Here is a 60948-nt window from a genome sequence, read left to right on the forward strand (position 1 = left end):
CCATTTGTGACCTATAAAAGTGGCCATGTCATATGGCCCATGGATTTTTATAGCTCCTACTATGTGGCAGGAGCAAACAAGAAGTATATTTCCAAATAGCAAATGTGCAAATAGGTTTCCAAATGATTTACACATATTTACTCATTTAATCCTTACAAAAGACCCCCAAAAAAATTCAATTCTTATTTTCAGATAAAGAAAATGAAGTAACAAGTCCTCTCCACTAGTCTTTGTATATTCTCCTGGAATCAGTGGGGTGCTCAGTTTACTGTTGTCCCCCAAGAGCTCTGAATTGGGTACAAATAGGATAAAAATTAGCTCCAACACTGAAACTCCTAAACTATTTCTCCTCTCCAGTCAGCTCAGTTCAGCTCACCTGCAAGTTACAAAATAAGTACTACCTGGCAGCATATACTATTAAATAATTCAACACTAGCTGCCCAAAAATGCCCTAAATTTAAACATAACCCCCTCTTAATGTCAAAAGTAATAAAGAGCCCTAGCCAGTTTTGCTCAGTGGATAGAGCATCGGCCTTTCGACTGAAAGATCCCGGGTTTGGTTCTGGTCAAGGGCACGTGCCTCTGTTGCAAGCTCCTCGCCAGCCCCAGCCCTGGTGGGGGCTTGTACAGGAGGCAATCAATTGATGTGTTTCTCTCACATTGATATTTCTCGCTGTCTTTTCCTCTCTCTTCCACTCTCTCTAAAAATCAGTGGGCTGCCCTAACCGGTTTGGCTCAGTGGATAGAGCGTCGGCCTGCAGACTGAAGGGTCCCAGGTTTGATTCCGGTCAAGGGCATGTACCTGGTTTGCGGGCACATCCCCAGTAGGGGGCGTGCAGGAGGCAGCTGATCAATGTCTCTCTCTCATCGATGTTTCTAGCTCTCTATCCCTCTCTTCCTCTCTGTAAAAAATCAATAAAATATATTTTATAAATAAATAAATAAATAAATAAATAAAAATCAGTGGGAAAATATCCTCAGGTGAGGATTAAAAAAAGTAACAAAATTTAAAAACACTTTCTTTTAAATTTGAATGCAATAAAATGAAAGTCCAAAATTATTCCCTTCCCTAAACTACAGCATAGGGAATATAGTCAATAATCCTATATAATAACAGGGTAATATGCAAATTAACTGTCACTCCGTCACAAAGCTGGCAGCACCCATAGCCACAAGATAGCAGCACCCAGTCCTCTCAGCCACGCCGGAGTGCCCCAGTCCCAGGGTGGGGGCGGCTGCTGAGATCAGGCAGTGTGAGCGGCCTGGCGGAATGCTTGCTTTGTCGCCATGGCGACAAGGCAAGCGTTCCACCCCAGCTGTGGAGGGCCTCTGGGCAGCAGGCACAGAGCAGCCAGGGGTGGGGGGGAACGTTTGCATCGTCGCCCCAGAGAAAAGGCAAGCATTCCGCACCTGGCCACAGATGGGCCTCTGGGCCACGGAGAGCCTCTGGGCAGTGGGCACGGAGTGGCCAGGCCCCGCAGAGAGCTACTGGCACACGGATTTGTGCGCAGGGCTACTAGTCTATATATAAAGCCTAAGCAACCAGCCGACTGGTAGCTATGATGTGCACTGACCACCAGGGGGTAGACGCTCAATGCAGGAGTGGAAACCACAGGCATGGAAATGTGGAACAAACTGATGAATCTCAGAGGGAAGGGAGGAGGGGGAGGACCAGAAGAGATTAACCAAAGATTTTATATGCATACTAGAGACCCTGTGCACAGATCGTGCACTGGTGGGGTCCCTTGGCCTGGCCTACGGGGATTGGGCCAAAACCAGCAGTCCGACATTCCCCAAGAGGTCCTGGATTGCAAGAGGGCGAAGGCCAGGCCGAGGGACCCCACCGGTGCACGAATCTGTGCACCGGGCCTCTAGTATAGTCATAATTATGTATTGTATTAAATGGGTACTAGACTTATTGGGATGATCACTTTGTAAATTACATGAATGTCTAATCACTATGTTATACACCTGAAACTAATACAATATTCTATGTCAACTATAATTGAAAAAAATAATTGTAATTCTTCCCCAATTTGTTATTCTGCTCATTCTTAACCAGGAGGTTTCACTCCCAAAAACCCTAGTTATGTCCATTTGCCTGGACATCATTCTTCCTAAAGAATATCCATTCCCACAAGGTCAATTCTCTACTTCCCCCAACTGGCTGCCAGGACTCTGCTGGCCTCCCCACCTGAAAAAACACTGGCCTCTCAGGAGGGGCTGACAGAGTGTTCTTTCTGTTGACCCAGCTGGTTGGTAGAACAAGGTCTGGATGGGAAGGGAAAGGGAAGGTACACACTCTCTCCCTATAACTTCAGCTTCCCAAGTGTGGGTAGGGGTTAGGTCCCTGGGTCACCATCCTCTCTCTGGCTTGGGGGAGCCACATCTCCAGATCTCTGGGCTGGGACAGTAGAGGGAGGGACTGTGGGGAGACCTCCAAACTCCTGAGGATGAGGAGGGTGGAGAGCCAGGAGCATGGGGAGTGTTCGCTGGGGTCAGGAGAAAGGCTATTGTGCCTGCAGACAGGGGACTGGCACAGATAACCTCAGAGCCAGGAAGAAAGGGCCCAAGAGTGTGGAATGTGGGGGTTAAGGGGTTAGGGGTGAGGTTTCAAGCAGATATGCCTTCCATTGGCACAAACAGGTATCACTACCTGACACCTGCCTCAGTGTGGTATTAGAGGAGGCAGGTGCAGTGTGGTGGGGAGTGGGGAGTGGGGTAGCGAGGTGAAGCCAGCTGGTTCAGGGGTAAAGGGGCAGGGGAGAGGGATAAGGCAGTGAGCCTTGAGCCTGCTTTTCTCTAATCTTCAGAAATCTGTCTGCCAAGGCTGAAATATTACCTGCAGTTTGTCCTCACCCTCAAAGGCTATATCCTGGTCTTTCCACTCTGAAAGGTGAGCTGTTCCTCCAGCCCCTCCAAAGTGGACTTAATCCACACTTAAGTAGCCTGTGGGCCCCTCTTTATCAAAGTCAGGGTAACTAGGACACAGAATACCACACCAGCAAAACTTAGAAACACAAACAGATTCTCAAGTATGTGCCCAGAACCTGGTGCATGGTTTTTTTTGTGGGGATTTGGGGAAGAAATGGGGGCAAAGAAATCTTTGATGAGGATTTAAGGGGCAGGAAAAAGATGCTGTGGAGACTGGCACTGAGCCACAGCCACCTCGTGTGCACCTTCTCCCCGGAGGTTCTCAGAGCTGTGGTGCTGCTGCTGCGGGGTGAGCCCATCTCATCTGTGCTCCTCAGTGGGCAGCTGGGAGAGTCCCTTCAGTGGGCAACTGGGAGAGTCCCCCCAGTGGGGAGCTGGGGCAGCACAGGGGCTGGAATTTGGCTTGCTTAGCCAGGGCCCAGTGCAGTTGAAACAAAAGACATAATGACAAGGCATCTCAATGACAGTCTCCTCCTGACACATGGGGCCTTTGAGCTCAGCCAAAATCAAATTACTAAATTTGATTATGTAAGCCAGCAATGAAACATGGCAAAACTTGATGGTATCTGAAAGAATAGAGAAAACCTTGACTGTCTTCTCAGGAGCATTTTCTCAATCCGTTGAGATCTTGCTTCCAGGCATATCCTCAAAATTTAGGCCCAAATAAACTCATAAAATTCTTCTCTAAGTGTGGGTGTTCTTTCATCGACATTCCCCATGGAGAGGTTAACTTGGGCATTAAGTTTCCCATTAGAGGTGGGGGCATGCCTACTGTCTTCTCTCAAAGGGGGGCACTGAAGACATTCTGTCATCTTGTGATATTTAGAAATTTAAAATAATACTCCCAAGTCATCCCAATTTAACTCAGATGTGACTAGATCTATTTCTCTCCTGCATGACTTCCCATTCGTGTGTTTCACCTTCTCAGTAACTACATGGAGGGTCCTGCCCACAGATTCTCAGCTTGTCCCCTCAGGGCAGACGATACCTCCCCACCCCTGCACCCCCCCGTCCCCCCACCGCCCCCCCGCCAACACACACACACACACACACACTCAAAGATTGTCCCTTTCAGACTTACCTATCCATACTTGCAGTGTTCACTAAACCTCCTGGTCTTCCCTCAAGCCAAGCAAGCCACTGTCAACACTAGTTTCCTGGCTCCACGCTCCCTCTAGCGGCTTCACTCCACTTTGCAGCGTTATTAAATCTCTAGACCCCACTCATCCTCCCTGATCCAGAAATGAGTAAATATTCTGCTCTTTTTTTAGTTCCATCCTTAAAAGCATTTAGGTGTAGAAACATTTCCTTTCTCTCTTACTACAGCTCAAGCGTGGCCTCTAAGAACTCAACGTTTCTCCCAAGAAAATTGTCTTTTCCCCCAGCTCAGTCAACAGAACTTCCTTTCTTTTTCTTTCTCTTTTGCTGGCTTTTCTCACTACAAAGCTAAGACTTGATTCCCTGAATACATCTGATTTCTAGAGACAGAGTGTTCCAGGCACTCGATGTATTCATGTCTCTTTTATCCTCCAAGTGTGTAATAATTCTACTGAGTGTTTCTCCGCCAAGGCATTTCCTCCATATAAGGGGTCGTGGTCCTTTGGATCTGTGGGAAGTGCACCACCTCTCTGTGATTTATCCCCACAGTGGGCATCTGAGATGAGGGCTTAATAAATGTACAACCCAGAGCCAACTTGAGACTGTGTGGTAGGAAATCATTCTCAAAGCCTGTGGACAGGCCATAAATAACCTCCCTGCATCGCTCCTTCTGCAGCCCTAAATGCAGTTCAAAACAAAGTAGACTATCAGGATCCAGGACAGCCAATCTAGCATCGATTACTAAAGATTAGCACAAGTAATCTGAATCCAAAATTGAATATTCCTTTGTTCTGCACCCACATGGAACTGAGGTAATCCATTCCAGCTTCAACTACACCTAGAAAGCTTCAGGTTAGAATTATTTTGCGAGCCTTTGCCTGATTAAATCCACGGTACTGGAGTCCCCACCAGGCCAGTCCTTGATTTTACCATCCTGGCTCCAGGGAAGCCCACCAGCATGCTATCCTTTCACCCCGCTGAATCCGGCCAATGGAGAAGGCACCCCGAACAGAGGGCAAAAGGAGACCCAAGTATTCGTTTTATTAATGACCAGACAAGTGCCAGACACCCCACAGCACTCTGACCTCTCTGGCAAGCCGAGCTGGAGAATGCAATCGGGACACGAGTCCAAAGGGAGCCTCTCTGCTTCCTCCCGGCCTGAGCCACTAAGCAGAGGGAAACAGCAGACATCCCCAGGGGAGCAGGGGCAGGAAGCCCTGTCCAAGTGTGTGCATTCGTATCAGGAGAGCACAGCATTAAAAGAGACAATGCTAGTCTGTTAAATTCCTGTTAATGCATTAACTCCACTCCTGCTGAAACATGTCAGATAAATCCTGTCTCTCCAGCTGCCATAGCTGCTCACCCTGCAGGAGGAAGCAGTCACCAGGAAGAGCGGGTTCTTTCATCTTGTATTTGTTTTCTAATAACAACTTCTAATTACAAATTACCTCAAATGTACTGGCTTAAAGGAGCACAAATGTATTTTGTAATAATCCTAGAGGTGAGAAGTCCAAGATGGGTCTCCCTAGGCTAAAATCAAGGTGTCAGGAGGGTCACAGTACTCTTGGAGCCTCTAGGGAGGATCCATTCCTGTGCTCTTTCCAGCATCTAGAGGCCGCCCATATTCCTTGGCTCGCGACCCCATTCTCCCATTTTTAAAGCTAGCAGCATCAAGCCAAGTTCTTCTCCCTTTGCCATCAATCCTGTTCTCTCTTCTGAATCCCTCCTTCATATTTAAGGACCCTTGGGATTATATTGGATCCACTTGGAAAATCTAAGATAATCCCCCTCTTTGAAAGCCAGTCGATTAGCAGCTATAATTCCATCTGCAGCCTTATTCCCCCTTTGCCAGGTAATCTAACATATTCACAGGTTCTAGATATTAGAACATGGACATCTTTAGGGCCCATCATTCTGCTACCACCACCTCCTGCTCCCATGGAATCAGCCCCCACCCACGCCCCCTCAGTCCTTGGTACCACAGGAATCAGTTGCCAAAGGCCCCAAACTAGGTACTGAGGTCTAGGTATAGCCTGTCTCGGTTGCTCTTAGAGGAAGGTGGGCAACCAAATCCCTCTTGTCACTCCTGTTCTGTTTCCCCCAATCATCACCAGGACCAAGTCAAAGCCTCCAGGACTCTGTTAACCAGACTCGCATCTTCATGTAGCTCTGTCCACCCCTCCCGCAACCCAGTCCTCTGCCCAGCCTCGTTCTCCCAAGCCCTTTCCTTGTGCCCTTTGAGAATTCCTGGTCTGTGTCTTGTTTTGAATGTTCTCTCTATTGCCTATTCTTAAAAGACATTTTAAGATATCCTAAAAATTCCACAGCCTCTATAAGGCTCTCAAATGGAAGCTGCTTTCTTTGCATAGCTGACTCCCTCTCCTTCAGGTCTCAGCTCAAATGTCTCTTCCCAGAGAGAGCTTCCTGGCCACCCCACCTGCCCTCCCACCAGTTACTTCGGTCACCTCACCTGTTTTTACCCTCATTGCGCTACCATGCTTGGAGATTATCTTATTTATACTCTTGTTTAGTGGTGTATATACTTTCTGCCCCACAAAATGTAAGCTCCATGAAACCTGGGAACTTGCTGATCATTATTATTCACCATTTCTCTCTGATACCTTGAACAGTAATTATTACGCAAACAGTTGGAGGTCAGTGAATAAATCTGAATTGAATTCATGAGTAAATTGAATGAATGAATGAATGAATGAATGAATGAATGAATAAAGAGTTGGTGAAATTAGCTACTCCTTTCCTAGGAAGGAGCAAGTAAGGGACAGAGAGAAACTAGAGGGTTTCACACTGACACTCTATTGAAGAAGGAGCAGAGTCCTCTCCTTTAATGGAAAGGGCACAGGGAAGGGGTAGCAGATGAGGGTCTCCCTCTCCCAAAGTGGTTGGGAAGAAAAGATTCTGGAAAGGACTGGAAAGTCTTTGTTCAAAGTCCCAAGTGCTCCCTTCCCTGGCCTCTTCAGATTTATTGCGGAGGTGAGGAGAAGACCACACTCTCCAAGAACGAGGTGAAATATCAGGGGCCCAGACCCTGCAGTGAGGAAGCCTAAGGTGATGTCTCGAGAAGGGCTTCTCTACCCGTGTATGGATAGGAGTACCCTAGAATGGGGACTTTCTTTTATTGGGTGTGAGGAATATCCCTCATCAATCCCAAAATTCCTACCCAGAATATGCAGTTATATCACCTGAAGGCAGGAGGAGGGACAGGACAACCCCCACAGAGCCTCCTGCATGGCCTTTTCTCACCCGAGGAGACCAGATAGCTAAAGCCTCGGGTGATTAGCCCTATACCAGAAGAGACACTGATTCTTTCCACTGCCAGTTCCATCTCCCCTGTCCCAGGGGTCCTTCTTCTCCGAGGGAATCAGAATCGTCCATTCATAGACTCTACTGCACAGTTTCAGAGCAATGCAAAGGATCCCAGTAAATTGAGTTAGAAAGGGCCTTGGAAGGTCCAGCTTTGGGTCCAATGTAAGGATCCCCCAGACAGATTCTTGAGTACTTCCAATGACAGGATCTCCTTACACACAGTGCAGCCTCTTCCAGGTGTGGGTGGCTCTCACTGTAAGAGCATTCTTCCTCCCAGCAGCCTGACTCTGTCCCCCTTGCATTTGCACCACTCATTCAGCCTGATGGAGCAGAACAGATAAGTTGGTGGTTTCCATGTGACAACCTTTGAAACATCTGAAGGCAATTATCATTGTAACTAGGGGCCCAGCACACGAATTTGTGCACCTTGAAATGAACTGTGGGCCACAAGGCTGCGGTGGGCACAGGGGCGGGTCTTGGCCATCCTCCGTGCCCCCACCCAGCCCCTCCTGCCGTGGCCCTGAGTCCCCTGTCTGTTGGCAACCCAGCACCCGCCGGCCCCGCTCACACTCGCTGATGGAGCAGAGTGATTGGGGCCGGTGCCGGCAGCAGGTGCAAGCAGAGGCTCTGGCACTGGCTGTGGGTACGAGTGGCAGATCCAGTGCTGGCAGCGGGTGCAAGAGGCAGCTACCATATACAACTTAATAAAAGGAAGATAAATGATCCAATAAAAAAATGGGCAACGAACCTAAATAGAATCTTTTCAAAAGAAGACAGAAGGAAGGCCAAGAGACACATGAAAATATGCTCAAAGTCACTAATTATCCGAGAGATGCAAATCAAAATGACAATGCGATACCATCTCACTCCTGTCAGAATGGCTATCATCAACAAATCAACAAATGACAAGTGTTGGCAAGGATGCGGAGAAAAAGGAACCCTCGTGCACTGCTGGTGGGAATGCAGAGTGGTGCAGCCACTGTGGAGAACAGTATGGAGTTTCCTCAAAAAACTGAAAATGGAACTCCCATTTGACCCAGTAATCCCACTCCTAGGAATATATCCTAAGAAACTACAAACACGAATCAGAAAGGATATATGCACCCCTATGTTTATAGCAGCACAATTTACAATAGCTAAGATTTGGAAACAGCCTAGGTTCCTGTCAGCAGATGACTGGATCAGAAAACTATGGTACATCTACACAAAGGAATACTATGCTGCCATAAAAAAGAAGGAATTATTACCATTTGTAGGCACCTGGATGGAATTGGAGAACATTATGCTAAGTGAAATAAGCCAGTCAATGAAAGAAAAATACCACATGATCTCACTCATTTGTGGATAATAAAAAACATTATAAACTGATGAACCAAAAGATAGATACAGAGGCAGTAAAGCATCAAACAGACTGTCAAATTACAGCGGGAAGGTTAGGGAGAGGTGGGGGAAATAAGAGATCAACTGAAGGACTTGTATGCATGCATATAAGAGTAACCAATGGATGCAAAACATTGGGGGGTGAGGGCATTTATGGGAGTGGGGTGGGGGGGGCAATGGTAAGATATGTACACATATAATACCTTAATAAAAATATATATAAAGGAAAAAAAAAAAAGAGGCAGCTGCCAGCCCTGATCACCCCTCAGGAGCAGGGGAAGGTGGAGAAGCCCTGAGGGGCAATCGGAGCCAGCAGCCACCGCTCACACGCACTGACGGCACTGAGCAATCGGGGCCTGCGCCGGGCACCAGCAGCAGATGCGAGCAGCAGCTCCAGCGCCAGCAGCAGGTGTGAGTGGGGCTGGCACTGGCAGCAGGTGTGAGCGCCGGGCAGGATGGTGGCACGTGGGAGCAAAGAATTTTTCAGTAACCACCAGAGGCTCGCCCCAATGACAGCCTTGGTCTGGCACCCCCACTCACCTGCTCCACCATCCTGCCGCAGCAGAAGCCTGCCATGTTCCATGCTCTGCCACCTGCTGCCAACACAAGCCATGTTCCATGCACACCCCCTGGTGGTCAGCGCATATCATAGTAGATGGTTGTTCAGTTGTTTGGTTGTTCGGTTGTTCCACCGTTCAGTCTATTTGCATATTAGGGTTTTATATAGAGAGATAATAAATGGTACCATTTCATGAATGCTTACCAGGCACTGCACTAAGCATTTAGGGATGCAACATACCCTAGCATGTCGGAATTATTATTCCCATTCTGTAGATTAGGAAATAAGCAGGAGAAGTAAGGCAATCAGCCCAGGCTCACCCAGGTATTGGAAGATCAGGATTCATTCCAAGGCTATTCTGACTCCATGCCCTCACCTCCCCTGTTATGCCAAGATCTCCCCACCCCTGACTGAGCCTTGTTTAATCCTGGCTAAACATCAAAGCCTTCAAGCATTTCTTCCCTGAGAAGCACAAGGAGCCTTTCCCCACTTTTTCAGAGAACCTCTAAATTCAATAAAATCTTTGCAGTCATCTAGCCTGAGACCAACTTCCTGGAAACTGGGAAATTGAGAAGGAAGCTTTGCTTCTGCTAATAGCAGACAATAGTCTTCCCAAAGTTCCCCCACTAGGCCCCAGTCTCCCCTAACAACCCAACACTTTCCACTACCCTCCACCTTCCTTGTCATCTGGCAACTCTCTTACCCCCCAGTATTTGTCAATCTACCCTCCCTTAGTCTCGTGCCTCTTCTTCCCCAAAATCCTACTCATCCTTAAGAAAACTAACTTCAATTCTCCAACCTCCATGAAGCCTTCTCCAGCTCCTTCTCCTTCCTCAGTGCTTCCAAAGCCCTTATTTCTTTTTTTTTCAGCTTTATTAAGATATAATTGGCATATAACATTATATACGTTTAAGGTGTGCAACATAATGATTGGATATATGTATAGATTATGAAATAATTACCACAATTAGTTTAGTTAGCACATGCATCACCTCACATAGTTACAAATGTGTGTGTGATGAGAACACTTAAGATCAACTCTCGGGGAGAAACCAAGATGGCGGCATAGGTAAACACCTAAACTGCTGCCTCGCACAACAATTTCAAAACTACAACTAAAAGACAGAACGGACACCATCCAGAACCACAGGAAAGCTGGCTGAGTGAAAATTCTACAACTAGAAGGAAATAGAAAAGCTCACATAGAATTGGAGGTACGGCAAAGGGTCTTTGTGCGCGCAGAGAGGAAGGGCGGCTGAGAGCCTGGCTGACTTTCTCTGGCGGAAGGGGGGAAGAAGCCCCCGACCGCACTGAACCCCAGTTCCGGGCGAGCCCCTGGGGACCCACGCTCTTACGGGGGGAGTCTGGACTCTCGGGCGGAGACTCGGGAGCCGGGGAAGGCGGAGGACTGAAAGCACGCACGCGCCAGTGCACACAAAGGCTGCAGAGGTTGCCACAGGCTTTCCCTAGTGGAAGGGAGTCAGAGGCTCCTGAATGCACTGAGCCCCAGTTCTGACTGCAGTGAACCCCAGTTCCAGGCAAGCCCCTGGGGACCCACGCTCTTGTGGGGGGCGTCTGGACTCTCGGGCGGAGACTCGGGAGCCGGGAAGGCAGAGGTCTGAAGGCACGCACGTGCGCGCAAGGGCAAGGCTGACGGGAAGCCAAGACTGAGACTCCACCCCATCCAAGCTGAGCACAGAGGCTATTGCAATTTGGCAAGTCTAATCCTATAAGGCTGTCTCCAGCACCGAACTTCTCCCAGCATAGACACAGCTGATCCTTACAGCCAACTGGCCTGGAGGTCAATTCTTCCCAGTGATACCAACAACAATAAAGACTTAATTACAACAAGGCTGTACACACAGTCCACAAAGGGGTGCACCAAGAGTGTCCACCTCAGGTTAACTGGGGAGGCAGACCCACTGGGCCATATTGGAAACCTAGCACACAAATCTACCTTACCAACTCAGGGAAGCAGTGAAAATGCGGCGTCAAAGAATCAGATCACAAACGAAAGAAATGGAGGAAAACAAACGACTGGATATAGAATTCAAAACCACGGTTATAAGGCTTTTTAAGAATATCCTAGAAAAGGCCGATAAATATAACGAGACCCTCGAAGATATGAAAAAGGACCAACTAGAAATTAAACATACACTGACTGAAATAAAAAATATTATACAGAGACCCAAAAACAGACAAGAGGAACACAAAAATCAAGTCAAAGAATTGAATTACAAAGAAGCAAAAAACACTCAACCAAAAAAGCAAAAAGCAAAAAAAAAAATCCAAAAAGTTGAAGATAATGTAAGAAGACTCTGGGACAACTTCAAGCGTACCAACATCAGAATTATGGGGGTGCCAGAAGAAGAGAGAGAGCAAGATACTGAAAACCTATTTGAAGAAATAATGACCGAAAACTTCCCCCACCTGGTGAAAGAAATAGACTTACAAGTCCAGGAAGCCCACAGAACCCCAAACAAAAGGAATCCAAAGAGGACCACACCAAGACACATCATAATTAAAATGCCAAGAGCAAAAGACAAAGAGAGAATATTAAAAGCAGCAAGAGAAAAACAGTTAGTTACCTACAAGGGAGCACCCATACGACTGTCAGCTGACTTTTCAACAGAAACTATGCAGGCCAGACAGGAGTGGCAAGAAATTTTCAATGTGATGAATAGCAAGAACCTACAACCAAGATTACTCTACCCAGCAAAGCTATCATTCAGAAGTGAAGGGCAGATAAAGAGTTTCACAGACAAGAAAAAGCTAAAGGAGTTCATCACCACCAAACCAGTATTATATGAAATGCTGAAAGGTATTCTTAAAGAAGAGGAAGAAGAAAAAAAGTAAAGATAAAAATTATGAACAACAAATACATATCTATCAACAAGTGAACCTAAAAATCAAGTGAATTAAAAACCTGAGGGACAGAATAATCTGGTGAATATAATAGAATCAGGGGCATAGAAAGGGAGTGGACTGATAATTCTCAGGGGGAAAGGGGTATGGGGGGTTCATGAAGAGACTGGACAAAAATCATACACCTATGGATGAGGACAGTGGGGGGGAGGTAAGGGCAGAAGGTGGGGTGGGAAATGGGTGGAGGGGAGCTATGGGGGGAAAAAGGAGAAATAATTGTAATAATCTGAATAAAGACTTATTTTTTTAAAAAAAAAAAAGATCAACTCTCTTAGAAACTTTCAAATGCACAAATAATATTGTTGACTATAGTCACCATGCTGCACATTATTATAACTGCAAGTCTGCACCTTTTGAACACTGTCACCCATTTCCCCACTGTCACCCTCCGCCCCTGGCAACCACCAGCCTCCTCTCTGTTTCTAGTACAAAGGGTTCGTACACAGCCCTTAGTTCTGCCTCTACAACAGCTGTTGCTATTTTGCTTTCATTGTGTCTGTTCACAGGCCTCCCTCCCTGGCTGGGCTTGTCCAGGACAGAAAGTATAGATTTCCAGGCCCATTACAATGTAGGTGTTTAGTAAATGGCTGTTACTGTCGATGCAGACTGACATTTTTGAGACTGCAACTGGAAGAACAGTGGCTTGACTGCAGAAAGTCAGAAAGCACGGCCAACATTAGGGAGCCAGGGGCCCTCCTCATGGCCCAGCACCTGGACAACACCTGGTGTCTGGGAGTTGAATGAAATAATCTAGTTCCAATGAGTTCAAGGAAGGAAAGAGTTTGAAGCAGGATCTGCTGCCCTCTGGTGGCCATTAGAGAAGTCGACCATATGGACTTAGAACCTGATGCCCCTCTCCTGGCACAACCTTAACTGTCCCAGATACTTATATAGCAGAATCCTAAAATTAGAATTTAAACTAAGCACCAAGGCAAAATCGATGAAATTTCAAAGTAAGGTGCCAAATCATCCTATGAAGAATTTCAAAGAAAAATTTTAAGAACTAGTTCCTGACCCCCACAGCCAGGTTGAAGATATAAAATGGCACCATAATATAGAGAGAAGGGAAGATTTTGTGAGGAGGAAATGTATGGACAAAGCTGTGTAGTGAGCCCCACCCCCTCTCTCCCAAGGATGGGAGAGGGGACTACCCCCTTATAGCAAACATTCTGGATGCTTGACCCCAAGAGCTGAATATGTAATCCTTAGAGCTAGTGGCAGAGTGTCCCGGAGCCTGGCAGAGCTAGTGGAGCCTGGGTGCCACCCATATATTTAGACAGAGAGAGAAGGACCATGGAAGGGCTGTGTGGGCAGGGCAGGCCAGCAGAGCCGGTGGTCTGGAATGCCCTGGGCTGCCAAAGCTTGCCTGGCAACTGAAGAACTGGCTATGTGTCGGGGAGAGAAACAGGTGTATCCCCGTGCATCTATCTTGGGTGCTGTCCAATAGGGCTACCTCAAGGGACTAAGGGATCCCAGCAGCTGAGGGAGGAGGCTCGAGTCTCTGGGATAAATAAATGCAGGTGAATGGGACTCTGAGGGGCCAGGAAAATGCCCAGGAGAAAATAGTCACCAGAGGACATCAGAGAGGAAGGGACGAGGACACTACCAGCTGATGGAGGAGGAAGCTGAGTCACAACTGATGTAAAAAAAACTCGCCTACCCCTTCCTATCTGCTCTGCACCACCCAACCTCCTCACCAACACACCTCACTCAGAAACAGCATCTAAAGAGCATGAGAGTGGGTGAAGGGCAGGGCTGGGGGGAGGGAGGAGGGAGAACGTGACAGACAGACCAGAAGTCAGCCACTCACCCCTTTCCATGGCTCCAACTGCAGCAGGAGCCCACGGGCTGCAAAGGGTGACATTAAATAGTTAAGGTTTTGATTCATATATTGGCCTGGTTGTTCTAATTTCTGAATTGAGCCGGCCTCACCTGAGAGTGAGCAGAATAGTTAAAGGTTTTCCTGAGTTTTCCCCCAGAAGCAAGGGAAATAATGACTTCTGCCCACTGACCCAATAAAGGATAAAGGATCATCTCATGACACCATACTCGTTGTGTAATCCAAATGCAACTTTATTTTTTTATTATATGGCAAGTCATGGTTGTCATATAGCATGTAATATATACTATACAATAAATAACATATATGATAATATGTATGATAGATAATATAATGCAGGTTATACTTTCCCCTCCAACTGGTCTAAATTACAGGGACCAGGATTTTCCCTTCCAAGTTCTCTCGGCCTTCTTTTCCCCAATCAAGAACACCCCAAATCCTGTTACTTCATCTCTTTATCATCAGTAGCCTCCTTTTATAGGCCTCTTGAGACGAGGTCCAACCCCGCCCAGGGGTCCTGAGCACTTCCTCCACCTTTGGGGGAGGGGGAGACACAGGCCTCTGGCCTCCAGGGCTAGCCCCAGCTTCCAACAATCCTCACGGCCCCAGGGCACTCTCACCATCTCTGGTGGGTTCAGTAGTCTCTCCAAGAAATTCATGTCCACCCAGGACCTCAAAACGTGGCCTTATTTGGAAAGAGGGTCTTTGACAATGTAATTAATTAAGGATCTTGAGCTGAAATTATCCTGGATTTAGGGTGGGCCCTAAATCCCATGACTGATGTCTTCACAAGAAGAGGAGAGGACACACAGAGGGACACACAGAGGAAAGAAGGCCTCGTGGCGACAGAGGCAGAGATTGAAGTTATCCTGCCACAAACCAAAGAACACCTGGGGCCACCAGGGGCTGAGAGAGGCAAGGAAGATTTCTTCCCTGGAGCCTTCAGAGGGAGCACGGCCCTGCTGACCCTTTAATTGCAGGCTCCTAGCCTCCAGAACTGCGAGAGAATAAATCCTGTTGTTTTAAGCCACCCAGTTCGAGATACTTTGCTATAGCAGCCCTAGGAAACTAATACAGCATCTCACCCCGGTCCTTCCAGCCCCAGCAGCAATCAATGGCCGATCCCTGGCAGGAGGAATGCCAAGGCTTGGGCTGGGGCCCAGTGGCCTCTGCCAAGCCTAGGAGGGGTGGGGGAGGAGGTGGGCTGTAACTTTCAAATGACCCCCTCTCCACCCACACTCCCCTGCTGAGCAGCCTGGGGAGAAAACCTGGCATCAGCTCCCCCAGCCACCTACCTCCTGCACCCTGGGGGCCCTGCCCTCAAACTCCCCATAGCCTACCCTCGTCCTGTCCTGTGGCTGGGGAATTTTCCATCCCATCCCCAAGTCAAAGTCATTAGATTTAATCATTAACAGGGCGGGTGTTAATTAGCAGGGCAGGGTGATCATCCATGCTGCTGAGGACACAGCTGGACATCAAGAACAGCTGCTCAAACAAGGGTGGGAGGAGCTGAGTCTGGCTGGAAAGAGGCAGGCGTGTCTGCCCCCAACTCTGGAAGCTTTGAAATCCCCATTTCTCCATCCCTGATTTTTCCAGAGTCAAAAGGAACATTTGCTAAGATGAATTCCTCCCTATTCATGTCTATTTCTCAAGTGTTTAATGGGTGCTAGGCACTGAGCTAGGTTCTTTATGGACATTACCTCATTCCACCCCTCACTCCGATAATAGCCGGGCCTGTTATTTACAAGTGAGGAAACTGAGGTGCAGAGGTGTTAAGTGACTTGCCCAAGATCACAGAGCTACTGAGTGGCAGAGCTGGGATTTGAACCCAAGCAGACTGTTCCAGAGCCTAGGTTGCCATGCTGGAAGGAGCTGGCGGGGAGAAAGTATGCATCCAAGCAGTCAGAGGTCATACTGACCTTCTTCCTCAATGTGCCTCATCCTTATAGTTCCACTTTTTAATAATTTATAATTGCTTAGTCATCAATTATAATTACTTAGCCTACTAGTCTGTAAGATGCTAGTGGACAGAGACTGTACCTGTTTTGTGCTCCACTGAATCCCCAGTGTTTAACATAAAGCCTGGCGCATGTGACTACCCAACAAGCACTGGTTAGAAGAATAAATTCAACCTCTTAGGAAGCTTGGGGTGGGAGGGGCTAGCTAGGGGATTGGGTCTTCTAGACTGGTGATGATCACAGGGTTAAAGTGCATCTCAAGAGGTCCTCTGGTCCATGCCCCTGCTTCAGTTCAGCCACTGTCCTGCCATAGCCACCAAATCTGGTGGGAAAGTGTTAACATGGGTTCAAGTCCTGGGAGAGCTGCTTTCTCTCTCTTGGCCTCAGTTACCCCTCTCAAACTGGTTGGATTGGCTGATTTTTAAGTCTCTTCCCCCTCTGCCAGTTTGTGGTTCAAGAAGAGGCAAAGCACTTTGGAAATGAGCATCTCCTCTGTTTGAATCACCAGCTCTGGACCCATTCCCAAGAGTGCCAGCTGCAGGAGGGTGCATACCCAAGCCTGGCAGGATCCCACGATGGGCTTTTTATCAGGCAAACCAGGACTTACACAGTCAGAGGAGGCTGGGCCTCCCAAGTCAGCCTCTGAGAGGCCACACATCTATGCTAATGGTGCTGCTGGGGCCCACAAGAAGCTCTGGGCACTCTGGCACAGAGGCCTTCTAGTTGGGCCTTGGAGGCCCCGGGGACACAGAGCATCCCCACACCCCTGCTTCAGATCAGGTTCCGCTCCCCACCTGGCCTCCTTCCTTCACATGACATGGCCCCAAAAGACTCACTCGTTTCCAGAAGAGCCAAGCCACCCGAAGGACAGACATGCGCTTCCCATGAGGACTCACAGCATATGCCACAGGCTCTGAGATGATTCCAAAAGTTTCCAGAAATGCTGGAAAAACAGCAGCAAATTGGTATGAACACATGGTCCTCAGGGGGACCATTTGGACAGGCCACTGCTCCTATGGGTGGATGAAACCCGTCTGTAGCCTCCCCTCCTCAGAGCTGTGCAGGCGGAAAGTGTGTGCATCTTGTATTCAACACGCAGGAGTGCACCCCTGCCACGTGAGCCAGGCAGGCAGAAATGCAAAGGTGGAGGTAAGGGCCCAGACTCCTGGGGTCTCACCCTGGTTCTGAGACTTCCTGCCTATGAGACTGGAGCTCCCCACTCAGAATGCAAAATATTAGAACAGGAAGAAACCCGTGCAGTCATCTGGCTCCCACTTTTTAAGGGAGAGGAAACTGAGACGAGTGTGTGTGTGCGCGCGTTGGGGGTGGGAGGGAGTGATCACCCCAGAGTGACCCAGACAATTGGTAGCAGAGGGAGAAATTGAACTCTGACCTCCCAAATCCCAATCCAGGCAGCCCATCCAGTATCACCTTTCTCCAGGACTCTGCCCTTGAAAAGCAAAATAAAGATCATACTACCTGCCCTCCTTCCTGGTGGGTTGTGAGGATTAGTGATAATGCATGAGAAGGCTGCGGGGGAGGGGAGGATAGATAAATAAAAGCAGAAAGTGCTGAGAGCAACAGGAGCAGCCTATTAACCCAGGGTCCAGCTCCAAGGGTAGCGGCAGGTGGGAGCTATTAAGTGACTGCACCACTGAGTCACATCCCTGTAACCTTGAATATTTCATGGATCCAGAAGTGTCCCATACAGAACAGCTACTGCTCCCCTGGCAGGGGCTGTGGCTGCAGCGGGGACGTCAACGCTTGCACACGCGAGCACCCCTTGCACAGGCCCAGGCAAACTGGGGGAAGGGGCTGGGACAGGTGGGCTCCAACTCTTACTCATTCCAGGAAGGGCTCCAGTAGCAGGCATGGTGTGCTCTGCAACTCCCCGACCCTGTGGATGAGCAACCCACACCATTTCCACCCACAAGCCCAACAGACACTCAGTCACTCACTCAGCTCTTGGCATAAAAAAGTCAAAACGACATACTCACACCTTCACAGACAGACCCATGACAGCTCACGTGGAGACCCCAGCACCAAAGGCTGCAAACCAGTCACATGCCACCTCCCCCTTACCCATAAACACTTTGCCGCCCACCCCCAGCCTCCTCCAGAAGCCAGTACCAAGAGCTGTCTCTCCTCCCTCTCCCTGCTCTCTCCTCCTCCGCTTCCACCCCAGCACCAGCTGCTCCAGGGACCCCTCTTTCCACGCAGTCCTCCATCAGCCATCTCTCCCAAAGCCTGAGTTCTCTGGGCCCCTCTCCTGACCTACAGCTTCTGGAGCAGAGAGTTTGAGACTCTGGAGCTTGAGAAAGCAACATGAAGAATGGTGTGAGACTTTGGGAGGAATTTCCATGGCCAGGCCGAATTTGAGAGGAAGAAGGGACTTTGAAAGAGGCCTAGGCAAACTGGATGACTGTGGCAGGCGTGGAAGGTCTTATGAGAGCCTGGCAAGGTCTCTCTCCTAACTCCCCTGCCCTTCTAGGAGATAACGAGACAAGAAAAACAGCAGCTATCCGTTTATTGAGGGCTCCATGTGCCAGACACCTTACCTCATAGCATACTCAACCCTAACAGGTAGGGACTCTTCTGTCCATTGCACCAGTGAGGACATCGAGGCCCCAGAGATAAGGCTGTGGGAATTCAAGTTCCAGGGTCCTGATGGAAGAGGAAGGGAATAGACAAGTTGTTTATTTAAGGGATTCTTTGGACCCTGCTCTGTGCATGTGTGCTTAGGAGGTAGGTGAGTGGAAAGGAAGTCAGAGCGAGCCCCTGTATCTCCCACTCCATCTTTCTCTTGGCTTCTTGCCTCACAGCCCCTCCCTCTACTGTCACTTCTAGGGAATGGGTAGCAGTTGACCAGAAGAGGGGCTAAGGACTCCAATCAGCCATTTCCCAGGCGGGCCCTGCTACATCAAACAGAGCAAGGGAACCCTGCAAATGCGGGCTGGGTGTAGGGGTCCTGGCGTCCAAATGACAGCAAAACAGAGCTAGTTAACAGCAAATGGAGGTCTGGCTGGCCCACTGGGCCCCTATAACCCCAGCATTGCCCTCAGAAAACTGAGCTGGGCCTGGCATGTGTAAAGTGATATGGCTGGGGGGGTGGCGGGGGCGGGGGCAGAGGAGGTTATTTTGGGAGGTAACAGGGGAAGGGACCATGTGAAATCCAGGCCAAAGAAGAGCTGCCTGGGAGAAGAGGCAACTGAGGGTTACGGCTGACCCTTTACAGGAGAGGATGACCATGGGGTCCCCAGAGAAGCAGGCATGGATTGCATGGTATTTTCCAGTTGCTCGGTTTAAAGCGAAAGAAACAGATCTCTGGCCCTGGTCCCTGCTGGGACCTTCCCTCAGAACTCCCTGTCCCTCTCCTCCCCACCTCAGTCCTTCTCCTCCCAGAGAATGTCCAGCCCTCCCCTCCCCAGTGTCCCAGCACCGCTCCTCTAACTATGTAGTGGGCCCCAGTCCTGGCATAGTGCCCACAACTCCTATGAATATTCTATCTCCTTTACCCTCTAGTATTGATTGATGCCCTGGTCCTACATCAAACTGGTAAGTTCTTCACATAGTTTAACCCCCATCCCTTCAGTTACAGCAGATTTCTTCATATTCTGCCACTAGTGACAGTGGAAACCCAGGCCATCTGTAAGCGAGCCACCCCACCACAGGAGTTTCCCTCTCCATCCCCCAGCATCCTCTTCTTGCAGGCCTTTCACCTGCTTTCCCACCCCCATAATTTAGCAAGCAGAAACAGAAATCTGTTTCACAAGCACTCTTGGCTCACCACCCCCGTTACTCCTTCTGCTGAGTCCCAGATGGTCCTCTCTCCCTGGGCCCTGCACCCACTACCATCAGCACTTGGAGAAGGGGCTCTGGTCTCTGGAGACCCTCTAAGGTGTTCAGGCCCCTTCCCTGCCGCCCAGGGAGCACAGGACCTGTGCCCAGACCCACACCTCCGCTCCAAGTTTCCACCTCCGCCCTAGTGTCTTCTCTCAAGGGAAAGTCCCTCTCCATGTCTAGCCTTAATCCTTCCTGCTTCATACCTAAATCCCCTTTCCTTCTTTTCTTAGGAGACAACCCCCTTCCTCTATGAAAGGAAATGAAATCTTTCGCGTTTGCTGCCTCCTCTCTTTCGCAGGGCCCCTCCACCTTCCCAGCCCTAAAACCTGCCCGGCTGATGAAGTTCTCGGTAGCTGCTCGCCACCACCGCCCCCCTCCCTGCCCAGAACTCCGGGGACACCTGCACACGCGCCTGGGCTGTCCACCGGGACTGGCGCCGGCCACACCTCGCACGCCCGCCCTCGGGGTGGGGACCCCCCCGCAGGCAGCGGCGCAGCCACGACGGGGTTAAGGCTAGGGGCCGGGGGGAGGGAGGGGGCTGTGAGGGGCGGTGCGGAGCCAATAGGCGGCTGCAGAGTCCCGGAGGCCGCGAGCTGGGAGCGCGGAGCCGGGAGCCGGGAGCTGAGCGCGCCGGGCTGGGGCCGGGCCGGAGCGGAGCGGAGCAGAGCAGAGAGGGAGCGCGCCCGCCCCAGCCCCGAGTCCCGCCGCCTTCCCCGCCGCAGCGCGGGCCAGCGGCCACCGCCCAGCCATGGAACCGGACAACAGCCCCCGGAAGATCCAGTTCACGGTCCCGCTGCTGGAGCCGCACCTTGACCCCGAGGCGGCGGAGCAGGTGCGGAGCAGGGCGGGGCGGCAGGGGACTCGCCCAGGCAACGACGAGGGACCCCAGGAGTGTCTGATCCGAGATCCCTGCTTGGTCCTCCCCGAGGAGGGCGCCTCTAAGGGCGGATGCGCTGTTTGGGGGTCTTCTATCCCCTCCCCCATCGTGGGAGCCACACGTCCCTATCCTTGCTTCTTCGAGACGGACAGAAGGACAAGCGCCTCCCCCGGAAGCTTGTCCCCACAAGAGTCGCTCACTGCCTCCCCAGCCCCGGGGGAGGGGGCTGCCTGAGGACACGACCCCTCCGGCCTTCGCCAGTCTTGGGTCCTCCACCCAGCCAACCCCGCCGGTTTCTGAGCTCGGCGGGGGCGCCGCGCCGAAGGGTCCCCGCTGCCGCTGGGGAGGGGTTAGGGGAGAGGGGAGGTAATGGAGCGAGCCCGGTGCTGCAGGTGTAGGAGTGGAAAGAAGAGCAATAGCCCGCCCAGTCCTCTCCTAACTAGGAGCGAGCCTACTGGATCCCAGAGAGTGAGAACGCGCAGGGGCTGGGGCTTTGGGGAGAGGGGTGGTCCCGTCTGCAGGCTGAGGCTCTCCTTGCTGCAAGTCTGGACACGTGGGTCCTTTTTTCCCAACTACTGCCCTTTGGAGCGGGCAGTGGGGGTGGCGTGGAGAGAACGGCACTGGGAAGCCACAGGAGGGGCTTTCGAGGGACCGGGGTTCAAGTTGAGCGACAGGCAGGGGAGAAGCACTGTGCTGGCCTTGGCTCGAGGGGTGGGAGTCCAGAGCCCGGCCCAGCCTCCTGGCCTGGCCTATTTTTAGCTCAGAGCAGCCTGGCAGAGGCAGCAGCAGCCTATGAGAGTGTGTGAGCAAGTGTGTGTCTCGGGGACAGAGCGTGAGTGGAGAGGGTGACCACCCGTGGTCACTACTACAGCCTGTTTGCCAGATATTTGTTCATTTCTCCATCTCTTCTGTGTCCTCTGTCCATTTGCCTGGGCATCGCTCTTCCTAAAGAATATCCATTCCCACAAGGTCAGTTCTCTACTTCCCCCAACTTGGCTGCCAGGACTCTGCTGGCCTCCCCACCTGAAAAAACACTGACCTCTCAGGAGGGGCTGACACAGTGTTCTTTCTGTTGACCCAGCTGGTTGGTAGAACAAGGTCTGGATGGGAAGAGAAAGGGAAGATACACACTCTCTCCCTATAACTTCAGCTTCCCAAGTGTGGGTAGGGGTTAGGTCCCTGGGTCACCATCCTCTCTCTGGCTTGGGGGAGCCACATCTCCAGATCTCTGGGCTGGGACAGTAGAGGGAGGGACTGTGGGGAGACCTCCAAACTCCTGAGGATGAGGAGGGTGGAGAGCCAGGAGCATGGGGAGTGTTCGCTGGGGTCAGGAGAAAGGCTATTGTGCCTGCAGACAGGGGACTGGCACAGATAACCTCAGAGCCAGGAAGAAAGGGCCCAAGAGTGTGGAATGTGGGGGTTAAGGGGTTAGGGGTGAGGTTTCAAGCAGATATGCCTTCCATTGGCACAAACAGGTATCACTACCTGACACCTGCCTCAGTGTGGTGTTAGAGGAGGCAGGTGTAGGTGTGTGTTGGGAGTTGAGGGGGAGGCCAGCTTGTTCAGGGGTATAGGGGCAGGGGAGAAGGATAAGTCAGTGCTAAGGAGCCAGAGGGAAAAAGAGAGCTGGGCCTTGAGCCTGCTTTTCTCTAATCTTCAGAAAGCTGTCTGCCAAGCCTGAAATTTTACCTGCAGTCTAACCTCAACCCCTCCTGCTGTGTTATCCAAGTGTGCAGGCAAAAAGCTCCAGGTTTGGCAGGAGCTCCTATCCCAGACTGACAAGAGAGGGAAAAAAAAAAAAAAAAAAAAAAACAACACTCCGAAGATCTGCATTAGGGAGCACAGGGTGGCAGGGGATGGGGGCTGCCCACAACTACCAAGTCATTGTCATGACAGGTTTGAAGATAAATCAGAGGCAAAGGCACCAGTGTCCTTGAGAGCTAAGATCTGGGATGTGTGGAAGAGAGAAAAGAGCATACATAGTTCAGGTGCCTGGGAGGTGCTTCGGAAAGTCTGACTTTGTTCCCTCACAATTCTCAAGGACACTGAGTGCTTAGAAATCTTGTCCAAGGCAAGAAAATTGGCTAAGGAAGGGATCACAGAACCCTGCTGCCCTTTCAAAGTCTCCCTCTCAGGTTCCCAACTCCCACTAATCCGCACCCTCCCCCTCCCTGTCTCTTTCCCAGCCAGCCCCCTCCCTCAGAGCAAGAGAGAACTGGAGAGGAGTCCCCTCCTAGGAGAAGGGTGGGCCCCACCGCATACACGAAGCACACATGCCTGCCTGCTGGCACCCTGCACATTTGCACCAGGAATAGCTAGAGATGGACTCAGCTAATGTTTGTGCGGTGCACGCATATATGCGGCGTGGCGTGCACACACATGGGACTGGTAGTGCCAGGGACCTTGAAATGTCACCAGAACAGATGCCACGAGATTATCCTGAGAAACACTGCCCTACCTCAACATACCCCCATTCTGTGCATCCCATTTCTTCTTTGGGGAGAGTCCGCCTCTCAGACTGACGCTGCCCCTCTTGCTGTGGCTGACACCCAATTTGGGGGCATAGAGAAGGGCAGGCATCTTACCACCTTCACCCCCAATGGTAATAATACTAAATAATGGACACACAAAGATGGGGATTTGATCATTCAGTGTCCTCACCCTCCTCCTCTTAGCTCTGAATAATTTTAGCCCCTTTCTCAGACCCATTAGCCTTCCCTCCTTTCTGCTGCCCTGGAGGGAACTCCAGGGACTCCAATCCCACCTTTACCCTGGCTTCCAAGCCCCTAAACCCTCCAAAGAAACGGAAAAAAACTACATGTCCCAAGAGTCCTTGAACCAACTTCAACAACAACCAACTTTATTGGCAGCATGACAAAAGAACAGCAACGGGGAAAGGGGCTCAGAGGCCCAGCAATCAGCTCTTACATGTTAATTTCTTAGAATGAGACCTGGAGCTCAGGATGAGCTTTTCCAGCTGACCAAGGTCCTGCCTAGGATTCCCCATTTATATTTACCGTGACAAGGATTTTCACAGACACGTTTCCTGACAAACCAGAAAGGCAATCTGCCCAAGAACAGGGAAAACATTAGGGAATGAGGAGCACAGGCCAGGGAAATGCACATTCAGACCTACCTGTTCTGTGCTGTCCCCCAGGCTGGGTGGGAATTGAGGGGTGCTCTCTGTGGGTGCTGATCCACAAAGGGTTAATGTCCGTTTGAGGGGTGGGCTGGGAGACAGAGGGAAGAGCCTTGCACCTCCTGGGTTATTTCTGACCATTGATCCAGGATGGACGGAAAGACAGTGGGCCAGAGATCGATGCACAGAGCAGATATAACTGCTGAGATGGATAGCTAGGGCCAGGACTGGGGCTGGGGGGAGGGGTGGGTTCAGAGACAGAAAAGGGGTAGAGGATGCAGAAAGGGGGGTGGTCTTTTGGGTCCCCAACAGAGAGGGATGAGCACAGGAAAGTCCACCCTGAGGCAACGGGTCCTATGTAACAATATTTTTTGAGGTGTGCTAACTGGCTGACCTGATTACATTGCTGAGTGGTATTGGGTGGGGCTTTGATGCCTCCACATGTACTTGACCTCTTCCTTCAGATTCGGAGGCGTCGGCCCACCCCTGCTACACTTGTGCTGACCAGTGACCAGTCATCCCCAGGTAACCCCAGGAATGAGTCGCTGAAGGGAGTGGGGGCTGCTGAAGACAGCTGGGTCCAGTGAGGGAAGGTGGGTGCTAGATAGAAGGGCAGGTCTGAGAAGTCAGAGATCTCTTCAATCCTGGAGGCAGAAAAGTGGTGGCTGGATTAGCAGGAGGTTCCTTTGCTCTGGGAAGATGGAGCAATGCTAGGAAGGGGAGGGGAAACCACCTGGTTCCTAAGCCCTCAGGAATTGGGGTGGTCAACTGAGTGCTGGTTGCTTCGCAACAGCCTTCCAGGTTTCTCCAGCAACTGAGATACTGCTGCCCCCACCCCCAGAGGCTGTGACAGCTGTGAGGGAGAGGGACCGCCTCCATCAGCTATCTCCACAGCCCCCAGAGGGGAAAGGGGAAGTTAGAAAAAGCTCAGGGAGCAGCTGGCATTCTGGTCACCAGTGTACCCATCAAGGTCTGGGGAGAGAACAAGGTCCAGGGAATGTCATGGGGAGCTTGACAGGAGAATGGAAGAGAGGTGGTCATGCTTATAAGCTAGCCCGGAATTCAGGGTGCCTGAGTCTCTCCTGGCCTCCAGCTAGTGAGAATGATTGCACCTTCCTGGCCCCTGCATGGGATCAATTTGCTATTCTTTTTCAAATGTTCCCTTGTATGCAGCAAAGGGACCACAAATCCTGGAACCTCCAGGTCTGATGCAAGGATGTAGACACAGATAAACCCATAGGGTCAAGGACAGGATTAGATGCAGGGGTAAAGCCAGCCAGCAGAGCAGGAGAAGGCTGGAAGGAGAAGGTCTGGGGCAGCCGCCGGCTAACTGCCTAGGGGCAGATGTGAGGGACACATCAAGAAGGAGGTGATTGCAGAGGCTCTTCCCCTTGGAAGTCAGCTCCACGGGGTCCCTCTGAGTCTCCCATCCTCATCACTTTCTCCTTTCCCTGTTCCCCGCAGAGATAGATGAAGACCGGATCCCCAACCCCCTTCTCAAGGTGAGCTGGCCCCTCCCACTCAGCCCAGCCCAGGGAACCCACAGATTCACTAAGGGATTATTCCTCAGAACACTCCATCTACAGAACCTTTGAGTTCCTCTTCCCTGCACCCCCCAATTGTGCATGTACACACACATCCCCAACATGCTCCCCACACGGCCTCCTTGCTCACCATTGTGGGGGCTGGAGAAGCAGGAATTTTCTTTCTCCACTTTCTGAAGTCCACCCCCACCCCCAATTGCAATCCAAAAGCATGACAAGGCAGAGGAGGCAGGTGAGAGGGCCGGCACCCACTGTGTTCTATCATTCACAGTCCACTTTGGCCATGTCTCCACGGCAACGGAAGAAGGTGACAAGGACCACACCTACAATGAAAGGTTTGGAAAATCCTTCCCATCTCTTTTTTTTCCCCAGCACCGTTTATCCCCCATATATCCTCTTTCATCTCTGCCCACCGCAGTTCCTCCCATCTCTTTCTTCCTCTCTGTGCCTGAGATTGTGCAGTTGACCTAATGCCCCTTTGGAAAGAATCCTTGAGAAGTCATTAAGTCTGTCTTTATTATAGTGGGGTTGTTGCTAAAGAAACTGGAGTTGGCTTCCAGCTCTATTTCCCGACTAGCTAAGTGGCCTTCTTAACCTACTGAGCCCCAAATATGACCTCACTATAGCAGTGAAGCTAAAGAAAATATATGAACTCATCCTGCATAGGGTGTAACACATAGAAGTTACTCAAATTTTTTTCAATTACAGTTGACATTCAGTATTATTTTATACTAGAGGCCCGGTGCACAAAATTCGTGCATAGTGGGGGGGGGGGCGTCCCTCAGCTCGGCCCGCAATGACGCCAGAATCCCGCGCCCCAGCCAGCCTCTGGCCAGAGGCCCGCCTGCCTGCCCTCCCTCCCTCCATGGGCCAGGGCACGTGGGACACTGGGGCTTGTGGCCAGGGCAACGCCACCAGCATCCAGTGCCCCAGCCACTGTAGGTGCCACCATCTTTTTGTGATGGAGTGATGGTTAATTTGCATATTACCCTTTTATTAGATAGGATTGGTTTCAGGTATATAGCATAGTGGTTAAACATTTATATAATTTACGAAGTGATCCCCCTGATAATTTCAATACCCACCTGGCACCACACATAGTTATTACAATATTATTGACTATTTCCTATGCTGTATTTTACATCTCTGTGACTATTTTGTAACTACCAATTTGTACTTCTTTATCACTTCACCTTTTTCACCTGGCCCCCCCAATCCTTTCCCATTTGGCAACCATAACTTTATTCTCTGTATCTAAGAGTCTGTTTCTGTTTTGTTTGTTCATTTATTTCTTTCAATTCCACATGTAAGTGAAATCATATGATATTTGTCTTTATCTGACTTATTTCATTTAGTATAATATCCTTTAGGTCCATCCATGTTGTCACAAATGATAAAATTTCATTCTTTTTTATGGCCAACTAATGTTCCATTGTGTATTTGTACCACATCTTTATCTAATCATCTATTGCTGGGCACTTAAATTGCTTCCATATCTTGGCTATCATATATATATATATATATATATATATATATATATATATATATATATATAAGAGGTAATATGCAAAATAGCCAGGACGCTGTAACGTCATGACCGCTCAGGAGGAGGCTGCGTGCACAGGTGGGAGGGGACTGCGTGCATGGTGAGGCAAGCCATGGAAGGCGCAGGCCTGCAGAGAATGGGGCCTGCCAGCCACAGCGCACCGGCTGTTCCACCTCTGCATGTGAGCTGCAGAGGAAACACCTTTTCTGACCGCTCATTGGCTAAGCTCCCATACGCCACTCGCAGTGTTCTTGGTAACTTGGGTAATGAGAATCCAAGAAGGTGATCTAGGGTTTTTCCACATCATTCCTGGAAGAAAAAACAAGGGCCCGCTGCTGGAGGGGCTAAGAAATGTCATATCCTGCCCTAGCCAGTTTGGCTCAGTGGATAAAGCCTCGGCCTGCTGACTGCAGGGTCCGGGTTCGATTCTGATCAAGGGCATGTACTTAGGTTGCAGGCTTCTCCCTGGCCAGGGCCTAGGTCAGGGCTCATGCAGGAGACAACCAATCGAAGTGTCCCTCTCACATTGATGTTTCTCTCTGTCTTTCCCTTTCTCTTCTATGCTCTCTAAAAATCAATGGAAAAATATCCTCAGATGAGGATAAAAAAAAAAAAAAGAAAGAAAGAAATGTCATATCCTATGAAACAGACATCTTGAAAATGCCTAAAGAAAGTTGTCATTTTTTTGTGGTGAAGGGACTGGAGTCCATGTTGATGAAAACACCTTGGCAGCTGTGGCAGCCAGCAGTAGCAGCAGCAGTGGGGTGATGGGGTGGCACCTTCCCCTGATCAGCCTGGTCGCCTTCTGCAGGGGGAGGCCAGACTGCAGCTTAGGCCCGCTCCCTGGGGAGCGGGCCTAAGCCATCAGTAAGACATCCCCTGAGGGCTCCCGGATTGGAGAGGGTGCAGGTCAGGCTGAGAGACCCTCCCCATGGTGCACAAATTTCGTGCACCAGGCCTCTAGTATATAATAAAAGAGTAATATGCAAATTGACCCTAGCGGTGGAACTACCAGGAATGACCAGTCACTATAACACACACTAACCACCAGGGGGCAGACGCGCAACACAGGAGCTGCCCCCTGGTGGTCAGTGCACTTCCACAGGGGAAGCACTGCTCAGCCAGAAGCCGGCTCACAGGAGCCTCTCCTGCCTCTGCAGCAGCACTAAGGATGTCCGACTGATGGCTTAGGCCCAATCCCCCAGCGAGCAGGCCTAAGCCGGCAGGTGGACATCCCCCAAGGGGTCCCAGCTGCCAGAGGGATGTCTGACTGACAGCTTAGGCCCAGTCCCCTGGGGAGCAGGCCTAAGCAGGCAGGTGGACATCCCCTGAGGGGACCCGGCTGCTAGAGGGATGTCTGACTGCCAGTTTAGGCCCAATCCCCCAGGCCTAAGCCAGCAGGTGGACATCCCCTGAGGGGTCCCAGACTGCAAGAGGGCACAGGCTGGAGGGACCCCCCCCACCCCCGAGTGCACAAATTTTTGTGCACCAGGCCTCTAGTTGTAAATAATGCTGCAATGAACAAAGGGGTGCATATATCTTTCAAATTAGTGTTTTGGATTTCTTCAGATAAGTACCCAGAAATAAAATCTCTGGGTCGTAAGGCAGTTTCACATTTAATTTTTTGAGGACCCTCCATACTGTTTTCCACAGTAGCTGCACTAATCTGCATTCCCACCAATAGTGCAAGAAGGTTCTCTTTTCTCCACATCCTCAACAATATTCATTGTTGGTTGATTTATTGATGATAGCCATTCTGACAAGTGTGAGGTGATATTTCATTGTGGTTTTAATTTGCATTTTTCTGATTATTAGTGACATTGAGCATCTTCTCATGTATCTATTGGCCCTCTGTATGTCCTCTTTGAAGAAATGTCTATTCAGGTCCTCTGCCCATTTTTTAATTGGATTGTTTGGGGGTTGTTTTTGGTGTTTAGTTGTATGAGTTCTTTGTAAATTTTGGATAGTAACCCCTTATCGGATATATCATTGGCGAATATCTTCTCCTCGTCAGTAGGTTGTCTTTTCATTTTGTTGATGGTTTCCTTTGCTGTGCCAAAACTTTTTAGTTTGTAGTCCCATTTGTTTGTTTTTGCTTTTGTTTCTCTTGCCTAAGTAGATATATCAGAAAAAATATATTACTAAGAGCAATGTTAGAGAGTTTATGCCTGTTTTCTTCTAGTTTTATGGTTTTGGGTCTTACAGTTAAGTCTTTGATCTATTTTGAGTTTATTATTTTATATTGTGTAAGAAAGTGATCTAGTTTTGTATGGGGGGGGGGGTTGCCTGTATCTGTCCAGTTTTCCCAGCACCATTTATTGAATAGACTAATTTTACCCCACTATATGTTCTTGCCCCCTTTGTCATATATTTATGACCATATAGGTGTGAGTTTATTTCTGGTCTCTATTCTGTTCCATTGGTCTGTGTGTCTTTTTTTATGCCAGCACCATGTTGTTTTGATTCCAAATACTTTTTACTCTAACTTGAGTCTTTTCTCCTGCCCCCAAGGGAGACCAAGTATCCCAACAAGTTAGAGCCTTTTGTTCTTAAAGGCTCTTCCTCACACCTTTCTTGCTGTTTTTTTTAAAAAAATGTTTTTATTCTTTTTAGAGAGAGAGGAAGGGATAGGGAGAAAGAGAGAGAGAGAAACATCAATGTAAGAAAGAAACATTGATCAGTTTCCTCCCATACGCACCCCTCCTGGAGATCAAACTTACAACCAGGGTATGTGCACTGACCGACCTGGAATTGAACCAGCAGCCTTTCAGGACAACGCTCAACCAACTGAGCCACGCCGGCCAGGGCACCTTTCTTACCTTTGAAGGAAATATGTCTTATTGTCTAGCTTCAGTCCCTCCTAATTGCCTAGCGAATGTCCCTCCATGTTCAGATCTCAGGGGATGGCAGTGTGTGATAGCTGTTTAGTGCGATTGTTGAAGTTGAATGTTCACAGAGGAGGCTCTGAGCAGTCATGTCCAATGTTCCCTCCCTTTCTCTGCACCCCCAGAGCTTCAGATGATGGTTGAACATCACCTGGGGCAACAGCAGCAGGGAGAGGAGCCTGAGGGAGCTGCTGAGAGCACAGGGACCCAGGAGACCTGCCCACCTGAGACCACAGACACACAAGTGGAGTCAAGGCTGGGCGCCTCTGGGAAAGCACAAAGTACGTTCCAGCTCAGGAGGAGGCAAGCCTATTGTGGGGAGGAGTCTAGTAGTAGCCAGAACTATCTTCAGAATATGGATATATCTGCACATATTGCATGTATTTGCATCTCTTTACCTTTCCTTACCAAATGACCCCAACCCCTCCCAACTGGCCTTCAGAGCTCCCTGTTGTGGCTGAATGTGGGGAGCCCATCATAATGAGAATAGCACTCACAGGCTAGAATCCCAGCTCTGCCTCTTTCCCAGCCCAGAGGCCTCGAGCAACTTAACCTCAGTCTATAAAATGATAATGATGGTGCCTGTTTCACTGGTAGTTTGTGAAAATTAAATGAACCTGCCCAGAAGCTGGCACATACAAAGCATGCAATAAATGGAAACTGCTGGGGGTACTGTTAATACATGTCCATAGTCCCTTAACCCAATTATTCCAGAAGTCAGAATTTTTCTAATTTTATGAAGGTGCTACAGTATGTATACTGTATATTATATAGTATCCCCAGCAGAGCACCCTGTAATCAAACACATTAATACTTCTACAGTGAAATGAACTGTCCCACTAAGTGGGATAAGTAGACTATAAATAGCTTCATATCAGTTCAGTTCAGATTTAGCCACACATGGAGATTGTACCCAAATTTGAAAACCTTTTTTGGAGGGTTTTTTCTTGTCTTTCTTTTTTATTTCTGAAAAATATTTTTAAACAATGATTCTATGGGAGCAATTGTAATCAGAGAAACCCCTGTTGTTCTTGCCTGATTGCCCCAGCTTGGTCTTGACTCCTCTAGGGTCATTGGAGTATGGGGTGGGGGAGCACTGCCCTCTCTACCAGCCCTCATGAATACCACCTCTCCTCCCACCCTCATTTTCCCTCCTTAGAGCTTGCGGAATCCACCCCAAAAACTCAGGAGAGGGGCAGTGAGAAACCCAGCACAGACGAACTCTCAACCCATATACCACCACTGGGTTCCCAGGGAGCCAACTCGGTAAGCTGCCAAGGCTGGGCTGTGGGTCGACGGGAGAGCAACTGTGTGGATAAAGACAAGGGCTAAGATCTGGACTCAGAGAAGGGGGAACAGAGCACCAGCTTTAGTCCCTGAAGAGCTATTCTCTATGGCAAGAGGATGGACAAATGAGAAGCAGCAGCAGAAGGGACTGAGGTTAGACTCTGAATTAGGACTTCCAGCTCCTGGAATAGGTGACGGAAATAGACCATGGGTTTTCTGATAAAGGGCATTTGGAACCCTCGGCTGTCCAGGCTGATGAGCAGTGGTCCTGCCTGGAGCGGAGGCATTGATGGAATAACCTCGTGAGCTTCGATGTTACAGTCCTCCCTCCCCTGCATAGACTGGACAAGGGGCAGGAACTGGTGTCAGACATCAGAAATTAGATACTTGACTAATGGGATGGTTGGCAGACCAGCTCGGGAGGGGGCACAGGCCTTGTGGCCTCTCACTGACCCTCTCTTTCTGCCCCCTTTCCCCACAGCAGGTCTGAGAGTGAAGAAGAAATCCTGGGTACCAGCCTGCAGCTGGGAGTGCGTGGACACTGGATTTGTTTCTTATTTCTTCACTTTAGGGAAAAATCTCTTGTTTTTAAAAAGTGATAAATTTGGTGTTAGATCCTTGGTATTTTCTTTCTTCCCCAACTTGGAGAATCTTTTCTCTCTCCCCTCTTGTCCTGCCCTCTCTACAGTCCCCTACCCTGTGCCCAGTTGCCAATGGGCAGGAGACTTGAGAAGGGGGTTCTTCTCCATCCCTGCCTTACTTTCTGCAGGAAGAGAAGTGGGGGGTCAGATAGATGGGAGGACTAAATTCCAGGGTACCAAGAGGAAAGAATGGCCCCAGGTTCGCTTTTCCTATTGAAGAAAAGATACCGCAGCCTGGCGGGGCTGCCCTGCAGCTGCGAACCTTGGAGCTCGAAAGCCAGTCTAACTGTGACTTTGTGTGAGCATCATCTGCTGGACAAAATGGAGAACTGCAGCCTGGCGGGGCCCATGGGAAAGAGTGGGTGGTGTGTTGTGTGGTGCCTCCTCGCCTGCCCTCCAAGCTTTGGTGATTCTGAAACTTCCACCTGTGAGGAAACCACCACCCCTATTCCAACCTATTAGCAAAGGTGTATTGAGAATACAGTGGCTATTAACTAAGAGGCCCTTGCTGGGAACTGGGAAGGTCACCCTGCCCCTTGTCCTAGACACCAAGGGGCCAGCGTAAAAGACAAAAGCTGAGCATAAGTGAGGAAACTTTCCGACCCCAAAGCCAGGCCTCTCCTGCCCACTGCTTTTGATTTTTCCAGGTAGTGGAGAGGGGAAGGAAGGAAGGAAGAAAGGGAGGAAGGGAGGGAAGATTTGTCCCTCCTTAAGGAGCAGTTTAATGGAGAGAAAAAGAACCTCAGACGTGTAAGGTCCCACTTCTGCCCTCCCTACTGTGTGCCCTCAGGCAACATCTCACCTTTCTGGGCCTCAGCTTGCCCACTATATATATATATCAGGGAGAACACCGACCGCACCGGGATTTTATCAAGCTTAAAGGGACAGTGTACCTGAAGATGCGTGGTAGACTTCCACCCAGTGAACACCAAACACAGCCAAGCCTGGTCTCCCTTCTTTATTGATCTCTGACTATATAGCAAGGTTCTGGGAGACCGAGGGCAGGGGTGAGTCACATGCATCTCTGCCCTACTTGGGGTGGGTAAGGGGGACAGGTGGCAGGGTGGCAGGTCTAGGAGACCATGGATATGGACTTCACATGAACAGGGTCCACTGTACAAATGCATGGTTGATATTTACGAGAAAGAAGGAGGGCAGTCACCTGGACTTGGGCCTTTCCTGGGACAAGGTGGGGCGAGAAGAGCCTGAGGAGAGGAAGGGACAGGGGGCCTGGTGGGCTCTCTTCAGAGGGCATTATAGCAGTACCCTGAGCCCCTCCCCATCTGCCTTCCTCCCACCCCTCCCCACTGTCACAGAGGAGGGGCCTCTTGGTGCCGAAGCTGGGCCAGTGCTGGAATGGAGAAGGGGAGGGATCCTCTGTTGGTAACACAGTATTGCTGGATTATACCTCACCCCCATCATGCACCCTTGACCCTGACCCAGCTGGTCTCTCCTGCCTGTGCTCATAAGATGCATCCTGAAGGTGCTTTGCTGAGGAGACTCAAAGCACGTTACAGACATTGGTCGGATGGGAACCTCCAGCCCAGGGGAGAGGAAGGAGGCAAAGGGCTCAGGTATCAGCCAGGACAGGTTCCATGTCCCAGGGCCTAGACCAGTCCCAAGCTCTTAAGGACCCCAGGAAAGACCTGCTCTCAGCCCCTGGTCCTCTTCTCCAGTTGCCATTACAGAATGGGAGAGAGGGAAGACTGCAAGGGGTCGAGCTGGGGATGGGGCTGAAGCAGTGCAGGTCCCCCCCTTCCCAGGCCCTAAAAAGATACCATGCCCTGAAGGAGCCCACTCCTCTCCCCATGCATAGGGCTCTGAAACCCCCAGTTTTCTGTCCTATTCCAGCCCCTCCCAGGGGAGGAAAAGGGGACCCAGACCTTCCAGCTAAGATCTGGGGTGGGGGGCTGAGGGAACCCCCAACATGTATTGCTTAGAAACTTGGAGGCAAAAAGGACGGAGGAGGGTCAAGGGGGCTGGCATCTCTGACCCTCCCCTCAAGCCCTGGGAAGCCTGCAGGAAGCTCCCCTTTCCCAGACATCCATCTGGCCACAGGGGAGTCCAGAGGCAGGGGCATGGGCACAGGGACCGTTGGGAGCCTGAAGTTCCCCAGTCTTGCTGCTGGGAGATTAAAGTATGGCCCAATGGGTGTCGGTTGGGGAGGGGCCCTTGCCCAACCCCACCATCTCTGGCATTTGGCCTTTGGGTGGGTTGTCTCTTCCTCGACCTCCATGCTCCCTTGGAGCAGATGGGGGAGCTAGTCCCGATGGATGGTGCTGATGACATCTACTCAATGAAGACCTGGGGAAAGAGGGGGAAGTTTCAGTGCTTGGACCTTTGCCTTTATTTCCAGCCTGACTTACCTTCTCCAAGTCCCACCCAGATCCCCACTCGGTCCCACAAATAATGTGCCAAAAAAATGCCTTGCAGAAGGGTACTCAGCCAAGGTGGGAGCAGGAGCTGCGATTGAAGTCATGCCAGCCGACCTCACAGAGCCTGTGCCCTGGCTGGTTCCTTTTCCCGAGCCCTCACAAAGGTGCTACGTGGATGGCTCTAGCCTTGCTCAGGCCCCACCCTGCTCTGAAGAGCTACCTGCTTTCCAAATGCAGGGACTGGGACAGAAGAGCTGGAAGGATTTCCTTGCTTCACATTCACGCCCTGACTCAGTTCTATCTCCATCACTTTCCTGCCTGGAAGGAGGGAGGGAGAACCTCACATCCATTGAACCCTAGAGATGACTCTTCAAAATGCCATGTTGGACACCCAGCTCTCCCTACTCCCCGCCCAACATCAAGACCTCCCTGCTCCACCATGACAGGCTCACCTTGGCCAGCCCCAGGCTAGTCCAGATTCCCATTCTGGTTGTGTTCCTCTTGGGCAGGGGAGGGCGGGGCCTCCTCCTCACAGGGGGACAGCTCATCAATGGACATCTGGTTGGTGATGCCTGCAGAGGGGCATGAAGGAAGCTGAGACCAGACCAAGAAGTAGTTTTCCCCAGAACCAAGGAGTATGTGGAGAAAAGTAAGAGATTCTCATGCATCTTCCTACTTCAACCCCGGGCCACTTCAACTCCCACATAAAGGAAAAGACTTCCCAGCCAGGGCCATCAAGTGACCCTAATCTACAGGTGCACCACTCACAGGCCGCAATGTGCATAAGGCCCCTTGGTTGTGGAATATGGTTGTCCCTGTTCTCTCTCCAGTTCTCATTCTAGAACAGGCCAATCAGCTGGTCAGTCTTTCCTATAATCTAACTTTAGTCTGATCAGCTCTATTCCCAACTCTAGGAGTCAACGGCTGCTCCAGGGGCTTGAGGAAAATGGACCTGCTACTACTCCATTAGCCACCTCCTCCCACGGCTTCATGCCCACAATGGTACCCACCACTTGCTGCCTGTTCCTTCCATTTCTGCTTGTTCTCCTGAATGTATTTGGTCCAGGTGGAGCGGAAGCTGATCACATCAGGGTTAGGGTCTCCTACTTCCACATCCAGAGAAGGCTGGCGCCACTGAAAGCTAGAAGCAGCCCCCCGACCAACTTCAGAGGTGGGACCCAGCCCACTCCAGAACCACCTTCCCAGCCCTCCGTGTGGAGGGGATGGAAGACCAGCAGGAGGCTTAGGGGGCCTCCTTCTTCTCCTCTTCCCTCTGCTGGGTACCTTACAAGTCCCTGTCCCCCTCCTCCCAGATTTCACCCTTCCCTCTCCACACCTTCCCTCTTACTAGAAGGAAAATAAAAACATGATTAGCATAAAGGCAATAAACAGAGCTAATGGAAGAGAAAAAATATGGTGGAGGGAATACAGGTGTGGGCACATGCTTTGAGTCGCATGGCCCCATCCTTTCACCCCTGTGTGTGACACACAGCACAGGGGCTCTCCTGTTTGGAGTAGCCTGCTCCTCCACCATCCCTCCCATGGCTGTGCCTCCTCCGTAGGGGTCCGCCCTCTGTGAGTCTGACTCCCTTCTCCCAGAACCAGAAGGCCAGGCTACCCCAGTCATCCTCACCTGGGCTGGTTTTTAGACTTGGAGTCCTCATCCACCAGGGGCTGGACACTCTTCTCAGCCACGTCGGTCAGCACAGAGAATGTGGGCTCCACAATGAAGTCGATGAAACCTGCCATGCAGAGGGTAACACCATGACGATGTTTTACCTGGAGGACTGGGTAGTGGATATGGCAGCATGGCTGTGACCCTTCTCTGCATGTGAAACAGAGCAACCTGTGGCTGAAAAGTTCCCAATGAAGGCAGCCTTTGGAATGATGCTTTTGTGACCTCAGAGAACTCCTCCCCACCATTGCATGCCCCTAGCCTTCCACCCAAGACCCCATGCCCTAGCACAGCAGGCTTGCCTCTATAGGAAGAATGGCTTTAAGGTTGGGGACTTGGGGAAGTCCTGGCCCAGGCCCCACACAGCGTTCTTTCCCCTTTGCAATCTTCTCCTCCCTGTGAAAAAGGATACTCACCAATCTGGGACTGTGCCACGAGAGTGGAAGTGCGATCACACAGCGGAGAGAAGGGCAGCCCCAGCTCTGCCTCCTTGTCACCCTGGGGGAGAAGACAGGTGGGAAAGCTGGAGAGGATACCTCAAACTGCCAGATCCAGGGTGAAGCTGGGTTGGTAGGAGGTTGTTGTGGGAGAAAGGAATTTCTGTGCCTATGACCTGGAAATGAGTGATGGGCAAATGGGATGCACCTCTCATCAACATTGTTCAGCTCTTAGGACGATGACAGTTTATCCCACAGGTTTGGGGTCAGGTCAGGAGCTGCAGGTTGCTAAGTGAAGGTCTGGAGGAGGAGTATGGAAAACCAAGCGAGAGAAGGCCCATGGGCAGGGGGTGGGCAAAGAAGCCATGGTACCTGGCGGAAGAATTCTTCCATGAGAGCCTTGGTCCAGCGGCTGTGAACTGACCACTGCTTGGTTGGATGGCTGATGTCTGCAGCATGGAGCAGTAGAGACAGGGCCTTGGACTTGTCAATCCTGGTCAAGGCAGATGGCAAGAGAAGGGACCTGAGCTTTTAGGAAAAGGAAATGTGGACCATTCCTAACTCCCCATCACATGCCCTCTCTCAGGTCCTCTCAGGTAACCTCAAACACTCTTCTGAGCGCGCGCGCGCGCACACACACACACACACACACACACACACACACACACACAGCAAGCAGCCCAGGCTCTTAGAAGCAGGAGTCTGGATTCAGTCCTCACTACACCTATCATACACTAGCTGTGTGACACAGAGCAAGTTACTTAAATTTCTGTATTTCATTTTCCTCAATCCTAAGTGGAAATAATAGCAGAATCTGCCACATAGAATTCTTCTGAGAAGTAAATGGCATGCAACATAAAAGTATTTACAAAAGTGTCTGGCACATAGTAAGTACTCAGTAGATGTTATCTATAATTATTATTATTATAATTATTATTTTCTAACAATGATATGCTCTGACACAGCACATTCTCCCACACATAGGCACATTAACACACACCTTCAGGACACACATATAGTCCGTTTTCTTACACACATTTAGCAACTCCCACACATTTAGATACTCCCACTTTTAAGCAACATTAGATGTAATTATGGCCTTTATTCTGTGTTTTTTTCTTTAACCTCACATGACTCTCTCAATAGCCTGCTTATAGTAGGAACTGGTGGCAAGCTGTTGAGGAGAGAGGCATATCATTTTCACATTTCACAGATAAGGGAATGAGTCCAGAAGGATTGAATGATTTTCCCAGCATTCCAGAGTAAGTCTGTCCTGAAGCTGAGATGATAATGCCCATCTCAGACTCCCAGCCCAAAGTACTCTCCAGTATACCAGCTGCCTAGACTGTACCTAAACCCAGGGCCATGTGCACACACATGTCTCTCTCTCTCTCACACACACACACACACACACACACGCACACACATACACTCAGCTATCTGGAGCCAGGAGAGCTTCTACATCCAGGTAAAGACTTGGCACACCAATCACCCATGTGTATGCCCCCCGATTCACACACCCCTTGCTCTGGCCTAGCCCCGGCCACACCCCACCAGATGCCACCTCTCCAGCTGCTGCAAGGCTGTCTTCATGGACTTCACTTGCTGGAAATGGCAAGACATATCTGTGGCCAAGACCATCTCGATGACCAGGGCCCGCAGCTCTCTGAATGGACAGAACCAGAAGAGTGATTAGCCCCACAGCACTGGTGGCAGGAGGTCCAGGTAGTAAAGAAAGGGGTGGGTGAGGGGGTCTTGTAGGGATGCCCCACTCCTGGCTTCTGCTCACACAAACTCATCCTTGGTGAGGTTGATGAAAATGTTCATCTCGTCGTCCTGCATCATTCGGAAAACAGAGCTGATGTGGTGATTCTCCAGCACTGAGCGGTCATTGTACAGGATGGCACATTCTGACCTGCAAAGCCAAAGGTCATCATGGTCAGCCCTGTTAAATGGAAATTCTGGCAACCTCCCCACTTCCATTTGGCCCCTCCTGCCCTGCCACACCCCACCCCTCACTTAGTCTGGATGTGGAAGCTGTTGGTAGTGCCTGTGTGCTCATAGTCATGGATGGCTGCTGCAAAGATGATTGCCAAAACTTCAATCTCTGACAGGCAGTGCTGGGAGAAAGAGACAGAGGATGAGAGGGGGCCAACCCTCTCTGAGTCACTGCCCCCAAATCTCCACATACAGGCTGGACCACTCACACCACCCTTCCATTCTTCAAGGCCAGCTGCTGGGCTAATGCAGCCAGGTTTCTCAGCTCCAGGAATGACCAAAGACCCTCCTCCATTCCAAACTGCAACATTCCCACTGCATCCCAGCACAGGAAATTATGTTCCACCCAGGAATTCTGTAGAGTAAGTCCAATTTGACTCTGAAAACTGTGGGATGCCAAAGGAGGAACCAAAGAGAGGAGGAGGGAAATGGGAGTGTGCATCCCAATTACGCAGTCATAAAGCCCTAAATCACAGCAGAGTGATCTCCAGGGCACCTACCACCATCCCTGTGCGAAGCAAGAAGCAGTGGACTGTCTGAGTAACGTCAGCTGCGTGGATCTGGTTGTGGTAAGGGTTCTTGTATTTCCCATAGCCTGTCTCCAAAGCATCCAGGAAAGTCATCAAAAACACAGTGGGAATCTGCAGTAGGAGGGAGGAAATAGAGCTACGTGGAAGATCTGCAGGAATGGCAGGAGGCCCAGGTCTGAGATCAGCAATGCCATTTTTCTGTAGAAAGCAGTGTGGCACAGGGAGAGAGCACTGGCTCAGCAGTCAGGTGAACCTAGGCTCACATCCTGGCTCTACCACCTGCTGGCTATGCGACCTTGGGCAAGTCACATGCCTCCCTGAACCTCAGATACTTAATTGCAGAATGAAGATACCACCTCCTACCCTGAATTTAATGAGATAAGTACAAGGCACTTAGTAAGTGCTCTCTAAAGAGTAGCTATAGTTATTATTATTTCCCTGGAGATTTTTTTTAAAAGGAAAGACAGTTTCCCTCCTACCTTTCAACCACCCACCCCAACCCAATCCAATACCATGGATAAGGGCTCAGAAGCAGGGTAAACGATAGGATGATGTACAGAGGACCCTTCCAGCCAGATGTAGATTACCCTCTCCTCTGAGAAGCCTCCCCCCACCCATACACACACAAGCGAATAAATTCTGTCTCTGTCCAGCATATGCCCTTGGGGTATGCCTGCCTCCTTCAAAGGTTCAAGGCTCCTAGAGGGCAGGGCTGGTGTTTGCACCTGTCCCTGGATCTCCTGAGGCTAGGAGGAGAGCAAGGTTCAGGACCTGAGGAAGCTTCTGTAGAGATGAGTGAAAGTGACTAGACACAGAGGATGTGTCACTCATCAATCAGACCCTAATGTCCCCCACCCCCACCCCTGGAGGGCTGTGCCCCAAATTCAATGAATTTTAAAGGACTGTTTCCATGACAACTGCCCTTACTTTTGCATTGCCATGGTGTCCCTGGGGAAAAGGGAAGGGAAAGAGGAAGGGGAGGGGAGGAGAGGGGAGGGGGAGGGGAGGGGGAGTTGGAAGGGGAAGGGAAGGGGAGAGGGGGAGGTGAAGGGGAAAGGGAAAGGGAAGGGGAAGGGAAAGAGAAGGGAAGGGGAAGAGAGGAAAGGGAAAGGGAAGGGGAAGAGAGGAAAGGGAAAGGGAAGGGGAAGAGAAGGCAAGGGGAAGGGGAGGAAAGGGGAAGAGGAAGGGAAGGGAGAAGGGGAGGGGGAGAGAAGGGAAGGGAAGGAACGGGGAGGGGAGGGGGAGGGGGAAGGGGAAGGGAAGGAAAGGAAAGGGGGAGGGGAGAAGGAAGGGAAGGAAACAGAAGGGGAGGGGGAGGGAGAGAGATGGGAAGGGAAGGGGGAGGGGAGAGGGAGGGGAAGGGAAGGGGAAAGGGAAGGGGAAGGGAAGGAGAAGGAGGAGGAAGGGGAAGGGAAGGAGAAAGGAGGAGGGAGAAGGGAAGGGAAGGGAAGGGTGAGGGGAAGGGGAAAGGGAAAGGGAAAGGGAAGGAGAAGGAGGAGGAAGGGGAAGGGAAGGAGGAGGGAGGAGGGAAGGGAAGGGAAGGGAAGGGAAGGGTGACGGGAAGGGGAAAGGGAAAGGGAAAGGAAAGGGGAAGGGAAGGGAAGGAGAAGGGGGAGGGGAAGGGGAAAGGGAAAGGGAAGGGGAAAGGAAAGGGGAAGGGAAGGGAAGGAGAAGGGGGAGGGGAAGGGGAAAGGGAAAGGGAAAGGAAAGGGGAAGGGAAGGGGAAGGGAAAGGAAGGAGAAGGGGGAGGGGAAGGGGAAAGGGAAAGGGAAGGGGAAAGGGAAGAGGAAGGGAAGGGAAGGAGCAGAGGAGGGCTGGGTGTCCAGGAAGGGAATGTGGAGTTTGAGAAGGATAGCTCCAACTGGGGGCTCTACCATGAGTGAACACTAAAGCAATAAGCACTCCCCTCTCTCTGTCTTGGAGCAAGGCAGACTGGGGTTGGGCCAATCCTAACCTGATGCAATTACTCTTAGGGTCCCCCCAAAACCAGTCCTTCCAGGTAAGGAAGCAGAGTTTAAAGGAGCTGGTGCCTGGAATATGCCTGAGTACCAGTTTGGAGAAACATGAGCTGGGAAAAGCCTGGAGAAAAGAGGACCCTGCTATTCTCTGGGCAGGATCAAAGGGAAGAAAATAAAACTGCAGAAGGACAGGCCTCGGGAAGGCACTGAACAAAATCCCAACTGAGCACCTCGGGAAAGGTCTGGAAGCCGTCTTGGGAGTCCTTGTAAAAGGCCGAGTCGGCGGAGGGAAGGCTGACATGCACAGTGGTCCAGTGGTCCGTTACAGAGAAATGGGGGCACAGGATGGCAGGATGACCTTTCAAAGTCCTCTGGAGGGGCCCCTCCAACCACACTCCTTTCACGCACTCCCACCCCGACATGGGCCCCTCAGAACACATGGTTTCCTTTGCGCTAACATCTATTGCCCACCCCACCTAAGTCCCCACTGTGACTCTTCAACACTCCTCACCCTCTACTTCCAACTGTGGTTTTCCATGTGAAAATGTTTTTTTCCAGCCTCTATTCCCAAAAGACATTCCCTCCTGGCACAGGATCTGGAGAGGACTTGAATCCTATATTCTTCTTGGCCAGCCAAGCTGAGGAGCAAATGGAGTTCACACACCCTCCCTCCTCTCACAGAGTCCTACCCAGCACTGCCAAGAGCTGATCCTCTCCATAAAATTCCTTGGACAGAGATTAGCACTAGGTGGGAGAGCGGGGTGGCCAATTTTATTCCCTCCCCCTCCCCCAAGCACATGGAGAGACTCTAATCCCAAAGGACTGACAGCATCTGGACTTTAGGCCTCTGGTGTCCACAGGCAGGAGGCAGGACAGCTGAAAGGAGGAGGTGAACGTCAAACCAGCCTGGAGAGGTCAAGTTAGAGGGGAAGCAAAGGGGAGAGAACAGAATCCTGAGCTCGACAGTTATAGGCCTAGATAGAATCTTAGCCCAGGAAGCAAAATCAGATCAGAGGCTGGACCTGCAGTAAGTGAAAGAAAGGATGACTGGAGTGGGCATGAGGAGACTCCCCTGCTGGTGGGACTAAGTGAGGGATCCTATGGAATCTACTGGTTGGGAATCTTCTAGAACAGGAGTAATGGGAATGGAGAATCATGCCAAAAGGCGGGAATAGGATGTGACCCAACCTTAAAGCGGCTGATGAGGTTATGCCGAGTCAGCAGCTCAAATGCAATGGTCCTCAGAGCGTGGTCATCGGCTGCCCGGTTCAAGGAAAAGACATCAAAGCACCAGAGGTCCAGGTTCTGTGGAGAAACAACAGACTAGGAGGGGGACGCCCGGGGGCTCCTAGCAGCAGCAGAGAGGGCTCTCCCATGGTTACAGAGTCTTGGGAAGCGGTAAACGAGGTGGTGAAGTGGGCTTCTTTCTTCCCAGACATCGCTCGGTGTTACACAGAGAGGCAGGAGTTTGCCTCTGGAGTGGGCAAACATTGTTTTGAGGAACATGAGAACAACACTTAAAAGGGAAGGCAAAATCACCCCCTAAACAGAGTCTGGAAGTCCCAATGACTATTTCCACCTCCTCACCCCGACCTTTTCCCCTTTCCCGGAAACCCAGCATCACCTTGAGACAGTTGAGGACCGCAGTGGAATAGGAGGGGCCCACAGAGGTGTACGATCTCCGGAACATCCTACGGGAAAACAGTGAAAAGAGGCCCAGGTGTGAAGGTCTGTGGAATGGGGTCTGATCCGTTGGACATGTGGGGCCAATACCACTGGAGGACCAGGGTGGCTGGGGACAGGGGACAGCACTAGAGGCAGAGGGAGGCCGAGCACGGGCGAGCCTCACCGCTCCACGAAGATCCCCGCCTGCACAGCGTGCACGATGCTGCGGAACTTGGGCTTCTCCTCCGCTCGGCGGCCTTTGGCTCGGGTCTGCTGGGTGAAGGTGGAGGCCAGCCAGTCCCGCACCTCCGAAGGCACAGCGTCTGACCGAAGCTCCTGAAGCTCATCCTCTGTGTCCAAGATTTGCCTGAGGCACCAGAAGGCGTCACAGAGGAAAGACAAGAAGTGCTTCCCCAGCCCACGGACCCTGGCCCAGCCACACCCCACGCCTCAGCAACTCCGAGGCCAGCTCTCTCCCTTCTCTTGCTTTTCTCTCTGCGTCTTTTTATTTCTGTTTCTCTATCTCATGTCCCCAATCATAAAACCGGTCACCATGTGAGGTAGTGAGCATCCCAGCTCTGGAAGTGTCCGAGCAGACACTGGAATACCGCCTACCAGGGATGTTGCCGACCAGCAGCGCTGTCCCGCAGGATAAAATGCAAGCCACTTATAAGTAACTTTAAATGTTCCAGGTGCCACATTTAAAATGCAAAAAAACAACAACACATGAAATTCATTTTAATGATAAATCGTCTTTAACCTAATACACCCAAAATATTGTCATTTCAATGTGGAACCAATGTAACATATACTGATGAGATATTTTACATTCTGTTTTATAAGTCTTGGAAATCCAGCATGTATTTTACAAATACATACGTGACTCAGTTCACAGTTGCCACATTTCCAGCCTCAATGGCCACATGAGGCCAGTGGCTCCCACACTGGGCAGTGCAGGGCCTGAGGGATTCCACACCAGGAGGGAGGCTGGGACCAGATGAGCTTTAAGGCAACAGTCTTCTCTCCTTCTTGACACCTGTTTGCCTCTGTCTCTACAACTCTGCGTCTGTTCCTCTGCCTCTTTATCTCCGCCAGTATTTCTACCTCTAGCTCTTCCTCTCTGCCCATCTCACTCTTCCTTCCTACTCTGACCCCAGCAAAGGTCTCTGTCCCCAGCTTCCTGTGACCCCCAGGGTCTGGGCTACTGTGTCTATCTGGTATCTTCCTCCTCCGTGGGTAGGTCTCTCCCTGCCCAGCATCTCACTGTCACCACTCTCACCGCGTCTCATCTATGTAGACGGCCTCCAGCAGGGAAGCTGTGTACTCCAGGTTTTTCTTCAGCTCCTCAATGTTGACCTCCCCATTCTCCAACTGCTTCACCATGTAGCGTAGCCTGGGAAGGGCGGGGGACACAGACATCCTGATTAGGCACTGCTACCTTGTCATGCGGGCAGGATACCTTTAGTCTTCCATAAATCATTGTTCATTCTAACAGTAAGACTAATAGCAGCTAATGTTTTTCATCTCAGGCTACTGCCACTGACCTTATTAAATGTATCTACACCCCCACCCCCCACCCAGGAGTAATTCCAGGCTTTTCCTGACTCCATTGTCCCCATCCATCTCTGACCTCTTAACACTCCCCTTTAATCAGTGTTTCCTGAACATTCTTGTTCAGACTGCTGGGGCTCAGCAGAATTAGACAGGTACAAGCCCCTGGGGGGATGTTTTGGGGATGGTCTGTTTCATAGTCTGAATAACCAAGAACTGAAACTGCTTATTTCCCCCATGAAAGAGGGCTTTGGGGTCAACAGAGATCAAAAGAGGACCCAAGATTCTCTCACTATGTCTCCAGGTCATGATGGGGAGGGAGGTACATGTCCATAGCCCCTCTGTCCCTGGCAGGATGGCAAAGACACAAACAAAGAGCAATCTGAATGCTTTCTCCAGGCCTCACTCCATCCAGGCAGAGCTAATGGATTATGATTCCAGAATCCATCAACCAGGACAAAGCGGGATTAACCCCTGCCTGCCCAGGGCAGTACCAGGGTGACCCATCCCCTACCACAGCCCTGCAGCAGCTTCCCCAGAGCAAGAGTGCTGGGTATGGGGCCAGGGGTCTCACTTACTGGATGTGTTGCCTGAAGGGACAATCCCTCATAGTTTGCACTCATGAATTCTGGGGGTTGGAGATTAATTGGGAGGCTTCTTAGAAGTCTGGTGAGTCCAGCCCAGGCAGTCACAAAGCAAACAATGCTTTCTGACTTTAGATGGTGATGTTTAAAAAAGCGATTAAACTTTCCCCTTTGCTCCTTCCTCCAGCCCTGCCCTGCCAGCCCCACCAAAATGGGGGTGAAACGGTGGCCACCACAATTCCCCACTGCGAGGGGCTTCAGAAACCCAAGGTCACCCTCTGAGTCAGGGAGCAGAAGAGAATGAGTCATGGACCAGAGGCTGAAATTAGCATCAATTCCCAGGGATGCCGGGGGGAGGAAGAACAATGGCATTCCTGAAGGAACGCAGCTCTAGAATCCTGGGGTCTCAGCAGCTTTGGAAGAAGGGTGCCCAAAATAGCTAGCCCCAGGAAGCATCACAGGCCAGCTCTCACCTGGCTGAAGACCTGTCTGAATGCACACGGGGCAGAGGGAAAGCAGGGAGATGGGAGGGTGACACTGCAGCCTCCTGGGTGGGCTGCTTCAAATCCCACTTCCAGCCTTTCTGCTGCACCCCCTCCATGTGCAAACAGTGAGTCATTGATAGAGGCTGAGATCAGTAAAGCTCCGACCCAGCTGCGAGTTCAGTAGGTAGAGGGAATAGAGGCTAGAAACAGAAAAGGCTTTGCAGCCAATGAGCTAGAAAGGGGGACCTGAGCCAGCATCTCCCAGAGTGCGCCCCAGCCGTCGCAGAACAAAAAGGTACACTCTGCCTTTGGGGCCCAGGCTCAAGCCAGGCTTCCCGCTCCTGGTCAGTCCCTGTGGCCAGGGGCCCCCGAATCTGGGGACACATAACCTAGGAAGAAAGGCCTCTGGTCCCACCTCCAGATGCCTGTCCTAGCCTTAATTTTCCACTTTGGTCAGCCCTTTTTACAACCAAAATCTCTGCCCCTAGGGGTCAATGCCCTCCGCCAAAGTTTTTCCCTCCACCTGCCTCTCAAAACACATCATCTCAGCGCAGACTCCCAAAGTGAACAGTCAAGCCCACAGGTGCTCATTTGCATGTATTCACATAATTGCTAACAATGCTGCCAGCTCTACATTTTTAAAAGCGCTTTCTCCTACATTATCTCATTTATCCTCACAATGAGCGTGGGGGCGGGGCGGGGGGCAGCAATCCCGGATTCAAACCTGACTCTGAGCCCTTGGGCAAGTCACTAGTTCTTAATCAGTATCTATCAAGATGTGGCCTGTAGACCGCTGGCATCAGAACCACCTGGGATACTTAGGAAAATTTTAGATTTCGGTCTCATTACACACCTATTTGAACCAGAATAGCTGAGGGTATGGTTCAGGGATCTGCATTTAGCAAACATTCCAGATGATTCTCATGCACACTAAAGTTTGAGAACTTTTGCCCTGACTGGTCTGGCTCAGTGGATAGAGCGCCGGACTGCAGACTGAAGGGTCCCAGGTTCAATTCCGGTCAGGGGCATGTACCTCGGTTGCGGGCACATCCCCAGTAGGGGGTGTGCAGGAGGCAATTGATCGATGTCTCTCTCTCATGGATGTTTCTAACTCTCCCTCTCCTTCCTCTCTGTAAAAAATCAATAAAATATACTTTAAAGTTTGAGAACTTTTATTTTAGAGCCTCAATTCCTTCACCTATAAAATAGTGAGGAGGATAATAAACTACCTGTGAAGGGCTGTTAATAAGAAGATTAAATGAAATAATGTATGCAAATGGCCTGGCATATACTCTAGGTCTTTATAAATGTGATTTGAATCGGAATTAACTGACCAGCATCATGCTGGCCCTACCCAGCTCATGGCTCACTCCCTTCAAATCCAGCAGCGCCTGACTTCTCTATCCCAAGTCCAGAAGAGAGTCTAGTTTGGATGGAGACTGGTACTTAGGAAGTCCCCTAACAGAGGAAATGGGAGAATGAAAATGGTCATGACCTCTCCTTTACAATTACAACCCTCATTTGAGCCTCCCAATCACGTGATGAGGAGGTTGAGTGACTCGTTCAAGGTCACAAAAGTTGTCAATCTCAGTCAGGTCGGCAAGCCTGTAACTCACACTATTGGAGCTTTAACGGTGTCCCAAACAAGAGGGAGTGCAATCTTGTAATTAGATTGAAGAGAGGCTGGAACTGATTCCATCACAGTCATGAATCTCAGTCATCATCCTTTTTATATATATACACACACACATATATATACATATATATACATATATATACATATATATACATATATACATATATATATATGTAATTGACTTCAGAGAGGAAGGGAGAGGGAAAGAGAGAGAAAGAGATCAATGATGAGAGAGAATCATTGATTGGCTGCCTCCTGCATGCCCCCACACTGGGGATCAAGCCCACATGTGCCCTATCCAGAAATTGAACCGTGCTCTTCTGGTTCATAGGTCGACACTCAACCACTGAGCCACACCAGCCAGGCCAGCCATCTACCCTTCATGAAGTGTTAGTGTCTGTCAACCCATAGTAGACTGTGTGTGTCTTGAGGGCACTGACAGTGACTTGTTTATCCTGGCTGCTGTGTGCAGAGCACACAATACATGCTCAGTAAATGTTCATTAAATAAATAAATGGGAAAGAAGATAGATTCATTAGGTGAAGAGCTATCTGCCAGAACTCACGATGGTGCTCTCTGTAATGGAGAGCCTGGGGAGAAGAGGGAGATCATGGGCCGCCTTCCCACACACCCTCCCTCCAAGCTCCTCCTGCCTCCACCTTTGATCCTGTCCAGGAGCTCCTTAATAGCTCCTGTTGAAATCTGAACTCAACACAATCCAGACACCACCAACGCATACTCCCAAAGCAAGAGGGAAAGAAAGATTAAAGATTAAAGGATTTGTCAAAGGGGGAGTCCAAGAAGGGGAAACTGGACTCAGGCAGCTGGAAGGATCCAGGTGCTGAACTTCACCTTCCTGAAATTCTATAACCCCCACAAGGCACTTTCTGGCCTGGCAGGGGCCTCTCTGATTCTAAAGTCCTTCAGAGTTAAGATCTCCCTTGACCCACCCCAAATCCTCACCTCACCATTCTTCTGCAAGAAATCCTACTCCCACCCCTACATCGGTTTTAATCCAACCCCTCTGATTCAGTCCTCGGGGAATCTGTCAGGGAAGGGTCCCTTTCCCTGCAAAACTGGATGCTCAACCCTGTCCAATCCTAATCCAGACCTAACATTCCCCAACATTCCTTCCACCTCCACCCCTAACTCTGTTTCACCACCACCACTTTTTCTCCTTTACCTTCAGTCCCTGCACCATGGGAACGCCTCAGATCCTAACCTTTGGAAGGCCCCAGTGTCTTCCAGCTCTGGGCATCCAGCTGGAAAAGAAGGTTCTAGGCAGTAATAATCCTTAAACCCCAAAAGAGCTCAGCTTCCTCAGCCCCCACCAGTTCATTTCTTTGAATTACCATATGGCTAATAATCTGGTGATTTCCAAATATCCCTGCACTACTTCCAGAATCTACATTCCCCAAAAGATTACTGTAAGTAGGGGCCTCAGCATAGGGCAGCCTTAAGCCAAGGGGCTGAGAGTTGTGAGAAGAATCCTATTTTCCTTTTGGGTTCTTAAGACACCAGATGAAGAGATGTCAGAGGAATGTGAGGTCCTAAGGATGCTGGGGATCAGGAAGCAGAGAAAGGAGGGATATTCTACTAAGACACTTGCCGTAGTCAAGAAGTGATAGAAAGGAAGGGGAGGTGGGTAAGGAAAAGAGTATGAGGTAAAGGGCAAGATGGATGGGGTAAAAGATGGAGGAGAAGTACACACACACACACACACACACACACACACAACATATTCATTACATAAATGTCAAGTCTTAATCGCTCCCCTCCACCAAATTACAACTGGTGGACCCACAGCAACCTGCCATCCTCCTCCCCTCTCCCTTCCTCATCGCTGGCGCCTACACCTACCACCTACCGGAGGATGGGGCCCTGGAGGTGGCTCCTCTGCACAGGAACGGGATTTGCCATGGGAATCAAAGTCTCCTACTTCAGAGCTTCAATATGCTGCCCCCAGGCCCCTGGGGCCCTGAGGGGAATGGCACCCTCTTGGGCCCCTAACTTCCTCCTCCAGGTCTCGGCAGAATTGAGTGACTGACGGACCAGAGAGAACTTTGCGGTTGGGGGAGGGGGACAGGAGGAGCCTGGCTGGAGGAAGAAGGCAGTGATGAGGCAGAGACCCGGCCCACAACAACTGGGTGAGAGGCCACGGGAAAAGTTTCACATCTGAAACAAACTGAGAACAAGAATCTGTTCTCAGAAAAATCCCAGAAAGGACAGAAATAGCACAGGCCAGGCCCCTGCTCTGAGGAGGTGGGGCTCCTCTTTGAGGAGAAGGGAGGCTTAAGGGTGAGGGACAGGGACCATCCTGAATCTGTCCTAAGAGAAAGTCTGTAGTGGGAGGGGAAGGGACTCTGCAAGAGTTCACCAGAGGAGCCGAGACTCAGGGCCCTCCCAGAAACCTTTTCCATGTACATTCTTCAAGCTGAGCTTTAACCCACCTGAAAGAATGGCAGCAAGGCAGGAAGAGAATTAGAAATTGCAGGGGAGGGGCTCGCTGAAGCTAGGGATCAGGGGATCCTTACCCAGTGACCTTTCAACCGGGAGAGAAGCCCCTATCCCCACGCCCAAGCAGTGTACAACAATCAGGAGGACTTGCTCACAGACACCAAGGGGTTGGGCAAGTCACATTAACACTCCCAGCCCCAGTTTTTTCATCTGTAAAACCGGGATTGGGGGATAACTGAATTAACTGGAAGAAAAGAGAAGTGATGGGATGGCCAAAGAGAGACCCCCTCTTCCTCCTCCAGGCTCTCTTTGCTCTTGCTCAGGTTGGGAAGAAAACCTGGCCTCGGGGCGAAGTGGACGTGCGCACACTGCCCCAGCCCGCCTCCGGGTGGGCTGAGATATGACGTCACCAATATAAGTGCATTGGGGCTACGATTGGTCAGCTGAGGGGCTGGGCGGGGCTAAGGATGAAAGCCGGGAGTGAAGCCCAACACATCCTGGGAAGAGAGTTCTGCCCTACTGCAATTTCCTTAATCTAGGGTCTAAGGCTGGGGCCTTGTGGAAATGAGGAAGGGGACCGGTGGGGATGAGTATGACAGGAAAAGGAGAAAGGAGAACAGGCCAAGCGCCAGGATTTTATGACAGGAAGTCTTCCCCCTCCCTCCCCTGCCCCCAAAAAGCAGGGAGAAATTAAAATACCTTGTCACTGTGCCAAAGCCTTGAAAGATTATAAACAAATGAAGTTTGGGAACCTGCTGTTTCTCAGTTCCACTGAGTAATGAGACAAGTAAAAGTGGGATTCAACAGCAAGGGGAGGAATAGAGGTTACATATCTACAAGTTGTTTTCCAGTGAACTCCCGGTAGCCATGAGGCAGGGCTGCTTCCAAGTTGGGAAAAATTGAAACCTACACTCTGTGCGTCCATCTCATTCCTCTGTGCTCTCCAACACACACACACACACACACACACACACACACACACACACACACCACACACACACACACAAGCTGGTTAGTGTTTATAGAAAGAAAGGACTAGACCCAGAGTCCAAGACCCAGAACTGCCACCCAGGAGATGAGAGACAGTCAGTCATCTGGCCTCTTCTGTGGCCATGCTTGCTTGGAGGGATGGGATGGAGGTGGATGTGGGGGCAGCTGCACACAGTCTGGTACAGCACAAACACCAAGCCAGGCAGCTCCCGCCCTCCCCTCACTCCAGGCCCTGTCACCCTAACCAAGGCACTAACCTAGGCCCTCCTACTGGAAGTGGAGATTTCTTAGACTAGAAAAGCTTTGGAGGCGATACCCACCCCTCTGCTCTCTTGCCCAGTAGAACCAAAGCTGGTTGGACAAATGACTGTTTACCACTCACCCCCACAGACATACGTGCTATATCACCCAACCCAGATTGTTTATTATTATTATTATTATTATTATTATTATTATTACTGTTATAACAGTTATTATTATAACTGTTCCTAATAAGGAAAGATATCAGTAAACCACCATCCCTTCCTGGTGGAAAAAAAATCACACATATCCACTCACCCACATATATACACACACACACCACATTCTACCTCTGCCCAAGCTAAGAAAACTGTCCCCTGGGTGGTAGGCAGGGCATATCTATAATGACTCCAACAAACAGTCCAGCATGGATTTTCCTTTAGCCCTTAAATTTAGTTTTAAAATAACAAGGAGCCCAAGGATAATGCCTCCTTCCTGGCCCACCCCCAGCTTTCCCCACCTGCACTGAAGGATTGGACTTGGGATGGGATGAACAAAGGATGGGAGATACTGCCTCTGGTCAGAGAAGATGGGTCTAAGGGAGGGGTGGGGAGAGGGAGAGGAAAGGAGGTGAGGGGAGGGTTATTGGGAAAGAGATTAATTTGCTCCAAGGCTCCAAAATCTCAGAAATTGAAAGAATGAAGGAAATTAACTAAATCTAATAGGAAGAGGACATGAATTAAAATCAGGAGCCTTTTGCCTGGACTTTATCACTGTGTGTGACCTTGGGCAAGATACTCTGAGCTCCAGCTTCCTTGACTGTATAATGGGTAAATAATACATGCTTCACAGAATGCTCACAAGGATCAAATGAGCCCACAGAAGAGCACCTTGGGAACTATAAATTGATGCATGAAAGCAAATTATTTAATCCAATCATTTATTTCATTAGTTCGGCAAATGTTTATTAAGAGTCCTCCAGGAACAAAGTCCCCTAGGCCCACTCCTGTACCCAAGACCCCTGATGTGGAAAAGCCTGCTCCCACCACTCCAGATGTCTGGGACTTCTCCCTGGCTCCTTACTCCTGACAAAGGGGTCAGGAGGCAGTGGAAGCAGATGCTGGAGAATATATGGAGCGTGGAGCTCCAGAAGCCAAGAACAGCAGATCTCTACCTTATCCAAGCACTGGTGCTCCCCTCACCCCTGGCTTCCCATTGCTATACGAGCAGCCTGGTTCTTGCAGCTGGCTGGGCACAGTGGCGGGGGTGGCTCTAGAGATAAAAATAGCCCCCCTAGTGGCAGAGCTGGGGTGCCATCCTGGGAGGTGGCAGGTTGACATGGCAGCGGTCTCTAGGCACTGGCCAGAGGAGCTGGGTGGAGGGAGGGTGGGGGGAGAAAGGGGCAGAGCCTGTGGAAGACTGGGGGTTAGTGGGGAAGGACTGAAACCAGGTGAGTGGAGGGAAAGGAGCAGAGGAGCAGGAGGTACTAAGGCGCAGGGAGGGAAGGATGGGAGATCTGAAAGGTGCTGTAAAGAGGGTCTGAGAAATACCGAAGAAGAGGGAACGGAGCCAGCTCATCCCTGCCTGTGTCTGAAGGCGAGGCCCCCTCTGCCTCCTGACCAAGCCCTTTCTAACAGGTCTTCCCAGCAACAGCCCAGCTCAGCTCAGGTCAGATGAGGAAGCAGGTAATCTAAGCGGCTTGAGCCTTGGTCCAGACCAAAAAAGACCCAGTATCCTGGCTCCCAGCCCAGCACACAAATGAGTCCCTTCTCCCTCAGTCTTTAGCCCTTGAGAGAGGGGGGACCTGGGAGGGGTGGCAAGAGGAAGAGAGTCTTCCCCCCTCTCCCAAGGCGCAGTCTGGAAGAACTCTCTCTGCTTCAGTTGTCTGCCCCTCTTCTCCCTCCCTGCACTACTTCATTCTGCTCATTATCCACCTCCACGTGGACCACCCCACGACCCTCCAAACCACATCCCAACAGATGTTGCCAGCAGATGTCCAGCTTCCAGGGGCCTAACAGATGTTAAAAGCAGCCTGGGGGTGGGAAAGTGAGTTGGAAACTTGGCAAGGGACTGACTGCAGGTGTGACAGGAACAGCACTAAATTGGGGATCAGTGGAATTTGTCTCTGGTCCCAGCCCTGCCCCTCACCTTACCAACTATCTATGGGCATCAGCGTCCTCCTCTGTAATACTTTATGGTTCTCAGATGCAGTGCCTGCACTGGAGACACTAGGCAAGTAGGATGCCTGGGTCTCGATTCATCCTGAGTTCAAGTTCATCAGCGCTTCCCCCAACTCATCCCTAACCTGGTTCTTAAAGGAGGAAAGTAGCTTTCTTCTTTATCATAGAAAGGTCACATTCTAACCTCCATGAACTTTCCAGGAAGTTCTCCTGAATACCTATCATTAATCTATCTTGCTAAAATTTAAAAAAAAAGCACATTTTCTTGACATTTCAAAGAAAAACAGAAAGGAAGAGAACAGGCAGGACAGAGAAGTCTTTGGGGGTGAGTCTGGTACAATTTGATTTATTTTATTTCTTTCAGATTGGAATTTCTAAGCTACTGCTTGGTAGAGAGACAGTCTGGGCTTAGGGAACTTGGCAACACTGTTGGCACGTGAGCTCACTGAGCTCACTCAGTCTGGGCCCCAAGAAGTTTCCAAACAAGGTGGGCATAGAGGCGAGAACTAGGGAGATGGTGCCAAGTTAGATCCAAAAGAGCTGACCAACAGGGGAGCACGGAAGCCAAACAATAGGAATGAAAGGAGAAGCTTCTCTATCCCCCAGGTCCTGCCTTCCAGAGAATCACTAAGCCCCCAGGAAGCCAAGCTCCCTTCCCAACCTAAATGGTGCCATCAGCAGCTGGCAGCCTATTCATTCCACTGCAGCCATAATTATTTGCAAATCTGACTACTCATTGCAGCTGTGGAATCAACTGACCTGGGAGCCTGGCTGTATCCACAGTACCACCTGAAGCCCCCCTTTCTAGCTCTTCTCCCTGCCCATGCCGTCAGGCCTCCCCCGATATGCCCTGGCCCTTTTCCCACCAAGACTGTTTCTCCTCCAAAACCCCACTCCCCCCCATTCCCTCAGTGGACTTTTGCCAGGTCTGGGATGCTGAAGTAAAGGCAAACCTCATCTTTTCTTCCCAGAAAGGGATAAGCTCCATAGATGCGGCAGGCACTGCAGGCAGAGGAGCAGCTGCAGGGCTGGGGGTGGGGGTACTAGAGGGGCAAGAACACTGGCATTAGGGATCTCCCTGCATTGAATGGATAACATCTGTTTTTTCCTTTTCCCTTCTCAGTCGCCTTTCTTTCCCCTCAGTTCCCATCTTTGCCCCACTCAACATTCCTAGGATTCTCTCCCACTTCTCTCAGACCATTAAGTCTTCCTCCCTTGGGGGACAATCTCATGATCTAACAACTTCCAGTCTCCCAGTTGTCTCACCTGCACCCCACCTGCTGCCCTGGTTTTGTCCCTCTTTCTCTGCTGCTGTCCTGAAGAGTTAGAAATTCCGTACCTGAGAAAAATCAGCCCCCTGAGATCCAAAGGCAATTACTTGGCTTCCTTCCCAGAGGCACTGGGAGGATGAGGTCACTGAGAAGGCAAAAGAAAGGCCTTGCAGAATACAGGGGTTGAAGCTGGACTCCTAAGGTGGCCCCAAAGGGTGCCTGCACCATCACCACACCTGGCGGGGGGAAGGCCCAGGGTTTCTGACTCCTAGCCAAGGTGAGAGAGGAGCAGGAGCACTGACGGTGAGAGCAAGAGGGTAAGTCAAAGGGAATAGGAAGAGAGGAAGTGGGACCAGAGAGAGGGAAATGGACCTCGCAGAGAAAGAGGAACCAAGAAAGATGTGAACAAAGGAGGGAAGGGACAGAGGAACGGATGCAGGAAGAATCAAAGAAGAGGAAAACAGAGGGAGCAGAGAAGTGGGAAACAAATCCTCAATGATCCCTAAGAGAGGAAAGGCTTCAGGCTCCTCCTTCAAAGTCTGATGGCGGTGGCCAAAAAACAGGGGAGGATGGAAAACAAACACTCGCTTTACTGACTTCAGGAATCCCCTGGGCAGCGGGCAGGTGGAAAGCATGCAGGCCTCTCTCCTACTGAGTCCCACCTGGCCTTTCAGTCCAATAGCATCCCCAGGCAACTTCACCCCCATCCTGGCAAAAGTGATAAATGCCACCTCAAATGTGGGATCTCTCTCAGTCTTTCCAACTGGCCTCCTGGGGCTCCTGAGCAGGCAGAGTGATATTTGGGTTCTAAGGGACTTGAGAGATTCTCTAAAATAGGATGTGGCATACCTGGTCACATCACACCCAGGCCTAGGGACTGAGGATAAACGCCAGAGGGGAATTCCTCCAATGCTCACAGAACTCACCAGTGGCAGTCCCTGGGCTCCCCACACACACCATGGCTTAGAACGGCAATTGCTCTATTCACTTGTAGTTTTTCCACGGGAAAGGAGATGAAAAGGCGTATCATCTCTTTCTTTTGACCTCAGTGGCCCACACTCTATCTAGGTCAGCCCTTCCTCAGCCCCACCCAGCCTTCTATTCTCTAAGCTCAGACACCTGCCTCGCCTGCTCCAGACTACCATTCATCAACAAGACTATTCCAAATCATGTCCCAGACATGGGGACTCAAACCTACTAAGTAATTCATATTTCTGCCTCTTGAATCTTTATTTTCTCCCCATCCAAGCCAATGATCACCCATTTATTCTTACTCCCATGCTGAAAGAACTACAGTCTGTATCATTCAGAAGTCACTTTCATATGGATGACAACAAATGAAGAACTGAGATTCAGAGAGACTGAGTGACTTCAAGATCATGCAGAGTGGAAACATGAACTCCAACTCTAATCTCCCAATATTCCCAATGATCTTCCACAACCCTGCCTCCCTGATTCCCTCCAGCCACTTATTCGGACCAGGAGTTTGTGGAGTTCTTCCTTTGGTCTGAATTTATTTTCCCTGTCTTTGCACCTCCCCTCAGCTTACTGCAGAAATTTTCCACCCTCTACCATCCGGGATGCCTCACTCAGACAAAGCTGCTGGGGGAAATAGAGAGATGGAAGCCATCTGATGGGGGGTGGGGGTGGGGGATATAAATCCAAGAAAGAGAAAGTCCCTTTGCTATGGTTGGAAATAAAGGAGGAAGGGCTGATCCGGGGAGGAAGGCACTAAAAATCATCTCACTAAGGCCTGGGAGAAATGATGCTCCTTTTTCTCCAGCAATCCAGGGAGCTATAGTTTACCCTGCAATCTTCACAAGAGCTCCACAGCCATATGCAGAAAAAGGAGGACAGCAGCACAGTTTTCGAAATTGGTAAGAGCCACAGAAGATCACTCATGGGGCATACACAAAATGAGGACAAAAGGTGGGATAAATCAGTGAGACGCCCAGTTCAGTCCCTCAGCTTCCTCCTCCTACCCATTTGATCGCCCCAGGACTGTCAAAAAATGTGAGTGTCACACACACATACACAAAATCACACATACATATTACCCCATTACCTACACACATGCTCACATACACTCATACATCCCATTCATACATAGAACAATTTCAAGCATTCAGCATACCCCAATTCAGCATACCTTCCCAACGTATTTATTATCACACATGCCAGTTATAAACATAAAAACAAAGAGACATCGTCACAGAATTCCGACTCCACAAACTCCCCAGCACGTATATCAACCTTTACCCAGAATCATACGTAAACATGTCGAGCATTCACAATCATTCGGATACATCTCGTTCACACATCCAAATAACGTCGTTTATGTATCCTCTCTGTAACTCCTTCAGTCCCAGGCTCTGTTCTGAGGCACTCAAACCCCACACCTTTTAAACATCACCTTCTCAAACAACAACAGCTCCCTTTCTTCCACCCCCATTTCCTACTCCCCACTCTGCATGCAGGAACACACGCACCACAGAATCAGAGTCGGACCTGGCTCTGTGACATATGCAAATAACTCATTCTTTCATTTGTTCCTTCTTTTATTTATTGAGTGTCTATTATATTTCAGGTACCACACTAGACTCTGACGAAGCAAGATGGGCAAAAATAATCCCCAACTAGGTCCTTGCTCCAGCTCACCTTAATGACCTTGAACAACAGCTTATGACATTGAGCCTAGACCTTGAGAGTCCTGAGTGTGTACCATGTGGAGAAAGAAGAGAAAGGGGTTGTGTCTGTACTATCCCAAAGGAAGAGGAAGGTTATGTCTGTAAAATTCCAGGATAAACTGAAGCAGAGAGAAGAGAGTGATATTTGTCCTTTCCTGTAACCCCCAAAGGAAAAGATTAAGCAGAAACCAGAGTGGTAGAATTTTACCACTTGGGTGGGTGTATCAAAATGAGGAACAGGTGTATCAAAATGTTGGAGTTGACCCAAATTACAAGCTCCATAGGAACAGGGATTGTGTTCATTTTATCCAGCACTATATCCCCAGCATCCAGCACATCACATGGCACACAGGAGAAAATTGATTAGTTGTTGAATGAAGGAATGAATGAGCTAAAGGTAGCAAACCAATCTCTACTCATAGTTTTTCTTGATTCCCAAAAAGACATAGAAAACCCCTTTTACTCCTACTGACCTTCCCCCTCACTCCTGAAAGCCCTCTGGTCTCAGAGAAGTCAATTCCTTCATCTTAGGGTGAGAGTTACTAAAAACCATCCTGGTCAACCCATCATCTCCAGACTGCCTGCCCCAGCCTCTCTCATGTCTCAGCTTGAGTCTGCTTAGTTAGGAACATTTTCCTGCTAGGTAGAAGTGAAACCCCACAGTTAGGGACTCTCCAGCTCATATGCTCCAGATCTGGATTTATCTTTGGCAGAATGCTAGTGTGGAAACAAAATTCCTGGATGCCCTTCCCAGAAAGAAATTTCCCTGCACAATTATATTATATCGCTTTTTAACCAGAGGCAAAAACATCAGGCCTGGCCTCCCTGAAGAGAGTCTAGATCAGCCTTGGGCAAACTACGGCCCGTGGGCCGGATCCGGCTGTTCTATCCGGTTCTCTTGCTCTCCCCTCCGCTCCTTTACTTTGAATTTATATTAGTTCACACAAACACTCCATCCATGCTTTTGTTCCAGCCCTCCGGTCCAGTTTAAGAACCCATTGTGGCCCTCGAGTCAAAAAGTTGCCCACCCCTGGTATAGATGGTCTAGATTAGAAATTAAAAGGGTATAGGGAAGAGGGGAGGGCATAATGGATATAGGATATGTTGAGTAGGGGAATCAAAGCCTTTGTAGATAGATATAGATATAGATATAGATATAGATATAGATATAGATATAGATACAGATACAGATACAGATACAGATACAGATAAAGATATAGATATAGATATAGATATAGATATAGATATAGATATATGATATACTCCATCTGCTTTCATTTCTATTCTATCCAGTCCTGAGATAATTATGTTCATCCCCTGCCTGCCCCCCACCCCCGTTTCCAGACTAAACAACCCGTTCCCACTCAAGCCCATTTGGGAACAGGTGGTGATTGGGGTTGGGGGAAGGTGTGTTCTATTTCCACCTAAAAGAAAGAATGCCTTTTTTTATCAGCTCTCAACTCTGAGAGTTAAAGAGTTTCTCTCTCCTACCCTAGTCCTAAATCCTTTTATTTCCCTTCCTCTGATTGGCAAAGCCTCCCCAATATTCAAAGAGAGCCAAATCCAGTCACCCATCAACTTGGGATCTCCCTTGATACCAAGATCTTTCTCTGCTTTGAGGACGTGAGATTGGGAATCTGTCTTGGTGGTTAATAATGAGGAGATGGTACTTTTCTGGGTACGTTATTACACATAGCTAGCACTCTTAAGGTCCAGATTGCTAAAGTGAGTGAAGACCAGAATAATCTAATCAATATAATTAGTGATCCTTGTCCACCAGCATCTCCTGTAAGGACATGTCAACTAACACACTTCGTAGGGGCAGCGCCTCTGCTCCCTTCTTTCCCCAGGTTTCAATGCCTGCTCCAGGATCCTCTTCTCTCGCCATTGAGAGCTTCTCACCTCAAAAGAAATAGCAATTTGCCTCCAGGAAAGACTCTTGGTTAGAAAGGGAGATGGTAAAACCTTCTCTTTTGCAGGACCTGTTACCTGGAATAGAGGCTGGGGAAGTATATGATGACCACTAGATATATGGGGGAGTCATCCCAGGATACCTTGAATTCTCCCATTTATAGACCCTGAAGCCCCTTTTTTGCCTTTCAACCACTTCCTTACCTGTCCCTCTTCCAATCTTAGTTACTATTAACACTTACTAGCACAGTTTTCTAACAAGAATCAACCAGCACTCCTCCCAACAAAAATCAATTCAATCCGGTTTTCCATTCTTCATCCCAGAACTCATTCCAAGGCTGCGCTTCAGAGAGCCCGCAAATTGCATTGGCTGGAGGCAGCAAAGGGGGTGAACTGCGAAGCACATTTGGACTCCAAGCCTTGTTACCACTATGCCTCAGCTCTCCCTCCGGCCTCTCTAAGCAGCTAGTATATAAATCGGACCCACCACCCAGTAAAAAAGCATCATCTTATTGCCGCATTGAAGTATTTTTTAAAACAACACAATCATAAGCATCTAGCCATCTCCTACCTCATCTCTCCCTCTCGGCCAGAGCCCAGAAATGGAAGCTTCAGTGCGCACTACTGAGGATACTGGGGAGGAACTGGGTTTAGGGGCTATGTTTTACCTGTATTTCCTCATTAAACATCTACAGCCTCTTTCCTGGGCCCATGGGGGGGGGGGGGGGTCATATTAGGGAGAGGAGCACCTTCCCGTGTTCTCTGCTTAAGAATCAACAGACTGCGGGGGTTACCCACTCACAGCTGACTGTGAGGTCGGTGCGTGGCTTGTATTTGACCAGATCCTCTCTTTCTCTGAGGAACAAGAAGAAAAGTTCCTCTCCTCCCTTGGGACTTTCCTCATTTATTCCTCACTTATTCCTTCCCGCCTGCCCTCATCCTGCAACAATGGGAAAAGATGCCTAAATGTGCTTGGAGATCCTAGGGAGACCCAACAGCAACAAGGCTTTGACAGTTACCTTGCCCCTATCAATCATTCTTCACCTCCCTGCTCCCAGGTAGGGACCCTACCCTCCTCCTTCAGATCCTAGGTAGGGGGTCCACCACTTCTCCAGATCCCAGAAGTGCAGAGTGGGGCTCCAGGCCTCAAGAGAAAGGAGCAGCTCAGGTATGGGGGTCCCCAACCCCCACCCCATGTAGGATGCAGGAGGCAGAAGCCACCAATCCCAGCAGAGGTACATATGACCCACAGGTTGGCACTAGAATCCCCATGCACGGCATCTGCAGCTGTGTGCAATCATTCTACAAACATCTCTGTGACCCTCAGACACTCATGCACATACATGTGATGTGCCTCACATCTGCACAACCCTGCACAGGGATACGTGTGAGTCAGCCTGGCGCCTCCTGAATACTGCCGGTCTGCAGCCCTGCCACACTGCACCGCACATCCTGTGCCGCCTCTCCACGCTGCGTGTCACCGGGGGTCCACATCGCTAGCTTTGCAACTCCTAAACCTGCTCTACCCGGCCAGCACATGCCTTGCACATATGGCCTGGCCACTCGTGTCAGAGCAGCATATTTCCTTGCACCTGCCAACATGTGTGCCGGAAAATATCCACCAGCCCGACTCCTGCACCCCCCCCCCCCCGCTTTTTCCAGGCGCCCTGAGATCCCTTCCCCCCACTCCGGGCCGGGGACTCACAGCGACCGAAGCTTGATCCACATCTTCTTGCTGGGGACTGACTTCAGCTCTAGGGGTGACGGGCAATCCGACTCCAGCATCTCGGGAGGGCTGCGAGGGGACAGCTCCATGCTCAGCCTCTTTCTATGGAAGAGAGGGGGGAGACAGCACCGCGGCTCAGCCGCAGCCCCTAACCGGAAGACCCTCACCCTCATCCCAGCCCCTTCCCACCTGCGGCTGGCGTGGACCAGCCAGGCCGGTATCTCTAGACTCGGCCCAAGCTGGCAGAGCTGCAGTTCCTGCGGCTCCTCCTCTCCCGCTGCCTGCCGAGCTCTGGGCTCCCGGTCCAAGCTCTCCGCGCCGCCGCTGCCGCGCGCAGCCAGAGCCGCCTCCTCGGTCTCCCCTCCTCCCCCGGCCGGTTCCCCCGCCCTCTGCTCCTCTCCCTTCTCGTCGGCCAGCCCGCTCGTCTCTCACTCCTGGCAGCCACTCCTCCCAGGGGAACGATTGGAAGCCGGGGGCTCACAGAGACAAAAGCGCCCGAGGGCGGGCGCGCGCACCCAGCGCCCGGGATGAGAGGCTGTGCGTGCCCGCCGCGGGGGGATGTAAGTGCGTGTTTACCCAGCGCATCGCAGGCGGCGGCGGCAGGACTTCGCTGTGGGTATTGCGTGGGTTCTCTTGTGCGTTTTGAGTTTCTGTGTACGTGCATGTGGGTTTCATGTATTCACATGTGCCTAGTGTCCCGTGTGAGTGGGGGTAGGGACTGGAGTCCGCCTCTCTCTGCCTTGGGAGGGGGTGTGGCCTGGCACTCTGGCTGAGTGAAGTCACCACCATCAGAACCCAGCCCCGGACCAGGC

The 60948-nt window shown here is 50.4% G+C and overlaps 2 protein-coding genes across 3 annotated transcripts; one reads left to right on the plus strand and one right to left on the minus strand.

The window, feature by feature from the left end:
• The first annotated feature begins 20397 nt into the window (after nt 1-20397).
• PPP1R1A (protein phosphatase 1 regulatory inhibitor subunit 1A) lies at nt 20398-31759 on the plus strand. Of its 2 annotated transcripts, none has more exons than XM_080660746.1 (7): nt 20398-20693; nt 24342-24402; nt 25342-25379; nt 25693-25756; nt 29978-30133; nt 31012-31118; nt 31621-31759. In XM_080660746.1, exons 1-7 carry the CDS (start codon nt 20610-20612, stop codon nt 31627-31629), a joined length of 519 nt encoding a protein of 172 aa, XP_080516872.1. In that variant the 5' UTR covers nt 20398-20609; the 3' UTR covers nt 31630-31759. The 2 variants fall into 2 exon arrangements, with proteins under 2 accessions (XP_080516872.1, XP_080516873.1); XM_080660747.1 differs by having other exon boundaries at nt 20452-20693; nt 31624-31759.
• Nucleotides 31760-32723: 964 nt separating this feature from the next.
• On the minus strand, nt 32724-60629 carry PDE1B (phosphodiesterase 1B). Its single transcript, XM_080661075.1, has 16 exons — nt 60326-60629; nt 60116-60238; nt 43698-43811; nt 42603-42785; nt 42378-42444; nt 41942-42058; nt 38766-38906; nt 38287-38387; nt 38057-38182; nt 37832-37933; nt 36640-36760; nt 36247-36328; nt 35789-35897; nt 35166-35296; nt 34608-34727; nt 32724-34084 (listed from the first exon to the last, which is right to left on the minus strand). Exons 2-15 carry the CDS (start codon nt 60223-60225, stop codon nt 34624-34626), a joined length of 1608 nt encoding a protein of 535 aa, XP_080517201.1. The 5' UTR covers nt 60226-60238; nt 60326-60629; the 3' UTR covers nt 32724-34084; nt 34608-34623.
• Between the last annotated feature and the right edge of the window lie 319 nt (nt 60630-60948).

The sequence above is a fragment of the Plecotus auritus genome, assembly GCF_963455305.1.
Source record: "Plecotus auritus genome assembly, chromosome: 3".
NCBI lineage: Eukaryota > Metazoa > Chordata > Mammalia > Chiroptera > Vespertilionidae > Plecotus > Plecotus auritus.

What these genes read in the sequence shown, in the direction of transcription:
- PPP1R1A (XM_080660746.1), top strand. Translation starts at nt 20,610, where the DNA reads ATGGAACCGGACAACAGCCCCCGGAAGATCCAGTTCACGGTCCCGCTG. An exon ending in CAGTGACCAGTCATCCCCAG is followed by an intron (nt 24,403 to 25,341) that starts GTAACCCCAGGA and finishes TGTTCCCCGCAG; the next exon opens with AGATAGATGAAGACCGGATC. An exon ending in CGCCTCTGGGAAAGCACAAA is followed by an intron (nt 30,134 to 31,011) that starts GTACGTTCCAGC and finishes TTCCCTCCTTAG; the next exon opens with AGCTTGCGGAATCCACCCCA.
- PDE1B (XM_080661075.1), bottom strand. Translation starts at nt 60,225, where the DNA reads ATGGAGCTGTCCCCTCGCAGCCCTCCCGAGATGCTGGAGTCGGATTGC. An exon ending in TGCTTCGCACAGGGATGGTG is followed by an intron (nt 38,388 to 38,765) that starts GTAGGTGCCCTG and finishes TCTTTCTCCCAG; the next exon opens with CACTGCCTGTCAGAGATTGA. An exon ending in CGTGGCACAGTCCCAGATTG is followed by an intron (nt 35,898 to 36,246) that starts GTGAGTATCCTT and finishes TCTGCATGGCAG; the next exon opens with GTTTCATCGACTTCATTGTG.